This window comes from Camellia sinensis, chromosome 8, assembly GCF_055761805.1.
Source record: "Camellia sinensis isolate YWXY chromosome 8, ASM5576180v1, whole genome shotgun sequence".
Classification (NCBI taxonomy): Eukaryota; Viridiplantae; Streptophyta; class Magnoliopsida; order Ericales; family Theaceae; genus Camellia; species Camellia sinensis.
The window spans coordinates 55,322,089-55,394,177 of NC_138968.1; the positions used below are offsets into that span (position 1 = coordinate 55,322,089).

Below are 72,089 nucleotides of genomic sequence, written 5' to 3' on the forward strand. Positions count from 1 at the left end.
TCTAACTAGGGCAGGTGCAGATATATGAATCTATTCGGCACGAGATATACCTCACTTGATGCAAGTACATTTGATTGGCTATGGGATGGTACACATATTCTGCTGATTAAAGGTACACGAACAGATTTATGTTGATTAAGCGAGTATCGATTTAGAACAAATTGAAATATAATGCTACAGAAAGAAATTTTAATGTATAGTAGAATGTTTTTATTTATAAACTAACTTGATACATGAGTGTAGACACTCCATTTTTGACTGACCTTAAGACTCAGACGTCACCGATTGAGTTCTTGGTGATGTTGCATATCGTGCTCGTTCAGATGTTTCGGAGTCTCGGCTGCGAGCCTTGCCACTGGACTTCCGGACTCTTTCATGCTTTGCCTCGGTTTGCGGATCAGGCTCTGTTTTCTCTATTTTTTTCTTCCCGAAGGGAGGGAGAGGTCTCGTAGACCATCTCTTAGTGGCCGTAGGCTACGTTTTGTGGTCGTAGGCCATTTTTCCCGTTTGGAGCCCAGTTCTCGGTTTTTCGAAACTGTCGGCCGTGTGCCTCGGTTCGGGACCGCTTAACCACCTCCGTTTGCTCCGGTTTTTGGCACACACCTTATTTCCTCCCTTTTGAGGGACACTGTGGTCCGAGAGACCAACTTCGTGGTCGGACACCACTTCCGGTGCCTAACAGCCACTTTCGGGGCCCCGAACTGCGTGTTTTGGCTCCCGAACCTTCATTCTGCATTTTTGGGCTCTGACCCGAACTTGAGATAGTCATATTTTGAGGTCCTTTTCATGTTTAATTAAGGACCTTTTGCTGTTGAGATCTCCTCCTATCACTTGCTTCTTTAACGCTCTTTTAGGCCTATTTTTGCATGGAATTTTAGGCTTACTTGTGAGCTGTTTCAGACTTGGTCATAAACTACAAAGTGTCTTGTTTTGAGCCCCTCTTCAACTTTGTTGAAGGGCTCTCGGCCATTTGGGTTCAGAAGCTACCACTTGCCTTTATATCCCACTTTTTGGCCTTTTTGGGCGGAAACTTGAATTGTTTTCCCCCCCATTCCCCCCCCCTTTTCCCCCCCTTTTTGCCTATATAACAGAAGCTCCAGCTCTGGTTTAAGAGTTACAAAATTTCCCTCTAAGGCCCTTGCATTATATCTCTCTCCCTCTATATTTTCCAAGCTAAAACACCCTTAGCCCTACACCATTTCTTCACCAACCCATAGCCCTACCCTTCCATCCTCCATTCCAGAAGTTTGAGGGTGTTCTCCAGAGCTTAGGAGTGCTGCGTTTTGGTCCAAGAAGCTACCAAAGTTTGGTCTTCAAGGGTGAGTACCATTCCCACTCTTTTGAGCTTATTCTTGTATCATTTCTTAGCCATACATGCTTACTGTTTTGAGCTCTGTCCCTAACTGAAAGTGGAATGTTTTTGAGCTCCTTTTCACTTTTGTTTAAGGGCCTCTCACTGTTTGAGGCCTCTTTGTTGCACTTGCTTCATTATCCCTCTTGTATGCCATTATCTTGTGTAGTATTTTTGGCTTATGTATAATCTGTTTTGAGGCATGTCATAAACTGAAGAGTTGCTTATTTTGAGCCCTTATTCAACATTGTTGAAGGTCCCATTGCTGTTTGTGGCCTCCATTTACTACTTGCCATTATATCTCTCTTTTGGCCATATTTTTGCATGACTTGTTAGCCTCGGATGCTTCTATTTTTGGGCTCTTTTCAGAACTGAAAACAGTCTTATTTTGACCCCCTCTTCATGTTTCATTGAGGGTATTTTACTGTTTGAGACATTCTTTATATACTTTGTGTTATATCTCTCTTTTTGGCCCTATTTTGCATAGCATTTTGAGCATGCTTTTGCACTGTTTTGGGTCTGATCATAAATTGTAAAATGCCATATTTTGGGCCCCTATTCCACATTGTAGAAGGGCCCTTCTCTGTTTTGGGTCAGCAGCTGTCACTTGCGTCATTAGCTTGCTTTCGGGGCCATTTTTGCATGCTAGTTTAGCCCCATTTGTGTTCATTGTTTGGTCTTCATTAAAACTGTAAACATGCTTATTTTGGGATTTTCTTGAATCTGTCTTCATGCTTCATGATCAAATAGTGCATGTTTTGTATAGCTATAGGCCATTGCGCATGCCTAATTTTGCATTTCGGGTACCATTTCATGCATCGGGTGCCATGTTTCCATGATTCGGGGCTGTTTTGGGTCATATTTTAGCGCTGAAATTTGCATGTTCGCATATCATGTTCCATGCCTTGCCATGCTTTGGTAGAGTGGCATTTGTGCCTTAGGGTCGGTCCTCGGTTTGCGTGCATGTGTGCACGCATTCTGAGTTGTCTCATTTTCATCTCATGGCCTCTTATGTGAGTGTGGCTGAGGTCCACTCATATTAGTGTAAGTCCATTGTGCATTGTGTATGCCATTTTATTTCATAGCATTGTGTATGCTAGGTTGTATGTTAGTGCATTGTGTATGCCATGTTACCTCGTGCATCGTGTATGCCATTTCATAGCATTGTGCATGCTAGGTTGTATATTAGTTGCATTTATGCATCTCATGCATATTGCATTGTGCTTGGGGTAGGAGTTAGCCCGGGCACGGGAAACGAGGTACGTTTCGTACTCCGAGTGACGGAACGTGTCTCAATTCCCCAGTCACCGACACTCCGGATTATCCATGATGGAGTTAGGTTTTAGTTGAGTTTTCATGTGCATTCATTCTATATTGATTAGCATATCGATTCCTCGGCCATCATGTATCGATATACGTGATTGGTGGCACGAGGATCAAGGCATGCATACATCTGTGAAAATACATTGCTATGCCCCTCTCCTGTTCTCTGTTGCAGCAAATCAAGAATCAGCAGTCTTCCGGGGCTTGGCGCGCTTTCCAAGAATAATGGCAAAACAGAGGCTAATTGGGGCATCGCAGTGGATTTCCGCGCAAGACAGGCCAAACATACATCATTCATCAAAGTCAAGGCAGTCCCTGGCTTGCATGCCAATTTATAGCTTTCCTAGATTAATTTGTAAATTAATTAGGATTTTTGTATTTATTGGGACTGTATTATTTATTCATTTGGGACTGTATATTATTCTTTCGGACCCTCTGCACGAGGGCAATATTGTAATAAGTGTGTGTGTGTGTGATGTATGTCTTCAAACCCCACGTCTTTCTTCCCTTTTATTTACCCGCTTATGATGGTTAGATTAGGGCATATTGCAATTAGCATACAGTATGATAGCATGTTTGCATTCATTCATTTGTTTTGAATGCACCGGGCTCGGCGCATCATACTAACTGCATTGTATTTTCAATTCCAAGTTGAATACATGTTAGCTATTGCACCTCATATGCCATGTTTAGAATAGCCGAGCCTGCTATAGTTGCATTCTTGCATGTGTTGCATTAGGCATTTTAGCATATTTAGGATCATGCATGGATTTCTAATTAGCTTTTGTTTTGGCTTGGAGTACTCGGTGAGTTTTATGCTTTAGCATCCTTGCATATGTGTGAGTGACTGCCATGATAGCATGCTTACCATGAGGCTATATTCTTATGTGATATATCTGCCTGAATGCCTGTGGGTGAAGGTTGGGTTACTTGGATTGGAACAAATCATCAACTGTGAGTTTTAAGCCCACTAGATAGTGGTAAAACCATCTTTTCTAAGCCCACCCGAGGGTGGCAAAATCTGCATTTTAAGCCTGAACTGTGAGTTTTAAGCCCACTAGATAGTGGCAAAACCATCTTTTCTAAGCCCACCCGAGGGTGGCAAAATCTGCATTTTAAGCCTACTTGCGAGTAGCAAACCATCTTTCAAAAAGAAACACGAAATGTTTTGTTCCAATTTAGGCGACCCAGTCTATACTTGTATGCTGTGCGCATCACATAGTAAATCTAGGCTAATAACCAGAATAAAGACACACAATGTTTTCAAAAATAGATATCATGGTTAGTAGAGGCCGATCTTTGATCGGGCGAGCGGGAGTGCTCACGAAGTGACCTTCCCCAATCGTACCCAAGTTCCCGAGCCGAGGCAACTTTGGTGATGACGGACACATGGCCTTAGGCAAACGAGTCAGGGTTTCCTAAATTTCCCCAAAATAAAATATTTAGGTGGCGACTCTATATCTGGCAAAGCAGTCCATGTTTAGCATTTCTTTCAAAATCTGTTTTCTCAAAACGATTTGCCAGATTTGGACTCTTTGGTTCAGATTAAGAACCGTGACAATTTGAGAGTCCGAGCTGTAGTGAACCCCAAATGAACAGAACGGGACTCACCCTCCCGGGGCGTTCGGGGACGTCTACAGTTTCTGGCGACTCTGCTGGGGACTTAGAGAACTTGACTCGAACTCATGATATCTGGTTTTGATTACACTTATGTGTTTCTTTGCATTGCATTTGCATTGGTGCACCTAGGACACCGTGTTTGCCATCTGCTATTCCTGAACGGTTTACCGGAGGCTTGTCTTGTCAAGACATGACCATAAGGCTGACCGGTTGTGGGCTCTGCTAGTATGGGAACACAAACCCCGGTTTCACCGGGGCACCCTTTTTGACCATTCGACCTAGTGCATATTCGGATTCGTAGTGACCATTCCAAACTAGGACAGGTTGCTTACCCGATATAGGTTGTTTGAAACCGCTGCGTGCGTAGTGAAACCCTAGCTCCTGACAAAATAGGACAGGGAAACCCTACCCCAACATAGGGGTGTTTTGGCTCTCACTTATCTGTTATGTGCTTTGGGATGCGTCTCCATACGAATGCATGTATCAGTTTACAGGGTTTGGGCATCAGGCCTGCGGGCACCAGTGTAGTAGTTTGGGCATTAGGCCTGCGGGCACCAATTCAGTACTTTGGGATTCAGTTCACCTGAGGGTATCAGTTTTCCGGCAGAATTTTGGGCAGAATTCAATCGAGAGCACACTCATTCAACTATGCTCATATCTGTTCAGGTGAAATCAGGCTGAGATGCTGTCTGTTTTCTCTTTTGCTAGGCAGTCTTGGAACCATAGCTTCAGAAGGCCCCAATATTCCCCGGGTACATCGAACTTGTGTTGATAGACTTTGTTGGGTTAGAGATTCAGTTCAAGGGCAAATCAGTGTTCCTCCGCCAGAGGCAGGGTAAAAGGGGCCAGTTAGGCACAGATCACCAGTTCAACAGTTACCCGATCAGTGGCCCTTATCCACCCCACCAGGGAACAGTCAGGCTGAGGTCTCAGTTTCTACTGCAGGGATAGATATACCAGTCAGTCAGATGCATCAGCAGAACACGTCAGAGATGGAGGCAATGATGCGTCAAATGCAGGAAAGTATGAAACTCATGCAGCAAGACGCTGCCCGGCAAATGGAATTTGCCAAATAGCAGGCTGCGATCATGGCCCAGCAGGCTGAGCTAATCGCCAGGCTACAACAGCAAAATGGAGCATCTGCTTCGCACCAAGCCCCTCCCCCACCAGGAGTTCCAGCATCCGAGGAGGCACCAAATGTCCAGGGAGATACGAACATTCTGACAGGACCGGCTCCACCCCCAATCTTACCCCAGCTGTCTAAAGCACCAATCAACCTGCCGGATTCACCATTTGAGTTCGAGTTAGACCCTACAGCGTTGAAGGTGAGCAAACTAGAAAAGATGTTCAAGAAATCTCAGGGCGTCAAGTCCATCCCGGACATCGAGGACGGGTATACCGACGTAGCTGTGACGCTGCTAGACAGATTTAAGATGCCACACATCGACCGATTTGATGGATCTGGCGATCCTATAGTGCACCTCCGGTTGTTTTCGGACATACTAAGGCCGATGGGCCTCACCAGGCTGTAGAAAATTTCTTTATTCGGCCGGACCCTGTCGGTTGTGGCCGCTATCTGGTATGCAAAATTAGAAGATGATGTCAAACAGAATTGGGATGAGATGGCCGAGGCCTTCGTTGCGCAGTACTCCTATAACACGCAAATCGAGGTCACAACCCGTGATCTTGAGACAACAAGGCAAGAGCCTAAGGAGAGTTTTTCTGATTTCGTAGCCCGCTAGAGGGCCAAGGCTTCAATGATGACCCTGAGGCCTACTGACAAGGACCAGATCAGGATGATTGTGCGCAATCTCCAGCCAAAACTGATGCAAAAGATGATTGTACTCCCCTTCCCTACCTTTTCAGACCTACATGAGATGGGGGTACAGATCGAGGACGCTATGAAGCAGGGCCTTCTTGACCAGGAGAAAGAGCAACCCAGGAGGGCATTTTCCCGCAGTTCAAATGCGACCACCAGTGGTGATACTGCTGCAAGATCTTCTGAAGTGGGCATGGTTACCACCACCGTATCAAAAACAGCTACCCCATTCACCGGTGCGTCCGGAATTAGCTCACAAGGAACCAAATACCCGCCTCGAGTCAAGAGGGTTTTTACCCCACTTCATATGCCTTTGTCAAAGGCTCTAGAGGTCTTAATCCGGAAAGGGCATCTGAAACCGTTGAAACAACACCCCCTACCCAATCCTATCCCTGCAAAACATGATCAAACTAAGTACTGCGCCTACCATCAACAAACCGGTCATGACACCGACAGTTGCTTTCGTCTGCGCCATGATGTACAAGATCTGTTTGACAACGGGGTCATTGCCGTACCAGGTCCTGCAAAGTCTATCGGCACTTGATTAGTGAGCTTGTGGGGGGATAATATGATCTGATCAGAGGTTGAACCACCTACGGGCGGCACTCAGTTTACTCCAGATGTGGCGTGGGGCACGCACTGTTTTGAGCATTTGCGAATGGTGATTTTTGTAGCTTCTGACTTGGGTGTTGAGTCAGTTCTGTGGTGTTGTTTTGAGTCTGTCTCTTTATTTTGAGTCTGTCTTTTTTGATTAAGGGTCTGTCTTGTTGTATCGAGTCAATCCTGTTGTAATAGAAGTCGGGTGATTCCGGGGGGTGTTACCTTGGGTGTCACCATTTTGTTTTGCGTTTGTCTTTTCATTTTGTTTTGAGTCTGTTTCTGCCAGGGAGCCAGTTGTGCCAACAGATTTTTTTGAATAAAACAACGGTGATATTCACGCTCTCGCATTTGCTTCTGCCTTATGCCAGTTATGCCGAAAGTTTTGAATGAGACGACAGTATTTGACTAAAAAACTCTGTCTTTTTTGTGCCTTGAAATCATTGTATCGACCTAAGTTTTTCAAAACTTTTTTGAGCACTGCTGTAAAAACGAAGAGGAAGGAATTCCTTGGGATTTGCAAAACTTTGATCATTTGAGAGAAAGAGAGGCGTGCTAAGCCCTTAATGAATGAAATCATGCTTGTTAGCATGAGTACTGAGAAGGACCCTGGCTTGATCCAGACTGGTTTCACACTATCTTTAGCGCGAGCGATTTGTCGCTTTCTTAAAAACTTTCAAAAACAAAATGTTTTGCGCGGTCTTGCGAAGACCTGTGTGGAATCGCTCTTGAGATTGTGCAGCCTAGGATCGCTCTCAGCCTCGAGACTTAACCCTTTTGCTTCCAAACCTTGAACTTGAATTCAGAAGGTTCAACGGTCAACTACAATGTGAGGCCTGTGTGGCCGGATTTGAAGCAGCCCTCGAACAAGAGGCCAGGAAAGTCAGATCAAAAAGATTAGAAGATCAGAAGAAGCTTGCAAAGCTAGAACAGAAGTACCCCTCGAACTAGGGGCAAAGATATCAGACATGCTCGAAGAGCTGAAGATGAGTCCTCTTGCAAATCAACAGCCACTCTCCTGGATACGGATGGCTTCGAAACCCTATAACCATTTGGCATGGACCAAGCTACACTTTCACCCTTGAGAGGCTCGCTGGGCCGAAAACCCGGAAGGGCGACCCAGGCAAAAGTTAAAGCAAGAAAACAAAACAAAAAAAACAAAAAAAACAAAAAAACAAAAAAACAAAAAAAAATGCAAAGAATGAAAAAAAAAAGAAAGAAAAGAAAAAAAAAGAAAAAAAGAAGAAAAGAAATGAAAAGAATTGAAAAGAAAAGAAGAACACAGCTCGTAAGGTTGAAAACCTGCAACGGGCGCCTTGGCAAAAGATAGAGCATAAAAGGAGAGGTTAAATATCCGAGTGTACCTTAATCGCGAACTACGTAAGGCTTGATTCCCATGTTTGGGATACGTAGGCAACTTCATTCTGAAGTCCAGCCGTAAAACAATTCGATTGTGTCCATGCGATGGTTCTGGTCATCTTTGTCGTCCCTATATCTGAGGATTTGGCTGTGTTCGTCACTCTAAGGACTGCCTACAATGCGCTGCGGTGCCATCCAAACAAGGGGCAACTTTCCGTTGCCATTCAATGCGCCGCGGTGCCATTCAAACAAGGGGCAACTTTCCGTTGCCATGCAGTTCCCCTCAAGCAAGGGGCAATTTTCCTTCGAACCCGAGGTTGTGCATCTCGAGAGTAGGTTCCGTGCTCGTTGAGCAGTGGTCGTTTGCAAAAATAGTTTTTGAGAATTTTTACTGAGGTTGACTAATCTTCTCGAAAAGTACTCAATTTTTCAAAACTGGACCATTTCTTGGACCCAAAAAAGGAAAACTCTCAGTGCTCATAGCCTAACTTGCATGATTTTAAATCAGAAAATCGAACAAGCGCGTTAATTTAACTCTCATGTTGGTCAAAACTGTTTTAGTAGAAAACAAAAACAAAAAATGGTCAAAATGATGAACTAGGGGCACAGTTGAGTCAGGTGTTCTGTCTTTTCCCCTTTGTCAAAATACTTGCCAGAAAGGGCACTCTACTTGTCGGAAAGGGCACCGTATTCGCTAGAAAAGGGCACAACAAAGGGCAAAAAGCTCTCATATCCTCCAAGCAACGAGGTATCAAGCAAAGTGCGAAGCACGAACTAGAATGGGGCAAGATATTCCACTTCCTCATCTGGACAGGTCTAAACACGTCCAAACTCCCCGACAGAGCATCATCAACCGATGTTAGCTGCAGATTTGCTACACATCCTGTTATAGCACAACCCCTCTGAGAGAGGAACTCACTAGCTGCGCGCAGGAAAAGAAGAATCTAGCAGAATGCTAGGGGCACGAGCCCACAGTTTGTTGTTCATCCATCAACCACCCAGGAGAGGGATGAAAAATGAGAGATTGAAGAATAGAGAGATGTGCGATGAGAGAAAAAGTGAGAAAAGGGCTTTCTCAGAAAAACAGAGCTTGAGAGCCGAGTGATGTGAGAACCACAAATGAGAAAGGGTGGGAAACACTACCCGGTGAAACAGGCTCCCTGTGCACGTCTGAGTGTCGTGTCTTTTTGTTTTATCTCGATTCTTGTTTTGAGTCGTTTCGAATGTTACTCGATGTGTCTAGGTTGTGTGCCTTTTATTTCCTTGTTGAGTCATTTTGCTGTGTTTAGTCGTAGGCTCGATACCCGGTCGAGAGCTCATTTATCAATTCCAAAATAAAATCGTTTTGCGCTCTGAGTGCCGTGCCGTTCTCCACATCTGTGCAAAACAAGATTCGTTCTTTCATAAAACCGCAGGGTTCAACCCAGGTCATGTCAGAACAGCAAAACTAGGACCTATTTGAAGCTATATGGGTTCCAGACTACAAAGCAAAAGAAAAGAGGAAATGTCGGGTATCTGCGTTTGTTCCAACTTCAGTAAGTTCTGAGACTACATTCCGTGTGTACCTCTTCAAGTCTTGTTAAAGCTCCGAAGTAAGAGTGTGCCTCTACCTCAAGCTCAAGATCAAGTCTGCTTTAAGCCAAAATGGCGATCAAAAGTGCTCTACCTGAGTACCATTCCCTGCCAAAGGCATCTTGGCTGTGTTCGCAATGAGTTCCTAGGAGACCAACTGCGACGGTGGAAACTAGAGTTCGAATGGCTGATGCCTAGAACGTAAAGGTTCGGGATTTCCGGGACTAAAGTCTGGTTTAAATACCTAGAGGCGTGTCCTCAGCTTGAAATCTGTATAGAAGCCCCATAGGTTGAGATAGCGTGTATGCACCTCAATTCTGGATACCGAACCAACCTAGTCTGTCACCCTGTTGGAGAATAGGGAAAATTGTGAATATGATCAGGAAGAAAGGCAGCGTCCAAAGTGTTCTACATGAAAAATCCTTGTCAGTATTTCAGAGCCTTTGTACTGTGAGTTGAAGGTAAGTGTTCGAAGAGCACGAGGGGAGATCCCTGTCAGAGTAGAGCGGTTCATCGCCACTCACCCCATGAGGTGCTTTCTAAAAGCGCCGCTACGCTTGTTTATTGCGTTCCTTAAACATCATGCATTGTATTGCATTGTACCTATCAGGTTTCTTTTCCATTCATGCACAATATTGTATGTACAGTTCATTCAAAGAAGTTCCGTTTAAGATCATTTCTTTAGTGTATCTATCACACTTTCTTCATTCACTTTTGTGTATCTATCACACACATTCTCATTTTGTGTATCTACCATGCGCATATTCACTTTTGTGTATCTATCACATACATTCTCATTTTGTGTATCAATCACACTTCTTTCATTTTGTGTATCTATCACATACATTCTCGTTTTGTGTATCAATCACACTCTGTTCACATAGTGCATCTATCACACTTCGTGTTCACATTTAGTATATCTATCATACTCTATTCACTAAGTGCATCTATCACACTTTGTGTTCATTTTCAGTATATCAATCATACTCTGTTCACTAAGTGCATCCATCACACTTTGTGTTCACCTTTTGTATATCCATCATACCTGTTCACTAAGTGCATCTATCACACTTCGTGTTCACATTTAGTATATCTATCATACTCTATTCACTAAGTGCATCTATCACACTTTGTGTTGATTTTTAGTATATCAATCATACTCTGTTCACTAAATGCATCTATCACACTTTGTGTTCACCTTTTGTGTATCCATCACACTCGTTCACATAGTGCATCTATCACACTTTGTGTTCACTTTTAGTGTATCAATCACACTCTGTTCACATAGTGCATCTATCACACTTTGTGTTCACCTTTTGTGTATCTATCACATACATTCTCGTTTTGTGTATCAATCACACTCTGTTCACATAGTGCATCTATCACACTTCGTGTTCACATTTAGTATATCTATCATACTCTATTCACTAAGTGCATCTATCACACTTTGTGTTCATTTTCAGTATATCAATCATACTCTGTTCACTAAGTGCATCTATCACACTTTGTGTTCACCTTTTGTATATCCATCATACTTGTTCACTAAGTGCATCTATCACACTTTGTGTTCACATTTAGTATATCTATCATACTCTATTCACTAAGTGCATCTATCACACTTTGTGTTCATTTTCAGTATATCAATCATACTCTGTTCACTAAGTGCATCTATCACACTTTGTGTTCACCTTTTGTGTATCCATCACACTTGTTCATATAGTGCATCTATCGCACTTTGTGTTCACTTTTAGTGTATCAATCACACTCTGTTCACATAGTGCATCTATCACACTTTGTGTTCACCTTTTGTGTATCTATCACATACATTCTCGTTTTGTGTATCAATCACACTCTGTTCACATAGTGCATCTATCACACTTCGTTTTCACATTTAGTATATCTATCATACTCTATTCACTAAGTGCATCTATCACACTTTGTGTTCATTTTCAGTATATCAATCATACTCTGTTCACTAAGTGCATCTATCACACTTTGTGTTCACCTTTTGTATATCCATCATACCTGTTCCCTAAGTGCATCTATCACACTTCGTGTTCACATTTAGTATATCTATCATACTCTATTCACTAAGTGCATCTATCACACTTTGTGTTCATTTTTAGTATATCCATCATACCTGTTCACTAAGTGCATCTATCACACTTCGTGTTCACATTTAGTATATCAATCATACTTTGTTCACTAAGTGCATCTGTCACACTTTGTGTTCACCTTTAGTGTATCCATCACACTTTGTTCACTTCACCCTTTGTATATCAATTACACTTTGCTCAAATAGCGTATCTATCACACACTCGCTTTGCCCACTTTGTGTATCAATCACACACGCTCACACTATGCCTACTTTGTGTATCAATCACACGCGTTCGCTCTGTGTATCAATCACACACTCCCGCTTTGTGTATCTATCATACTTGTTCACTCAGTGCATCTATCACACTTTGTGCTCACCTTTTTGTGTATCAATCACATGTTCGCTCTGTGTATCTATCACACATGCACACTGTATTCGCAGTAAGAATTCCATAATTTTCTTACATCCTTTCTGCACGAGGTGTAGTTTGGCTCGAGTTTACTTGCTTGCCTAGCATTCGCTTAAAATGTTGCATTTATTTCGCATAATTGCTTCATTACAGCTCTCTTTGCATGATCATGAGTGATGTTCGGCTTCGCGTAGTATATAAGTCCAACTTTCAAAACCGGCTTCGCGTAGCGTATAAGTCCAATTATCAAACCGGCATCGCGTAGCGTATAAGTCCAATCTTCAAAATATTTCTGCATATCATTTTGCATTTTGCCCCTGCCTGTGGGCACATCTTTGTTATTTTGTATGTTTGTTTAAGTCTTCGGCCTTGTCAAAAATGGGTCGTCTCTGGGCTTTGACATTCACTCCCGTCACTTATGACTTTCGAGTTCTGTCAAAGAGGGGCAACTGTAGACACTCCATTTTTGACCGACCTTAAGACTCAAACGTCACCGATTGAGTGCTTGGTGATGTTGCATATCATGCTCGTTCAGAGGTTTCGGAGTCTCAGCTGCGAGCCTTGCCACCGGACTTCCGAACTCTTTCATGCTTTGCCTCGGTTTGTGAACCAGGCTCTGTTTTCTCTATTTTTTTCTTCTCGAAGGGAGGGAGAGGTCTCGTAGACCATCTCTCAGTGGCCGTAGGCTACGTTTTGTGGTCGTAGGCCATTTTTCCCGTTTGGAGCCCAGTTCCTGGTTTTTCGGAACTATCGGCCGTGTGCCTCGGTTCGGGACCGCTTAACCACCTCTGTTAGCTCCGGTTTTTGGCACACACCTTATTTCCTCCCTTTTGAGGGACACTGTGGTCTGATAGACCAACTTCGTGGTCGGACACCACTTCCGGTGCCTAACAGCCACTTTCGGGGCCCCGAACTGCGTGTTTTGGCTTCCGAACCTTCATTCTGTATTTTTTAGCTCCGACCCAAACTTGAGATAGTCATATTTTGAGTTCCTTTTCATGTTTGATTAAGGACCTTTTGCTGTTTGAGATCTCCTCCTATCACTTTCTTCTTTAACGCTCTTTTAGGCCTATTTTTGCACGGTATTTTAGGCTTACTTGTGAGCTGTTTCAGACTTGGTCATAAATTACAAAGTGTCTTTTTTTGAGCCCCTCTTCAACTTTGTTGAAGGGATCTCAGCCATTTGGGTCCAGAAGCTACCACTTGCCTTTATATCCCACTTTTTGGCCTTTTTGGACGGAAACTTGAATTGTTTTCCCCCCCATTTCCCCCCCCCCTTTTTCCCCCCTTTTTGCCTATATAACAGCAGCTCCAGCTCTAGTTTAAGGGTTACAAAATTTCCCTCTAAGGCCCTTGCATTATATCTCTCCCCCTCTATATTTTCCAAGCTAAAACACCCTTAGCCCTACACCATTTCTTCACCAACCCATAGCCCTACCCTTCCATCCTCCATTCCAGCAGTTTGAGGGTGTTCTCCAGAGCTTAGGAGTGCTGCATTTTGGTCCAAGAAGCTACCAAAGTTTGGTCTTCAAGGGTGAGTACCATTCCCACTCTTTTGAGCTTATTCTTGTATCATTTCTTAGCCATACATGCTTACTGTTTTAAGCTCTGGCCCTAACTGAAAGTGGAATTTTTTTGAGCTCATTTTCACTTTTGTTTAAGGGCCTCTCACTGTTTGAGGCCTCATTGTTGCACTTGCTTCATTATCCCTCTTGTATGCCATTATCTTGTGTAGTATTTTTGGCTTATGTATAATCTGTTTTGAGGCATGTCATAAATTTAAGAGTTGCTTATTTTGAGCCCTTATTCAACATTGTTGAAGCGCCCATTGCTGTTTGTGGCCTCCATTTACTACTTGCCATTATATCTCTCTTTTGGCCATATTTTTGCATGACTTGTTAGCCTCGGATGCTTCTGTTTTTGGGCTCTTTTTAGAACTGAAAATAGTCTTATTTTGACCCCCTCTTCATGTTTCATTGAGGGTCTTTTACTGTTTGAGGCATCCTTTATATACTTTGTGTTATATCTCTCTTTTTGGCCCTATTTTGCATAGCATTTTGAGTATGCTTTTGCACTGTTTTGGGTCTGATCATAAACTGTAAAATGCTATATTTTGGGCCCCTATTCCACATTGTAGAAGGGCCCTTCTCTGTTTTGGGTCAGCAGCTGTCACTTGCTTCATTAGCTTGCTTTCGGGGCCATTTTTGCATGCTAGTTTAGCCCCATTTGTGTTCATTGTTTGGTCTTGATTACAACTGTAAACATGCTTATTTTGGGATTTCCTTGAATCTGTCTTCATGCTTCATGATCAAATAGTGCATTTTTTGTATAGCTATAGGCCATTGCGCATGCCTAATTTTGCATTTCGGGTACCATTTCATGCATCGGGTGCCATGTTTCCATGATTTGGGGCTGTTTTAGGTCATATTTTAGCGCTGAAATTTGCATGTTCGCATATCATGTTCCATGCCTTGCCATGCTTTGGTAGAGTGGCATTTGTGCCTTAGGGTCGGTATTCGGTTTGCGTGCATGTGTGCACGCATTCTGAGTTGTCTCATTTTCATCTTATGGCCTCTTATGTGAGTGTGGCTGAGGTCCACTCATATTAGTGTAAGTCCATTGTGCATTGTGTATGCCATTTCATTTCATAGCATTGTGTATGTTAGGTTGTATGTTAGCGCATTGTGTATGCCATGTTACCTCGTGCATCGTGTATGCCATTTCATAGCATTGTGCATGCTAGGTTGTATATTAGTTGCATTCATGCATCTCATGCATATTGCATTGTGCTTGGGGTAGGAGTTAGCCCGGGCACGGGAAACGAGGTACGTTTCGTACTCCGAGTGACGGAACGTGTCTCAATTCCCCAGTCACCGACACTCCGGATTATCCATGATGGAGTTAGGTTTTAGTTGAGTTTTCATGTGCATTCATTCTATATTGAGTAATGCATATCGATTCCTCGACCATCATGTATCGATATGCGTGATTGGTGGCACGAGGATTAAGGCATGCATACATTTGTGAAAATACATTGCTATGCCCCTCTCCTGCTCTCTGTTGCAGCATATCAAGAATCAGCAGTCTTCCGGGGCTTGGCGCGCTTTCCAAGAATAATTGCAAAACAGAGGCTAATTGGGGCATCCTAGTGGATTTCCGCGCAAGACAGGCCAAACATACATCATTCATCAAAGTCAAGGCAGTCCCTGGCTTGCATGCCAGTTTATAGCTTTCCTAGATTAATTTGTAAATTAATTAGGATTTTTGTATTTATTGGGACTGTATTATTTATTCATTTGGGACTGTATATTATTCTTTCGGACCCTCTGCGCGAGGGCAATATTGTAATAAGTGTGTGTGTGTGTGATGTATGTCTTCAAACCCCACGTCTTTCTTCCCTTTTATTTACCCGCTTATGATGGTTAGATTAGGGCATATTGCAATTAGCATACAGTATGATAGCATGTTTGCATTCATTCATTTGTTTTGAATGCACCGGGCTCGGCGCATCATACTAACTGCATTGTATTTTCAATTCCAAGTTGAATACATGTTAGCTGTTGCACCTCATATGCCATGTTTAGAATAGCCGAGCCTGCTATAGTTGCATTCTTGCATGTGTTGCATTAGGCATTTTAGCATATTTAGGATCATGCATGGATTTCTAATTAGTTTTTGTTTTGGCTTGGAGTACTCGGTGAGTTTTATGCTTTAGCATCCTTGCATATGTGTGAGTGACTGCCATGATAGCATGCTTACCATGAGGCTATATGCTTATGTGATATATCTGCCTGAATGCCTGTGGGTGAAGGTTGGGTTACTTGGATTGGAACAAATCATCAACTGTGAGTTTTAAGCCCACTAGATAGTGGCAAAACCATCTTTTCTAAGCCCACCCGAGGGTGGCAAAATCTGCATTTTAATCCTCAACTATGAGTTTTAAGCCCACTAGATAGTGGCAAAACCATCTTTTCTAAGCTCACCCGAGGGTGGCAAAATCTGCATTTTAAGCCTACTTGCGAGTAGCAAACTATCTTTCAAAAAGAAACACGAAATGTTTTGTTCCAATTTAGGCGACCTAGTCTATACTTGTATGCTATGCGCATCACATAGTAAATCTAGGCTAATAACCGGAATAAGGACACACAATGTTTTCAAAAATAGATATCATGGTTAGTAGAGGCCGATCTTTGATTGGGCGAGCGGGGGTGCTCACGAAGTGACCTTCCCCAATCGTACCCAAGTTCCCGAGCCGAGGCAACTTTGGTGATGACGGACACGTGGCCTTAGGCAAACGAGTCGGGGTTTCCTAAATTTCCCCAAAATAAAATATTTAGGTGGCGACTCTGTATCTGGCAAAGCAGTCCATGTTTGGCACTTCTTTCAAAATCTGTTTTCTCAAAACGATTTGCCAGATTTGGACTCTTTGGTTCAGATTAAGAACCGTGACAATTTGAGAGTCCGAGCTGTAGTGAGCCCCAAATGAACAGAACGGGACTCACCCTCCCAGGGCGTTCAGGGACGTCTACAATGAGTTGATCATTTCACATATGAAAACGGCCCTAGTATATCAATTCTAAAAAAATAAAAATAAATAAAAAGACTATTACAATCGAAACCTAACTTGTCTAAATTGTTCGACATTGAATCTACTCCTCTGGGTCTGACTCTAGCGGCTCCACCTCTTCCTACTCAAAAGGAATCCGTATGTCCAGCGTCACTTGTTGCGGTGGCCAATGCCTTGAGCCAACCATGTTTGAAGCCCCGATGCTCAAACTTCAGGGCCTCGTCGGCATACTTCTCCATTACCGACAACTCCTCATCTCAAAATGCTTTGGTCGCTGCCGTTTACGCCTCCTCCAATGCCTCTTCGCTGCCAGAAGCTCGGCCTTGAACTTTTCCAAGTCTGTCTTTGCTTCTTTCAAAGTGGTATTCGAAAGATTTTTCTTTTCTTCGGCAACATTTCTTTGACAGCATGATGAAGTAGGTCGACATGTTACGTTTTTTCCTCTTTGGCATTTGCCCTCAAACACTCCTCATTAGCCATTTTCGCTTCAACTTCAGCTTTTTGCGTCACTATGGCCAATTCGGCAGCTGCTGATTTTGCCTTACCTTGCTCGGTCATCACTTCTCCTTTAAGCTGGTTGATCAACTTGATGGCATCATAGTGGTGACGGCCAATCTCCGCAATTCGCTCAGCTGCCTTCAAAATATATTAAGAAAACAATGAGGCTCTACCAACTTATACATTTGTTGAAATCAACTCACCCAAATAGCCAATTGTATGGCCATAACGATTGAGATGACATCCGGCTCTGCGTGGAAGGCTACCTTGCCTAAAGGCAACGTGATGGCTGTTGTGAGAAACCAAATATACAAATCAAATAAATAATTAAGTGATAATAATTTTACAATCTCAAACATTTTGATGGTGAATCCTAAAGTGCAAATTAAATATTTGGAGGGTCTTTTAATTAATTTTGAAACCTACAATAAATTTATGGTGAAAGTCTTTAAGTTAGAGGCAATATTTATTATGGAAAAAAAAATAGAGAAGAGGGTGTGACTTGAACTCTAGACCACAAAATTATTAAATAAGGCTCTTACCATTTGAGTTGCGTATAACTTATATATATATTTTGTATATTTATCTATTTATTTAACTTATGTGTGCCCACCACTAGTATAAAATAAAATAAACACAAACCCTACTCTATTATTTGTTCACCACATATAGCAGCAGCAGCAGCAGCCACACTAACGGGAGAGAGATTGAAAGAGAAGGGAAAAAAAGAAGAAGTTGCAATCAAAGAAGAACTTTTGGGTATGTGGTAGGGTTCTAGCTTTCTTCTTTATTTTATTTTTGTTCTTTATCCTTATTCTATTTTATGATTTAATTCATTCATGGAGAGGTTGTAGGTGTATGTATTTTGTGTATATATATACTATTAAGAAATCTAAGGAGTTAAATTCATGTATAAAGAATGGGTGTAATTCTTAGTCCAAAAATTCTGTACAGAATCACAAACTTTAAAAATCAAGAAACCATATCAAATGGATGAATTTTAGAATGAAATTTTTACAGTAGATTAATTACTTATTGAATTGCATATCAGAATTTTCTCATAATTTTTGGGAGTCAAAATCTATATTAACTGGTGTGTTCAATTCTGTCCAGAAACTAGGGTAAAACAACAACTTCAGAAGTGTCGTTCTCTTTGGGTATTAATTTGAAAATTATCAAATCAGCGTCATTAGAACCGGTTATGAGTCTAGTTTCTTAAATTTTTGTCCTTGCATTGATTGCTTATGTATACTAAGAAAACCATTAATTTCTTTAAAGTGCTACACAAAACAACCTGTTTGGGCATAATTAATTGTAAATAGTTATTTTGATAAGCGAATCAAGTAAAACCAATTGGGTTTGAAACTTAGGATATATTAGTTGAGATCTGGAAGGTTTTGGAATTTTTCGAATAGCGTGTAGTGGGTTTTGTAATTTTCAAAGTTAGCGAATAGATTGGGAAAACTTGTTTAAAACTCTGTTTTATCTTAAAGTTACTTTTAATTAAGTTTCGATCTGAACCCATGTCTTGGGTAAGTTTAGACCTTGAAGAACATGAGCTTTGGTAATATTTAAGAGTAACGGTGAGTTGGGTTGAGCCGTGTTAGTGCACTTTAGTTTGGGGTTACTTAGTTTTTATTCCTTAGTATTTTTAAATTAGTAGTGACGTGTAGTTTTCAGACTTGGTTCAGGGCACTAGTTGGACTTTTATTGTGATAACCCTGTTCCGTATTATGCTAATTGGTCCTTATTATGAATGTGATTATGTATTTGATATGATTTTGTGTGTAATTTATGTGAAAATATGTGGTTTTGAATTTCTATCTGTTCACCGTAGGAATATCTGTTTAATTATCTTCTTTGGAATTTAAATCGAAGGCCCTATCGACTACAGAAATTGAAATTGACTGCGCCATTGTGATTGGCGTAATTTTTAGAGCCTACGATAAAATTTAATTGAAAATTTATTCGGATCAAATTAGATAGATTAAATTAATGAAATGGTGCCCAATTATTTAATATTAAAGAATGAAGCCTAAAGAGAAATATGTGAATTAAGAACGGATTGAATTGTTTGTGACTCATTGTGTTCATGGAATGTGGAGGGTCGAGCTCTAGGGTGAATCATCTCACCGATCACTGTGAGCAATATCTTAATAGAGATATTTCGAAGTATGATATTTGTCCTATTGCTTATTTCTCTATAAGTCTTATGAGCTCGTTAATTTGAGTTGTGAACAAATGTTTGCTATGCTAAACGAATGGGCCATGGGCCAGTCTGACATAAATAAAAGAATGAATGGGCTAGAGGCCAGTCCGACATGAATGAGTATCAATGAATGGGCCAGAGGCTAGTCTGACATGAATGAATGGGCTAGAGGCCAGTTTGACATGAATGAAAGAATGAATGGGTCAGAGGCCAGTTTGACATGAATGAAAGTATGAATGGGCCAAAGGCCAGTTTGACATGAATGAAAGAATGAATGGGCCAAAAGCTAGTTTGATATGAATGAAAGAATGAATGGGCCAAAGGCCGTTTGACATGAATGATATGAACGAATGGGCCAGAGGTCGTATGTGACGAATGAATTGGGCCCGAGGCCGTGTGATGTGTTTGGAGCCGCAATCACTTGACCTATAGTTATATATATATGCTAGATAGAAATACGAATTAGGCCCAAGGTCGTTTGAAGCACGTTGTTCTAAATACCGTTTGTGTAACTTCTTTATTTGATATTATTCGCTGGGCTTTCGCTCACGCTCATTCATGTGTCTGTAGGTGAGCCAAGAGAGGTCCAAACCCAACCTCAGTGAAGTTTGTATGGAACAACCAAGGTTTTGAAGAGTCAGCCCTTACGTCTCACGCACGAGACTTGTCTTCGTCCTTTTGCTATCTTGTTTTATTTTGTCATGTTGGCGGGGACTTTTGGTTACCTTTGTATAGAGTTTTGATTAGCTGACTTAGACTTGAATGATCCTGTATGTACAGAACTCTGTGTTAGTACATATTTTGATGTGAGTTATTAACATGTATATGTATAGTTTGATATGACGTGCCATTTAAGCACAGCTCTAAGGACAAAATTTTAAATTTGCTTCCGTTTGGCCCATTTACTCTGATGAGTTATGTCTTACTTGGTTTGAGGCCGTAGGTAATCTCGTGATTACTGGCCGGTTATGTCCTTAACCCACGGGGGTGGGTTTGGGTCATGACATTTATACTCTATTCGAGGATTACATTGTTCTGTTTTCAGGTGAGTAGTTGCATGCTACATATTTTTATAAATGTTTCCCTACCCTTAATTGTTGGAAAATTGAATTGTTATTTCAGGACTAAACTATTTTGATAAATTATTATAGTGTCAATGGAATTAAATTATTTCTGGAACATGTATAAACCTGGCATACTATAAACTATTTGTTATGGTCTCATGTTTATAATGGTGAACTACCATGTTTTGTGAAACTGAATTGTATTGATTATTGGGACCATCTGTATATTTAGTCCAGGAAAATTATTCCACTATGTGTGGTGACTCTAGCCACTAGGGAAAAGATCCGGGTTGGGCCGTGATGGCTCTAGTACTCAACGATTGTAAGAAAAAGACCTGGGTTGGGCTAGGTGACCTTCAATTGGATCGTCTTAGAGAAAAGGCTCGAGTTGCCACCGCGAGGATGACTTTTGGTTTGATATTGGATCCAACGGGCTTATTGCCTTGAGAACTGTGTGGCATGTTACTTGTTATTCTTGGTACCCAGAAAATTTTTGGTGTTCATGTTGTAATTTGTTTTAAGTGAAAAATGTCATTTATCATGTTCTTGAGAGACATGAGTATTTTAACTGTTGAACTGTGGAATCTTCTTTTTGAAACAGATTATCTTTATCAAAAGTGTATGCTAATCTAATTTTTATGATATATATCTTATTTTGGAATTGATCCATGTTTTTAAAACTGTATATACTATCCATGTTGCTACTCACTGAGCTATCTGTTGACTTAATTGTTTATCACTTCCAAGTGTTAAAAGGACTTAGAGTCGACTCATGGTGTAGTGGGAACTCAATTGCATGGACCTCTAGGACTTTCATTTATTTTGTTTTAGATTGTTATGTCAAGTTTGTGCATATTTCTTTATTATTTTTATTGAGATTTTTTAAGGACTATTTTGATATGTGGGCTGTTATATCCCATAAGTTTGGATGGTATTGATTATGGTTAGTTTTGCCGTTTATACTTGTGGCATGTCACTAGATTAAGTTTGGTTATTTATTACTGGACGAATGTATAGTTGTTCGATGTGATTATGGATTCGTGTTTAGGCTTACGTTTGCCTTGGGCTAAGGCCCTGTAGGCCACCCTGTAGGCCACAATTGGTCATACCCGAGTTTGGGATGTGACAGCTGTAGCCACACTTGGTGTAACAGTAAGCTCTTTCACCGCTGATGCACCCGTGGGGATAAGTGACCCCTTAATCTTTGGTCGGATTGTAAACGACGCCGCCAAATTCAAAGCGGGTAAAGCCCTTGGTCTTTTCTCAATCGGCCACTTGACCAACTGAGTGGACTCAGTGGGGGAACTTCTCACCCTTTTGTTTGGCCTCTATTTCTTTGATCAGCGGCTCAAGAGTTGGCTGTGCTGACTTCGTAGGCATGGGAGAGCAGTGATCTTTTCGGACTGGGTTAGGGGGATCTTTTGATTGCTTCTAGCAGCTCTCACTTTCCTTCTTACTGCCATCCTTTCGGCATTTCTTTTCTTAGCAAATTGAGCGAGCGAAAGGGACTCACCTGCCATATCTTTGGCTCTGGACCCAGGTAGGTCGTCCAAATCAAAAAATATATCAAACTCTTCCTGAGCACGTTCCAAATCAGCTCAAGGAGGAGACAACACTTATTCTAAATGTCGTTGGTTGGATTCTTCGCTTTCGATGATCTCGACGGTCGAATAAATGCCCTGCTGTGCTTGCTCGACGCCTCTGTTATCTGTGCCTTCACTTCATTCGACACCTTGATTGGCTTCTTCAGTACTTACTTTGCTGCTTTCACTGTTTGCTACTTCAGTGGTTCCCATATCCCTCAAATTGATGAAACTTTCTAAAACCAAAGATGTCAACTGTTGTTCTCCTTCAGGAATGAGAATATGATTGGCAACAGCAAAAGTAGAATAAGTTAGATCGTATCTAAGAAGAATATGCGTAGCACGACCTTGTCCTTCAAAATTCTCTAAGCTAATATACTTAAGAGCAGTCTTGACTTGGGCCAAGACGGCTTCGTCCTTCGAAGTGATTGGCTTTTTCAGATCGTTACCTGCAAGAAAGAAGAGTTGTTAATACATTGATAACCGAATAGAATTGAAAGCGACTGTTGAATTACTCGGCTTTCCTTTTTGCCTAGGAATCAAGTCGGAACGATTTTCCTCTACGCCGAATTCCTAATTTCCTCTCACTATGACCATGACATTATCCACCTTGTTGCCTGAGCTGGCAAGCATGGTCACCAGCTGAAGATCCGTGTCCTTGGCCCTAAGGAAGAACTGTCTTAGTTGTCTAGATAATTTGGCAAGGGCGTAGCAGTGCCAAATAGCAGGGATGCCCAGATTAATTCTCAATTGGCGGTTGAGTGCTACGATACCCATGATTATTGGTGAAAATTTACATTTGGTTGTGAGGGAATCAACGCCTAATAATGGAGAACAGTTCGAAGAAAAGGGTACAAGGGAAATCGCACTCCGCCTTTGGCAATGGCTAGTAACGGAAACACTATGGTATGAGTGTCCATTCTCTCTATATCCTCCTGCAATGAGCTCTATTTGAACATCGTCGAGAATAGAATAATGGTGGCAAAAAGTGGCGACCTTACTCTTAGAGAGCAAGGATTTTAGATAGTTTACCATGGAAATGTTGAAGGATGGACAGACCGAAGACAAAAAGGTGGACCAGTGATAGAGTAAAGTCAGAAATTTAACTAGAACAAAAACACAAGAAAGATGAAAATGGGGGTTCAGAAGACTTACAAGAGAAAAATGAGAAGCGTCTGAACAAATGAGGGATGCCACAGTTGTAATCAAGTGATAGAAACTAAAGAGGTGAACGAATAAAGTCTTTTCGGAAGTGAATGGGAAGAAGCGACATATTTTTTGAATCGCAATAAACGAAGAGACATGAGACGAAGAATGACGAGAAGCCTTACATATCCCCAATGAGTTCCATCCATTGTCAAATGTGACAGCGTGTCTACTACTTTAGGTTCATGGATCTTATTCATTGAACTTTTGTATAACCTTCTCTATATAAAAGGATGTAAGCCTATGGGCAAAATATATGAATAATAAGTGAGAAAAATGCAATACAAATATAGTTCATTCTAAAGAGAGTTTTATCAAAAGCTAACATAAGTAGTATCAGAGCTTTGGTTGGGTCAAGAGCAAGTTGGGCGTAGAGATCGGATGCGGGAAAACAAGCCCCGAACAAGAACAAACCGACGTCCATGGCGAATCCCAACAATCAAAATGTATCTACTCCTATCTTTAATGGTGAAAATTTTGATTTTTGATATGTGAAAATGAGAACTATTTTTGTCTATATGGATCTTTGGGATCTTGTTGAAAATGGGTTCGCGGAACCTGAAGATGAAGGAGCTTTGACAAATCCCCAAAAGAACCAATTAAAAGAGCACAGGAATAATGATTCAAGGGCTCTCTCTTTTATTCAACAAGGAGTTTCAGAAGCAATCTTTCAAAGAATTATCAATGCAACAAAAGCGAAGGAGGCATGGGATATTCTTCAGAAAGAGTATAGAGGCAACTTGAAGGTAAGAACCATCAAACTTTAATCATTGAAAAAAGATTTTGAAAATTTAAAGATGAAGGGTATAGAATTGTTGAAGGATTATTTTTCTAGGGTTATGGAACTTGTAAACCAAATGAAAATTTATGGGGATACTATTACTAATCAAAGAGTTGTTGAGAAAATTTTGATAAGTTTGCCAGAGAAATACAATCCCATTGTTGCTGTCATTGAAGAAACTAAAGATTTTGCTGATTTGAGTATTGAAGAATTGATGGGTTCAATTAAAGCATTTAAGCAAAGGTTGCATAGGCAATCTGAAAAGTCAATTGAAAGTGCCTTTCAATCCAAGCTCAATGTTAGTACCTCTAATTCCCAAGGAAGAGGAAGAGGAGGAGGAAGAAATGCAACCAAAAGAAAAAGAAATAATTGGTGTGAAGTGGATTTTCAAAACAAAGTTCAATCCGGATGGCTCTATTCAAAAGAACAAAGCAAACTTGTGGCAAAAGGGTATTCACAACAACCAAGAATTGATTTCCAAGAAACTTTTTCTGCTGTGGCTCGACTTGATACAATTAGAGCTATCATTGCTTTGGTGGCTCAAAAGGGCTGGTTCTTGCACCAACTTGATGTAAAATCAGCATTTTTGAATGAAAAATTAGAAGAAGAGGTGTATGTTGATCAACCTCAAGGCTTTGCTGTCAAAGGCAAAGAAGATAAAGTGTACAAGTTGAAGAAGGCTTTATATGGCCTAAAGCAAGCACCCCGGGCATGGTATAGTGAAATTGATGCTTACTTCAATGAAAAGGGTTTTCAAAGAAGCAAAAGTGAGCTTACTTTGTACATCAAGAGGCAAGGTACAACCGGTATTGTCATTGTTTCACTTTATGTTGATGATTTGGTTTTTACCGGTAGTAATGAAAAATTGATTGAAGATTTTAAAAGGGAGATGATGAAGAAATATGAAATGAGTGATTTGGGGCTATTGCATCATTTTTGAGGCATTGAAATCTACTAAAACAATGGTGGTGTTTTTATTTTCCAAAAGAAGTATGCTCAAACACTTCTTAAGAAATTTAAAATGAAGAATTGCGAAGCAGTTGCTACTCCCTTGATTGTGAATGAAAAGTTGTCAAAGGAAGATGGAAGCAAAGAAGCTGAAGCATCTTGTTATAGAAGTTTGGTTGGAAGTTTGTTGTACTTAACTGCTACAAGACCGGACATCATGTATGCTACAAGTTTATTGTCTCGCTTCATGCACAGTCCAAGCCAAATTCATTTTGGGGTTGCAAAAATAGTGTTGAGATACATTCAAGGTACACTTGATTATGAAATTTTTTATGAGAAATTTCCTAATGCAAAGTTAATTGGATTTTGTGATAGTGATTGGGCTGGATGTGTTGATGATATGAGAAGCACTTATGGGTATTCATTTTCTCTTGGATCTGGCATAATTTCATGGTCATCCAAGAAACAACAAACTGTGGCACAATCATTTGCTGGAGCCGAATACATTTCAGCATCATTGGCAACTGCACAAGCAATTTGGCTAAGAAGAATTTTGGATGATTTTGGTGAGAAGCAAGGTGAAGCTACTCCAATTATGTGTGATAATAAGTCTGCTATTGCTATGGCAAAGAATCCCGTCTACCATTCTCATACCAAACACATTGCTATCAAACATCATTTCATTAGAGAAGCTGTGGAAGATGATGAGATTCAAATCAAGTATTGCAAGACTGAAGATCAAGTTGCGGACATTTTCACCAAAGCTCTACCAAGGGACAAGTTTGAATTTTTTTAGAGAAATGTTGGGTGTCACACAATATGGCATTAAGGGGGAGTGTTAAAATTAATGCCATATTTACATTAGATACATTGGATACATTGCATGCATTGGATACATTGAGTTCATACATTCTTTGTATTCATGTATTTTTATATTCATGTATTTTATATTTATTAAGTACATTATCTAGATTATATTGATGTACCTAGGTAATTGTAAGGTTGTTTAGGTTCATGGATCTTATTCATTGAATTTTTGTATAACCTTCTCTATATAAAAGGATGTAAGCCAATGGGCAAAATATATGAATAATAAGTGAGAAAAATTCAATACAAAATGTAGTTCATTCTAAAGAGAGTTTTATCAAAAGCTAAAACTATCATATATATATATATATATAATTTTATTTTTGTGAGAAAGCAATGTTAAATAAGTTCAGAAAACTTTCCTCAAAACAAGTTTTATGTATCAATTTCGGTCTTTTCTGTTTTCAAACCCTTTTTTGGCTGAAGCTTTCATAGCACCCCTCAAACCTTTTAATAGAGAAGATTTATGGAGAAATCAAAGATGTAGTCAATTATTATTCTGTCCTCACTCACATGCACCTTCTTTATGAGGTTTGATAAACGTCCGGTCAATCTGCAGGGTTGAATTGTCCCCATAATCCACAACCTTCAATGAATTTGCATACCTATCTAAACCTACATTGCTTGTTCCCCTTCTATAAACGCAAGTACATATATGTGTGATGATGGGTCCATAGAAACCAAACAAGCCTTTCCTTAGATACTCGACCTATCTGTGTCTTGTTGGAGTGCATATATAGACTGCATTGCTGCTATAGCAATCCATTGCCAAGTGCTCCTACCCATGTCTCTCAAGGATATATTGGATAGCATATATAGATTACCGGGAACTTCTAATTAAGCCCTCATTTATATCACTTTTCACTGAATTCGTATGTGCAAGACTTTCTTCATAAAAGTACAAGTGTTATAACCCATAAATTGGGGGGAATGAGAAATTTAAGAAAATAGCTGCTGATTGATAGATTGTCTTTTTTGGAGATAATAGCTGCTGGTTGATATGGAGGCATTAGTAGTGTCGAAAACTTGGGGAGCTAAGTTCTTTCTGTCCAATTGAATATCTGAAAATCAGAAGATATGTAGGCCTTCAAAACAGCAAAGAGAAACATTATATATATATGTAGCTGTGAGTTTGTGACATTCAATACAAGGTTGCATTTGAAATATTAATTGTATTATGGTTGTTTAAATCAAAAGTAAGTTCATGTAAAAGAAGAACAGACACTGAAACTGCTTGATCTCTCCCTCCAGTCTCCATCTTAAGACAATTCAACCTTGTGAATCGTTTAACTTGAGTCTAGCTCTAGCTATAAACCAAATATATACATCTTGATAAACTATAATACAAACCTGTATAGATGTAATTTTAACGTTTTGTTCTATGAAGAAAAAGATAATAGAAAAAAAATTTAAAAAATTAAAAGGCAAGAAAACAAAGCAAATTAGCTTAAGCAGCAACGGCGCTAACTGGCACACCGGTCTTGAGCCTGGAGGAACCGTATAGTGTTTCCTCAAATCGGATAATCTCGTTCTTGGATCCATAAGCAACTTGAGTCCTGTCATCAAGATTAACAATCACCTTGTCAAGCACAGACTGTTTGCCATCACTACTGTATCCCCCTGCTTTCTCAATTAAGAACCCTAAAGGAGCCACCTCAAACAGCAGCCTCAGCTTTGCTTTCGCTGATGGGGATGTCACATTTGTGAATATACCTTTCTCTTTCACTATTATCTGCACAATTTTTAAAATAAATTAATTAACAAAGAATGAATGAATTTTTTTAACAATGTTTATGATATTCACAGAACCTGGTTGATCTATTAAAAAATTGAAATTAATGCTCTATTTGCTTCGACAAAATCTATAAAAAACGTTTTCTTATGATCTTAAAACTAATGTGCTATAGTGAGTGGTTTTATTAGGGGTGGTGTTGGTAATGTGGTGATGTTGATAAAACTTTGTCCGGAAAATGTTTTCAACCTATAAAAGGAGAAAATGTTTTTGTCCAAAAAAATTTGTTTTATGTTGACTATTAGAATGTTTTTCGTTGGCTTTCATTTTGTATCGTACCAAATATTATAAAGTAGAAAAATATTTTTTAAAAAACAATTTTCACTGAAACAAATGAAGCATAATAAAGTTAAAATATGGCAGAGGTTTATGTAGTAGACATGCAAAGACCTGATTAACATCCGGCACCATTCCTCCAGTGTATCGCAATGTATATTTCTCTCTTACATAGTAGTTGATCAGCTGTGTTGATCATATTTAACAAGTTGATTAGATATTCAAAGTTTGTATAAAAATAGAAAAAGAAAAAAAGAAAATGGAAACAGCAAATGTAGATGGTTGTAGAAATTTAGGAAAGAAGTGTAACCTTGTCATAGTCAGGGTTGTCAGATGTGGCTCTCAAATTTCCAGGAGAGAACATCTTTCCTTCACCAATTTCTGTTGTGTCTTTGACTTGTAGCCATTTTCCTGTCCCCAAAGGGAAAATTTGTTGAGACAGAAAGTAAGAGAAATATTTGGGAATCATATGCAAATAACTCTTTAGGCCACTTTTGATTGATGGACAGATTGGCGTATTTTTGAAATTTTGCGATAAGGTTTTATGCAAGACAAATAGCCCTCTCGGGATTAGTTATCCCTCAAATGCGGGATTATTTTATCTAGAAGTCATTTAATTTGATCTACCTATTTATCAACATAGATGGGTTTATTGCAAAAATAAAATAAATTGAACATGTTTTAAAAAGGAACAGTCATTTTCATATTAACAATTTGCAAAATCAGTGCCAGAAGCAAAATTCTTGGGTTTGAATTGAAGCACCACAACACATTCCCATATAAATAAAATATGGAAAAATTGTTCAAAACCAAACCTTCATCAAGAAGAAGGAACTCATGAGTGCCTGGCATGTCTTTAAGAGCAAGAACATATGTAGTTCGGGGTCCGTAAATCCCCATGGCTGCAGCAACTTGATCTCTCCCTGTCACACCTGTTAACTTGTCTCCAGGCCACACCCCAAATATGGTGCCAACTGTGAAATTTGTGTCCACTATACTAGACCCATCAAGAGGATCAAAAGCAACACTGAATCCACCTGTTCATATTTCAAAAACCAAAAACCAAAATGGTCACTAAAATTTATATGATTTTATTTATTTATTTATTTTTTCTGGTATTGTGATTTTCAAATTATGATTACTAAATAACTACAGCTTCCCATCAAGAGGATCAAAAGCAAAACTGAATACACCTGTTCATATTTCAAAAACCAAAGACCAAAATGGTCACAAATATTTATATGATTTTTTTCTTCTGGTTTTGTGACTTTCAAATTATGATTACTAACTACAGCTTCTAACCTTGAGCTGGGCCTCCCATGTCTTGGAGTTCAGGGACTTCCTCAGAGCAAGCATATTTGCAGTAGTGGGAATAACTCAGGGCCTAAGCATCAATTTCAAGTGTAAGAGAATTCAATATAAAAGCAAATTCTACATGAAGTTGAAAATCCAAAGAATGAGCCTGAACATAAATATTGAACTCAGTTATATATATATATATATATAAAAGAAAAGAAATCCACAAATTTCAACAGTATTGGGAATCAAGTGATGTGATCAGTGAGTTCTTTATCATCATAAGTAAAGCCTTAACCTTAATCATATGAATGTTTTGACTCTTTTAAGCTTTAAGAGTAACATTTTAGTCAATATTGGGATAATGATTCGTAACATTTTAAAATATTTATCATTCAAAAATCAAGTTTTTTCACTGATGCATTTAACGTTGACTGAATGGAGTGGCTAATGAAGGTGTGGATTTTAAATATTTTACCGTGTGGCACCCTCCTAAGCTACCAACTGCATGTGCAACAGTAATTCCCGTAGTATGCAAAAAAACCTTTTTCCATTTTGGAAGATTATATTTCCCAACTTTTTTCATTGTTTTTATTTCTGAATTAAACATGAGAAAGGACAGTGGTTTTTTTTAATAATAATAATTACAAAAAAAAAAAAGAAAAAAAAAAAAGAGTACCAAATTTGAAGATGTTTCTTCTGTAAACGCAAAATGGAACATAGCAGTTTTGAATTTGAATGATAGGGAAGAAAGAGAATATATACATGTATACATAAAGAAAAGTAGTTTTAAATTAAAAGTGTATGTGTAACCTCAAAAAGGAGCTTATCGGCGAGCATGTCAACTGCGAGCTGCTCATCTCCAAAAGAGTTGAGACAGGCTGTTCCTCCACAAGAAGCTGTTCTCACTTTGAAAGCAATGGTTCTGAGTGCTTCACCCATGCACACCATTAATCTTATCAGTCCCTTATCTGAAGATGCCTTTGTAAGGAACTCTTCCTACATTATTGATCACTTAATTTGATCATATTTTTCTCAAAAACTCTGTTTCATATTTTCATTTATCTATCTATACCAAGTTCACTCACATCCTTTATTTCTTAGCAAGAATTTTACAGTTATGATTGTATCTTCATTTTCGCTTTCCATGTTTTTGGAAAACAGACAACACTCATAATATTTGTTTTTATTTTTTATCCAAAAAATAAAAATAAAAATGCTGTTCTTTTATAATTTTTAAAGTGATCGATTTTTTATTTTAAAATGATTTGTCAGTTGCAGTTGTGATATTAAGAAACATCTAGGTCCTTCAGAGAAAAAAAAAATTCTCAAAATTTTTCTTTTCCAAATAATTAGCCAAACAAGTTTAGTTTTTCAAAAAACAAAAATACAACCAAATGGGTATTAAAATGAAAGTGGCAGTTGGTGTTAAACTTACCAGACTGTCACCAATCTCGCACCTGGTTACAAGGGAAGAGTTGTTGGTCTTTGACACGTTAACTGATGATGCCTTTAACATGATCCTCAAGGACTCCCCAAATAGTGAGCTCGATTTCAGACTCTGCAATGCATTTCACTACCCTTTTTCAAGTTCTGCTCATTTACATTTTTCTTGTTTTTACTTTTCCAGTTCAAGTGTAATTTGCATGGTTGTTTTGTGAGGTCACCAAATACTCATTATCATATAGCTCCTTTTCTTACATAATTCTTATATAAACTTTATAACTAGAATGATGTGGCAATAATATTTTTTAAAAGAGAAATGTTACTTATCACTACATTTATTTCATCTCTTATTTTTCACTTTTATGTATATTAAAAGTAATATAACCGTGTAGGATCCACTGTATTAAAAAATATATTCAAAATGTTATACAAACAAATTTATTTTATTTTATTATAAAATATTCTTATAAATTGATATGACAAGCAATAATAAACTATTAGAATGTGAAATGGGATATGATAGTGTTACATCAATTTATAAGTTTGCAAATTTTGTTTCTTTTTATAACCATTACTCTCTAAAAATAAAAAATAAAAAAACAGCATTAAGGGAACGGAAAATGTCTCGTAGCTCAAATTTTGTGGCTCAAATGGCCAAAACGACGTCGTTTTGGCCATTTTTATGTTGTTCTGTACTCAAAACGACGTCGTTTTAGCCTTTTGAGCCACTTTTGAGCCACAAAATTTGAGCTACGTAGCATTGTCGTAATGGAACTTATTAGGCGACGTGAAAAATACATAGAAAGTGAAGTGTTCAGCTGAGATATTTCAATGGTATATAGCAGTCATATTTTGAAATTTATAACAACTTCGATAACTCTTTTGCTTTAAAAGATAAAATCATATCATTCTATATTGACTTTTTCTGTTCAATTATATATGTATATATAGCATAACTCTTTGGAGTTATTAAATGTTTGAGGGTACGAACAATCACAAGAGGGTATTGTTATAAAATTTAAAATTAGGACCTCAACACAAGCATAGAAGTCTAAAATTATGTACCTTGGAGCAGAAGGATGGAGAAATGGAAGATTGAGAAACAAAAGCAGCTGAATGTTGAGAAGAGACACCTGCAGGGAGGAACCCACGTGCGCAGCACGTGATGCTAGTCTCCATGCTTCTGAAATATTGTTATGCACTATAAAAGGTTGGTTGAATCAGAACAGAAAGTCTGAAGAAGAAGAAGAAGAAGAAGAAGAAGAAGAAGAGGAACGTGCTGTTTCTTTCTTGCTTGCTTGCTTGCTAAGTTGCTAGTAGGAAAGGAATTGAAGTTGTTTCAGCCTCTGTATGTGTGTAACTGTTTTGGTTTTGGTTGGGGTATGGACAGTGGATAGCAGATAAGCAGTTAATGGGTTCCTGCCACGTGGCTATTGTTGAACAGATAGACTGCTCAAAGTGCTATTGGGGGGTGGCTTGAGGTTAATTAATTACCATCGCTCAAATATGTGGCTCATCTGTCTGTATACTGAAAGGTATGGTACTGCCTTGAGGGTTGTGATCCTGTCCCTTGCATATTTGTGACAACAATGTTACGTATCATGAAAAACTTTTTATGAAAATAATCATGAAAGTTTTATGATCCTTAGATTACACTTAGAATAAAGCATCACACACTAATCAAGATAATTCAATGATCATAAATATTTCATAATCATTTTCATGAATTTTTTTTTATGATTTCTAACTTTTCTCTATTTGTAATAGAAAGATTTCATTCAATCATTTAACGTGAGTGTGATAATATTTTTTAATTAAAATTAATTATAAATTTACATTCATATTTGATGACTATTAAATATACAGTGAAAATCCTCCGTTATATATACATATATAGAGAATTAAAATCTATGACATGGACCCCAAAGTAATCTGTATGTTTTTCGCATAAGGGCCCATTGTTTTGCGCATGTACTTAGACTAATGCGACATTCTAATATATAAATTAAGGTAAATTGTACTGACCCCTAGTTTTGAAAAAAAAATATAAGAAATTCTAGAGTTTAATATAATTATATTAACTTTTCTTTTAGTAAAACTAAATAAAATAAAACTAATGCAAATGGAATGGTGTGAAAGCACAAGAATAAACAAAAATATATATATACAATTTAGTGTAAAAGTTATGACCAAAATTTTTTTTATTCATTTAACTAATGAATTATTGATTAAAATATAACTAAATATTCTATATATTACAATCTTAAAGAAATTCAATATAGTTATATCAAAATTATGAGACTTGCTATAAATAAAGTGCATATCTCGTATGCATTTTTATTTTTTAGGTAAATTATAAATATATCCCTGAGATTTGCTTAAAGTATCACCCTCTGTGATTTTAAAAATTACAAATATCCCATCGTCAGAATTTTTTATTTAACAAAATTAATCAAAAAAATGAAATTCATAAATGCTTTCCTATACAATAATAAAATTACTTAAATTATTAATTGAAACATATTTCTAATATCATTAAAAACTGTTAATTGACTTGATAATTAATTAATAAAATGGATGATTCGTTATGAAATTAGAAACTTCAGGGGGTGGAATATAATTTCCAGAATCACAGGGGACAATTCGTATTTTAATCAAATTTTAGGGGGTGTATTTGCAATAAATTTTTTTTTTTGGTCGGCAAACAAAAGAAATTTATATATATATGAAAACACCATTACATAAGAAACATCCAGCATAGCTAGCTGAAACCAAACAGAAGGTGGCATCAAAAAGCTAACCCAACACCCACTAATATACCAGTTGGTGAGAGACCAACTAGAGGAGCCACAGCATACTAGCCAAAATCAGTATAACATAGAGTACCTCACACCACCACCCAAGACCGGGGAACACAACCAAACAGGGGACAAAAAGAAATACACAGAAATACACGGAAAATCAGTAGATCAGAAGCAGAAGTACTCAGAAAACACACAGGCAGCAATACCAGAAAACCAGCAGGAATACACAGGTTTCAAAAGGCTAATAGCATTCCAGCAGCTGCACACAGCTTCAACCTATCCCTCTTCTACAAAACTTAATTTGTTGTAAGTTAAACAAGAAATCATTAACAGAGAAAGGCAGCTTCGGGTCAGCAGCTCTGACCCACATAGCAGTCCTGGATTTAATTAGATCACATAGACCATGCAGATCTGGTTGTCTATCAGAGAACAGCACCTCATTCCTGTGTTTCCAAATAGACCACAAGGAAGCTATAGGCAACACATTCCAGACTTTTCTCTCAAAACTATTACCTGAAAACCCGGCCCAAAATTGTAAAACTCCATCCACTGTTGCCGGCATAACCCACTGAGATCCCCACCAGAGAAGTATATCAGCCCACACCCTCCAAACAAAAGGACACCACAACAGAACGTGATTGACAGCCTCTACTTCAGCTTTACAAAACACACATTGGATATTAGCAGTAACTGGAATGACACCAATCCGTTGAAGGAAAGATGACGTTTTTAACCTTTGTCTCCAAGCTAGCCACACAAAAGCTTTTGCTCTAGGAGTCGAGACATTCTGCCATATCATCTTGGAGATAGTACCATAGTCATTAGATTCTAGACTATTCTCACACCACCTATATGCAGATGAGACGGTAAAGTAGCCCGAGTTTTCAGCCCCCCAACAAAAACCATCAACCCTATCAGCTCTCAATTCACGGTTGTTATTTACCAAATTAAACAAACAAAACACCTCTTCCTTTTCCCAATCTCGGAGTACTCTAGTAAAGCATTCCTCCCAATCGTATAAGCTCCTTCTTAAATCAATCACTTGCTTAACTGTTTTCATCTTATCAGGGGAGATACGATATAGTCGAGGAAAATCATCTTTTAAACACCTAGCACCAGCCCACTTATCCTCCCAAAAGAGAGTTCTATCGCCATTACCAACCAATATGAAAGTATTGCTGATAAAGAAGCTATGCAGGCCAGGGCTAGAAGCTGCCACAGAGAGTATATCCTTCCATAACCGGGAATGCATCTGGGAGGCTTCCGTATTTGGGTACCACTTGCTGCCTTGGATGTTATATTCCCCACATAAAACTTTCTTCCACAACAAATTCTCATCACCTCCAAACCTCCACCACCATTTAAGTAGCAAGCAAGCATTAACATCCCTAAGTCTCTTGATGCCTAACCCTCCTTTAATAACACTTCGAGTGACTTCGAACCATTTAACCATATGTATCTTGCTCTTAATCACCGATCCACCCCACAAAAAAGCAGCTTGAATCTTGTCTAGCTCTTTAGCAACTCCTTCAGGCATCTTGAACAGAGAGAGATAATATACTAGGAGGCTAGACAATACTGCTTTGATAAGAGTTAGTCTTCCTGCGAGGGATAAGAACCTTCTTTTCCAACTTGCCAACTTAACTTTAACTCTATCCACAATAGGTTTCCAAGTCTTCAACCTCCCGGGATTAGCCCCAAGAGGCATCTCAAGGTACTTAAAAGGCAGTTTTTGACACTTACAATTCAGCCTACCAGCAAATTCATCCAACAGGTCATCTTGTACCCCGACGCCAGAAATTACACTCTTGTGGTAGTTGATCCGAAGCCCGGAGATTAGTTCAAAACAACGCAGAATCCTCTTAATATTCACCACTTCCCCCCATTCTGACTCACAAAAAATAACAGAATCATCGGCGAATTGAAGATGGGACACAGAAATTTCGTTAGCCCCAAGAATAGCACCCTTGAATAAATTTAACTCCCTAGCCCATGTCAACAAGATGTTAAGGCCCTCAGCTACCATATTGAAAAGAAAAGGGGAAAGGGGATCCCCTTGCCTAAGACCTCGAGATGGGCTAAACTCCGATGTGGGGGAACCATTCACAAGAACGGAGACTCGAATGTTGGATATACACTCCTTCACCCAAGCCAGCCACTTTGCTTCAAAACCAAAATTCTTCATCATGGATAGCAAAAGGGACCAATTTACAGAGTCATAAGCTTTTTCGAAATCAAGTTTCAGAATAATACCACTTTGTTTGGTTTTCTTCCACCAGTCAACAATTTCATTTGCAATTAAAATTCTATCAAGAATACTTCTACCTCCCACAAACGCTGACTGCTCTTCACTAATTATTCTAGGCATTACCATCTTTATTCGGTTAGCCAAAACCTTAGAAAGAATCTTATACACAGACCCAATTAAACTTATTGGTCGGTAGTCCCCAAGACTAATAGGATTCTCCTTCTTAGGCACTAAAGTAATGAAAGAGCTGTTTAACCCACCCACCAATAAAGTCTTGCATAAACTGGAGAACCTCTTTCTTTACAACCTTCCAACAGTTCTGAAAGAACAGCATATTGAATCCATCTGGCCCCGGAGCTTTATTCCCATCACAACTTCTTACTGCCGCCCAAATTTCTGCCTCAGAAAATTCTGCCTCAATGCAGTCCTCAACTCCTGGACTGCCTATAGATTTAAAACTACCCCCTAATTTTGGCCTAGAATTCCACACTTCAGTGAAATGAGCTTTGAAAAAATTAAACACTTCAAGTTTAACTCGGACTGGCTCATCATATACAATTCCATCAAAATTCAAAGAGCCAATGGCATTTCTATTATGCCTACAACTTGTCATGATATGGAAAAATCTGGTATTTTTATCCCCTTTGAGCGCCCAGTTTAACCTTGATTTTTGAAGCCAAATCCATTCTTGCATCTTACTTAGTTTCCACATCTCATCTCTGATTTCCTTTCTACTCAATTTCTCCACATTAGATAGCTCTCTAGTTTCAGTTATCAAATCAAATTCATGTAGTTTCTCTTCAGCACTCTGTAACTTCACAGATATGGTTCTAAACACTTCACTATTGCATCTCTTCAAGACTTGTTTAACTTGTTGAAGTTTTTTAAGCATTACAAAACCACCCCAGCCTGTGATGTGTGACTCTTCCCATGCCTCCCTGATCACTTTAGAGAATGTAGGATGTATGATCCAGGCATTCAAAAATCTAAATGGTTTAGGACCCCAATCCCTATCGTCCTCCATTAACAAAATTGGACAATGATCAGATACAATTTTTGGCAACCCCCACAATTTAATATTAAAGCTTTCAATCCATTCAGGGTCCAGCAGAAACCTGTCAATTCTACTCCATATCGCACCCTCCTGAGCATTACACCATGTAAATTTTCTCCCAATCATTGGAATATCTGTGAGCTCACAAGAATCAATAAAAGCATTGAACTCCCTCATTCCTCTATCCCTCCTTGACACACCTATACATTCACTAATCAGTCTAATTTCATTGAAATCCCCCCCCAGACACCAAGGGCTAGGAAAAATACTTCTAAGCTGTTTAATAACTTCCCACAACCTCCCCCTCTTACTAACATCAGTAGGAGCATACACATTCATCAAAACACAATTAAATGAATTATAGATAGTACCTTTTAGAAGAAGGAAATTCTGGTTGCAACAACATTCCTGCAGTTGAAAAAATTTAGGATCCCAGACACAGATTGTGCCACCCGCACTACCTTGAGATCCAACCTCCATATATTCAAACCGAGCACTTCCCCAAATGGATCTAATATCCCATTTTGATAGCAGCGATCTCTTTGATTCCTGTAAGAAAAGCATCCCAATCTTTCTTTCCTTTACTACTTTCTTGATTTTGCCCCTCTTTTTTGGCCGACCCAACCCTCGAATATTCCATGAAAGAATCTTCATTGAAACAGCTGACCACACTTGAGACAGCTGACCACACTTGAGAGCGCCTACATACTGGTTTACCCAGATGCACCAATTCGAGTCCCCACTTTTTCTTTGTCTTGCTGTTCAAGCTGTACAATACGATTAATAATACTTGCTTCATCTTGCCCAAACTCCACCCCAAGTAGTTTTCCCATACACACGGTTGCCTGAGCTTCATTTAAAATTAGAGCATCATTTGAAGACCTGCTATTCCTTCTGTTAGCTAGAGATCTGGACAGAGCTGCTGAAGCCGATCTGAACAAAGCCTCCTTTTGGGAGTGTCTTCTTACTAATGACTCACTTTGCCCTCTTCTTCTTGAAAAACTTGGCTGCTTCAAATTTTTCTGCCTTTGCCGAGCCCTCTTACGGACTGAAGAAGCAGCTTTCAACAATTGCTGTGTAGAGCCCCTCTCTATCGGCCTACAGCTGCTTTCATGGGCCAGATCCTTTGTCTCACTAAAGTTCTGCCCCACTAAACCCAACCCATTGCCCTGACTGGAATAAGGCACTATCGGCCCACCATATACAAGCTCTTTCAAATGGGCCTGAGAAAAACACACTTCTAACTGGACTTCAGGCCAGCTCTTACCTGTTACACTCAAGCTCTTCATAAAGCCAGATGTAATCACGTGCCCATCCAACTGCCCATCGAGCCTTACACCTATATCATCATTGCACCTTTTCGCAGCTGTCGATTTTGAACCAACCATCTTATCGGAGCCTTCATTTGAATTTCCAATACTTTCCACAGTCTCAGCCACCATCAAAGCATTTTGCCAGCTCACACTTCCACCACTTCCCACTTCACTTAAGCTAACCCCTTGGGCCTTATCCATATCAGCTTTTTTGTCCACCGCATCCTCCATTTGTGGTGCCACCTCAGCTTCACCCTCATCCCTGCAATGGCTGAATACTGAAGCACCATCACTTTTCCCACCATGGCTATGCATCCCTACTGAAGTATGGCTATCCAGATTCATGCATCTAGAAAACACCAGTTGCTCTTCACAAATTCTCACTGGGTACACTCCACTGCTGGATTCCAGACTAATCACCACATTGATAGCCTCCATGCATTTCGTGATAATCCTAACTTTGCTGCAGACGAAAGACATCGGGACTCCAATATCTTCGTCCAACTCAACCACTTCCCCCCATAACCTTCCAATGGAAGTAAAAGTTTCTGCACTCCACAGATTCAAAGGAACTCCATAACATGAGATCCAAGTGCATATCTCTTGCTCAATATGCATACCACCTTTCCAGTCCAACACAAACTCACCCCACTCATGTAGCCAACCTTGCATTAGGCTCACTCCCTCTGCTTTCTCCTCGATTGAGCTGAAAGTGATAACAATATCCCTGCCTCCCCCATCTCTAATTCTTCCCTTCCTCAATCCCCTACTCCGAGATTCATGCTTGAACTCAGCCTTCGTGACATGGTTATGTAATCTAATGATCACACTCTCGTATAACCAGGCGTTTCCCACCTCCCGCGTTTTCACCATTAACCTTGATTGACCCACCGCCCTTCTGCCAGTGAGTACTTCTGCAAATGTTTTCCTTGCTCCTCTGTTATTTTGGACCGTTCCATCCTCAAAAGCAACCTTTTGTTTGGATGTGTTCGTGACTCCAATCGTAGGCTGATTCACCAATCTGCGTTGGTCACTATTAAAATCAGCTTCCTTAACCTTTATGGCTCTATCATCCACCCACAATCCATTCGCTTTTTGAATTGCCACATTTGCAGCCACTAAGCAGTCATAATGCACAAATCCAAACCTTGTACTGTATATCCTTCTTCTTTTATTTGGAATAAAAACATCCCTTATAACTCCAAACTTATTAAATAACATGAAAAGGCCTCTTGGATCAATGGATTCAGGTAAGTTATCTGCAAACACTGTGATCAATCTACCTCTACCTCCATGCTTCCTTCCAATCACTCTGTTTCTTTGTTTCACCACCGGCCTCCATCCTCCACTCTCCATTTTGTGATTAAGATCTTATGTAATATATATATATGGGTGTATTTGCAATTTACCCTTTAATTTTCAATTGTTGAATCTAAAAAATTAAATTTGACTAATCGATTATAGGGAAAATTACACTTTGCCCCTGGTAGGTCTTTTAGCACACCAAAAATAAAAAACTAAACTAGGTTCCAATTCCGTAGAATAGGGTTAAGTCTAGGTCTTGATCCATAGGGACTAATGTGAAATTAAACAATTTTATTTGCGAGATTCTTAAATTAATTTGATAAAAGTGGGGGATAAATATTAAAATAAGAATTAAAATGAAAATTAGAAATTCAAGTGACAATAAATATTAGGGTTGAGAAATTGATTGGGAAAAATTCTAGAATAATGAATTTACCACTAGCTACATAAATAGGGTTTAAAATTGAGAATTAATGATTGCGATATGGTTTGAACTACTCAATGTTTCACACTACAAGCTTGAAACATTGATCAAGAGAATTCATGTTCAACTTATAGGCACGAATCATCTTGAGTAGTACGGGTCATTCGCTTTAAACTAAGATAGTAACACGACTCATCTCTGATAGTATGATTCATTTCATACTTTGAACATGAATGACAAAAAAACCATTATATGGAAAGCATTTAGCAATTAAAAAAAATGAAAAAAATAATAGAAATGTATTAAAAAGGTTCTAAAATATCCATACAACCTATTCAAACCATTACATAAATCAAAACCTAAGAAGAAGAAAAAAAATCCTATTTACTTGGCTAAAGTTTCATCAAAATCCTAAAAAAAAAAAGAACTAGCCGCTTATGGATGATTGAGAAGATGAAGTTGAGGGTGAAACCGTCATGGAAGCACTCTAAACCTTCAAGTACAAACCGCATAAAACCCTAGCCTCTTTTGTTTCTTTATAAGAATGTTCCAACCTTAGAAAAGTTTTTCTTTCTTTCTTTTATATTCCTTCAACAAAATAGGTTACTTTTGGGCATCTTCAACGGTTCATTAAATATTTCATCAAATATGAGTAAAAATGTGATGAATTCCTCTATCTGATATCAAGCTTTCCAACGATGATTTTTAGTTTTTAGCAAAACACAGGTCGTCCGGCCGGTCGACCAACGAGTGCATAGATGTGAAGATTGGCAAAGAATTCAATCTTTCTTTACCAATGTGGATGTGGGTGCCCTAATGGGTTTAGAGATTTTGTGAGATCAAAAGTGGGTGGTGAACCTGATGGTGATGATCAAATATGGATGTGAGTCTCCTAATGGGTTTATAGATTTTGTGAGACATTTTGTTGAGGTGATTCAGATATTGATCTCTATTGTTGTTATTGTTGTTGGTGGTGGTCGTGGTGTTGTTGGTGATGCTAGTGCTACTTGAAGTAGCAGTAGTGGTAGAAGAATACCCAGAAGAGTGACAACTTTTATCCATCTCTCTCTCTTCCTCCCTCTCATCCTCTTCTTTCGCTCTCTGTAATTGATTACTTGTTTTTCTCTCTCTAAATATCTCTCTATATGTATATGTATGCATGTGGATATAAGTTTTGTCTGTGGTGGGGAGGTCTTGTTCCATTGAAACTTCTACAGTATATGAACACATATGTGAAGATTGTTGGTGAGCACAGGTCATCTCTATTGCAAGTAGTGAGCATTGTCCCAGTACTATCTGGTGGTGAATAGGTAAAAACAAAAAAGTAGAGGTGGTCATTCGGGGGGTTGACCGGTCAATGTAAATTTTTCACAAATTTTTGCTTTGAGGTGGTCATCTAGGGAGATATCTGACCAGAGGTCCGATGGGTCACCACTCAATGGCTATGCACAATAATTGCTGAAAGGTGCAAGACATCCTCAGTTTGGTAAAAATTTTGAGATATTCTCAATTTGATATGGTTTTGATAAAACTGTTGGAGACCAAAAAAAAAAAGGTATACTTTTTTACCAAATTCAAATTTGATAATGATTCTGATGAATCATTGGAGATGGCCTTAGGAAGTCATGCACGCAACCTGTAGAGGGCCGCACGTGCGGGAAAATCCCTCCGCACATGCAAATTATGGCAGTTTGGTTTTGGCCTTCAAAGAGGGAGCCGCATGTGTGGGAAATGCTTATCCGCACATGCAGCGATTGTTTCTTGACACTATCTTCACTTTTCACCTTAGGCATGTCCAACTTAATTAAGATCAAATACTTGTAACATGTACCAAGTTATATTAAGAAGAGAGTTAAGAAATCTCAATTGCTAGCCTCAATGTAATACATTTTGGCCTCAATCAACCCCTTTTATATTTGGTCATTTTCCAACTTAAGGGCTTTTTTTTTTTACACTTTGGTCATGCATGTTTCAATTTTTTCTCAATTTATTCATAAGGCTAACTTATGTCGTCACATGTCATGAGAATATTTTATCATATATAACTCGCACATCTTATACAAACTCAAATATTAATATAATAATATATTTTTTATGTCTTGTGGCAACTAACGTTTCTTTTTCTTCTTTTTTTTTTATTATCAAATTTTGAATATAAATTAGCCTTAAAAATAAATTGGAAAAAACTTGAAACATGAAGAGCGAAAGTAAAGAAAAGAAATTTCAAAAACAAAAGTGAGAAAATAACCAAATATAAAAATGACAAAGTATAATTTACCCTTGATTATAATTATGGGCTTGATTGGCATAAGTTCTAACAAAATGTTAATAATAAAAAAGTAAGGAAAAACCGCATCTCTCTCTATGAAATTTTCTATGGAAATTACATTTTACCATTTTTGGTCCTTCAATTTTTTTTCTTCACTTTGACCTTTCATGTTTTAAGTTATTCTCAATTTATTTTTAAAGCTAATTTTTGTTCAAAATTAGATAAAAATTATCACATTAAAAACCACCTGATATGATTTAACTTAAGCCTCTAATCCAAATATAATAGTATATTTTTTTATGCCAAGTGGCAGCCAACATGATGTTTTCTCTCTAATTTTGGACATAAATTATATTCATAAATAAATTGAGAAAAACTTAAAATATAAAAGGTCAAAGTGAAAATTAAATTATATATATATGTATAAACTTCAAGAATCAAAATGGAAAAATGGTAAAACATAAATTGGGAGGGCATTCTGCCCTAGTTTGGAAAGGCTTTACAACTATAGGGTAAGTTAAGTCCAAAAGACACCACGGTTGTGACCATCGACATACGTCTCGCAGACTCCCTGAACGGAGCAGAGGACAATCAAACGGTACGTAAAAGTCAAAATCCAATGATTGCTTGTTGACTTCAACATTGACAAACCGTCCAGGATATTGAACAATGAAGCAGGGTAAAAAATCGTGCTCATGATGTTGTAAGTATAATAATCAAATATGAAAATAAATCTCATTAAAAAAAAAAAAAAGAATGATGGAGTTACACTCTAATTTTTCTAAAAGCATCTCCAAGGTTAATCAAATAATTCATCAAATTTGAATAAAAAAAAAAAGTAGGAAATCCTTTATCTGATATCAATTGCTCCAGTGCTATCATCAACCACCAGTTGTCCGGGAGGACGACCGGCTTGTCAACCGGCAAGAGTAAATGCACCACTTTTGCAGCTTTCCCTCCGAAGAACACTCACATTTGAGAGCTGCTCCAACTTTCTTCAACACAAAATCGATTCGAAGAATGGGTAACCAAGCAACTACAAATCTAAAGCACTCCTCCAAAAACCAACAGCACATTGAGAAGCTCTTAAATTTCTATAGAGTCAGAAATCTAGTCTGAATTCATATAGAGTCAGAAATCTCAATGAATTCAAATCTCAGCTCTGAAGCACTGAAGCACTCTTTCAACCACAAATCTCAGCTTTGAAGCACTCTACCAACCACAAATCTCAATGAATTCATATAGAGTCAGAAATCTAGTCTCATCGGACGAGACTTATCTTCTTGAGCTAGCCCTAGCCGAGAAGTTCGACGAACTGAACTGGGTCGCTGGAGCTGTGTCGAGATTGGAGAAGAAGTGTTTGGTTCCGGCTTCAAGGGTTGGAGCATGTTTATGGGGATATAGTTTGTGGAGCTATAGATGTGAAGGAATTGGGGTTTTCGGTGAAGGACATGGATAGGATGGTGAGGAAGATGAAGAGGAAGTTTCAGACTGCCAATCTCTATTGTTGAAGTAACTGGATGACTGGGGAGACAATCGGCGGACGTCTGACCGGTAAATTGATGAATGCTTACCAGATCCTCAGTTTGGTGAAACATTTGATATTTTCTCAATTTGATATCATTTTGATGAAACTATTGTTGGAAATAGTTATAAAATTCTGGATAAAATCAGAATTTTTTTCCTAAGTTTGGTCTATTTTTTAGGTGGGCCCTGTGCGTCGATTTTCACGGGTCAAAGTGGTAACGCGTTCTATGCCGCGTTGTGATTCACGTGGTATATTTGGTTGCTCAAAACCATTACCGAGTGAATGGAAAATTAAAGCCAAAGTATGCTCTATGAAAATAGAGTTTTGGTGGAAATTCCTTAAGGTTGTAAAATGGCTTATCCCACATTGATTTGGTAGGAAGTTTTGAATGGGTTTAAAAGGCTTGGGTTTGGTACTTGGGGTGTCTCCCAAGGGGTACTCAAGTGTTTTAGAGGGAGGGGTTATGGGTAAAATGGGCTAGACCCATTGGACCAAAAAATACCACACACGTGCGCCGCCGTCCGTCCGGTCGAGCGGGCTGGGCCGGGCCTGGGCTTGAGCGCGTGTGCGTGGTGTGAGATTGGGTTGGGCTTGTTCGGCCCAATACTAATCTTTTTGGGCCAAAAATATTTGAATTTAATTTTATTTTGTATAAAATAAAATCCAGAATTCAAATTAAACCGGAAATAAACTAGTTTGGTTTTACTGTACATCCAAACAGGACCCTTCCTGAAATAAACTAGTCTGGTCTGGTTTTTAACGTACATCCAAACAGGGCCCTTCCCGTTTTTGTATCTATTTAAATTATGAACCCAACAGATTCAAATCTATTTGAATTCAAAACCAACAGGTTTCATACCTGTTTAATTCAAAACCAGCAGCCACCTTTACATCTATAAATAGACTAGCCTCTAATTTAGATTTTACTCCAATTTTTCGTACTCCATCCTCTACTATAAATCTCTGCATTTTGCTGCATTTAATTTCTGAAAGAAAGAGTATAAACACTTAGTGTGTTCGTAAGGCAAACAATTTGTAGTGCTACTATTGTTTGTAGTAGATCATTTCATCCTGTGAGATAGACGTCCAAGTTCTGAAAGCACCGTGGAGAGGACGAATCTGTCTTAAGGACACAGTGTCAAACACTGGACTTGATCAGATTATAATTTGAACAAATTAAATCAAGTAAGTTATTTAATTTATTTTCAGTGTTATTGTTATTTATTTAAATCAGATTTTAATTTTATTTTTGTAACAAAATAAAATCTGTTATTATTATTATTTTTTATTTCGAGTTTGATTTTTGTAATCAAACAAATTCTCTCATTTCCTTTATTTTTTTATATTCTGGTTGTTATTTAGTACACAACAGAATTTAATTTATTTAAATACAGTGAAAATTGTCCAATAACTATTAGAATAGAAAAAGGATCACTTTTTTATCAAGTTTAAATTTAATAATGTATCTGATGAACCATTAAAAATGGTCTACTGGAGTCACCAACTATGAATACCACGACTTTTCAACGTACCAATACATCACGTTAGACCCTCATTTTACATATAAAGTATTTCGAAATCGTGAATCGTCGAGATCTAAAATGACAATATATTTTATTTTATCCCCGAATTCTATTTAACCCATAAACTGTTGAAATAGACAAATTCAACAAAAGGATTACCACCTTATTTTATAGAGAAATTAAGAAATCTTTAACTTCATTAAATATAGATCACTAATCTGTCACAATCAAAAATTTTAGTTCAAGAATTTTAAGTACCAAAGGGTAAAATCATTAATGTGAGCATCAATTTCGCAAAATCACTTGATTGGTATATACTAATTCCATTTTATGAGATATATTTCCTTGCTTAACTTCACTTTACTCGTTTAATTTCACATATTCCTTTTAAACTAACCTACCATCTATGTAATTAAGAGTAATATCACCTATTTTAGAAACTTTCAATACTTTTTTATATTTTCTTTCCAAAAATAATTGAGGACGCTTTAAAAAAAAAAAAGAAAAAAATGATGAATTACAATAATAGCCCCTAAAATTTAACACCTTTTTTTATTTAAATCCCTAAAGTTTTAATTTTGTCAATTAAATCCCTAAAGTATTAAATTCGAATCGATTCAGTCTTGACGATAATATAAAAATAGTATATAAGCCTAAATGTTATATAAAATTATGATCAGGCCCAAATTTTAAGTTGTTGTTAACTTAATTATCTTCTGCTTGGTATATTTTGCTCCAATTGATTAATTCTAATTGCTTATATAGGTCTTCTTCTATTTGTATTCTACTATTATTTATTTCTTCTAATTCGCAATTATCCATTTTATCTATTTTTCAGTTCTAATATTATTTTATATTTCATTTCATTATCGTTTTTTTGTTCTGCCATTTTTTTATAATTCATTCAGACTATAATTACTTAGATCCATTTTTTTTTTCTTTTTTCTAGTGGTATCCCTTGGAGAATCCGTCTGCCAGGATAAGAATAATTATCTGTATTATTTTCTATAAGAGTCAACTACTTACCTTCATCTAATAATAGATGTCGAACTTCATTTACAATTTCTAATTGATTTTCCTTAAGATTTTCGTTAAATGCTTTTAATAACCTGATTATAGTATTATTTTATTTGATAATTATTTGTAGTGCAATACTATTATTTAAATTATCTTATTCGACTTCTTCAATGTATCTAATGGTCAATATTAATATTAGAAAAATTGAAAAACCAGACTCTTAAGTAAACAATAAATTAAAATTCGGGTCTTCTGACAATTTTATATAACCTTTGGGCTTATTTTTATCTTTATATGGTCTTTAGGACTAAATTGATTCGAATTTAATACTTTAAGGACTTAATTGACAAAATTAAAACTTTAGGAATTTAAACGAAAAAAGTATAACTTTAAGGACTATAATTGTAATTTATCCAAAAAAAAAAAAAAAAACTTTCAAAAATGAGTATTTTCCCAAGAAGTATGGAAATATTCCAACTTAGCCAATATTAATTCTTAAACACATAAATAAAATAGATATTGCAAATAAGGCACATAAACATGCTTTGAAATTAAAAACAATGCATACACAATCAAAGAGTGCAAAAGGAGATTCCCCAGAATTCCTCCACACCAAGCCATGAAAATATTACAATATACATGACCCTAAATGCAAAAGTAATGCCAAAACACATAGCATATAGACATGGGAAAGATAGGCATCTAAGGGGTGGTTTGGAATGATCTAAATAAGTGTACTTTTTGACTTTTTATGAAATATGAGTTGGGTGTTAGTTGGGTTTGAAGTGATGTGTTAGAGAGGTGATGTGACTTAAATAAGATGATGTGACTTAAATAGGATAGTGACTTTTTAACTTTTTTAGATTATGCCAAACAAGGCCTAAATATGACATATGTGCATGCAAAGAATCACAACTTTAAACACGTAAAAACAACTTAGAAGAGATGTAGTTTCAGACTCATCGTGTGGTAGAGATGTAGTTTTGGATAAAAGAGAATCGGGGACAGAGGATTCCCCATGCAACAACATTAAACCTCTAATGGAAGTTTAAGTTACCCCTACTCCCTCTCTCTCTCTCTCTCTCTCTCTCTCTCACACTCACTCACACACACACACACACACACATACACGCACACAGGGAAGTGCAAGAGAACACTCTTCAACAGAGGGAAAATTTAGTCGGTCAAACTCTAGCCACGCTCTGTCCCTAGCAATATGTGCATGTGTATGTGAATGCTGTATGCCCAGTGTCCTGCATTTTTCCATGTGCCAATGCAATCTGAAAGGAAAATTTTCCTAGCGCTCAACATATCTTACATCAAAGATGGAAAGCCCCTTAAGTGTGATAGAAGCTACATTCTTGTTCTACATGTTGCATGCAAAAATTTAACATAAAAACTATATGCAGGTTTATGAGAACAAGCCTCAAGCATCTGTAGCCTTTAGAGTGAAAATTTACTCTGCAGTCTAGAATTGCACATGGAATGGAACAGTAGCATCAACAACATATGAAGCAAATTACAGATCAAGTTGCAACTCACTCAGCTTCACAATTTCTTCCTGCAGTTCATCATTCAACACCTACCTAGATAATGATTAATGCAGATATGTGAGCCCCCGGTCTTTACAAAATCAACCTAATCTCCTGTATCATATTCACCGGTGGTATGCCTACAAAGCAATCCAACTGTCAGCGATGCCAAAAGATATAACAGTCCATCCATTTCCTCCCCCTTTGTACAAAAGCGACAGACTTTTCTATGTTTATCAACCAAAAAAGCAATAAATAAATAAATAAATAAATATTTTAAATGTAGAAGAAAAAAAATCCGTTATCTAGTTGCACATTCATTTATGGCTTATATATATACCTTGGAATTACGAAATAGTGAGAATGCACATTCCACCTGTCCTGTGCCAACAGGCCTACAAACGTGCTGACATAAAATTAAAAATAATAAGAATAATAAAAAAGAAGCGGCCTACAAATGTGCGTGCCAACACATCACATGAATGAAAATAACTTGAAACATGCATTAAAAGAAATGATGCAAAGCATTTAGTAAAACAGCATCAAAAACAGAATTCCACACCACCAAAAATGAAGAGTTGGACAATCATTTCGAAGTTCAATGTATATATAATCACACCTATCATAGCTGCCTTCAGCTGTAGAAAGAAGTTTATCCTGAAAATTGTACTAATGCAAAGGTAAAGGTGGACCAACTGATTGCATCCGTCGCAACCATGCCATCCTCACACTAGACTTCTTTAATTGAAGGAAAACTTCCCTGTATTCTTTCCTCAAGAATATATCTAAAGCAAACAAGTACAGGTCACTTCCTTGTTCTATTTCATCCATCCCATCTAGGCATTCAATGCATTCCCCAATGCTGTAGTTGAGTTTCCCTAATGAGGATTGAACCGTCACAATGCTCCTAGATTCAGCTGCACAATTAACGCGATCAGTTCTGCTATCAGGGTTTGCATCTCCCGACTCTTTGATGTGCATAAGGGAGGTGGTTGAACCATCACTGAGCCTTCTCCGCTGAGCAGGAGGTTCTGTTTGTCCACTATCTACTGTTCCATCAAAGATGATATCCAATTTGTCTCTGAGGGGGAATTCTTTAAACCTAAATTGTGCAGCTTCAGGATTACCCTGTAAGAAACCCGTTTTATGCTCTAGCAGGAAATGAAGGACAACCTCCATATATTTTTCTAATTCAATAGCTAAGTTGCTTAGTTACCTGTATATAATAGGCCCAATCTTGTTCACTCGCACCAAATGTTTGAGTGCTTGAATCCCATCTCATACTGCTTGTACCAATCAGCTTACACCAGATCTTCCATTGTTCCTTAGTTGCGTCCCAATGATTCTTCAATTGTTTTTTCTCATACCTGATACCCGACTTTTTGTGAAACAATCCTTCAATATTATTCCAACCATCCTTAGTAAAATGTGTCCCTGGTTTATTCCCTTTTAAAGTCTGTTCGAGACATAACTCCACAAATATTTTGTGGAAAGCCGCTGTCCAAGTAGCTTTAGGTTTCTTCATCTTCAGAGCTGATGCGGCTGCACTCTTCTGTTCACTTGCCATTTCTCCTCTTTCAGACTCTCACAGGGACCTATTGAAAGGACCATTATGGCATATTTAGAAAACAAAATTCCACAGATACTGAAATTTTATCAAACTGATCCACCGGTTTATAGCATGAGCCAACTTCTTCTCTTTTTTTCCTTTATTTTTATTTTTTATTATTTTTTTTTTTTTTTTGGGTGTGTGTGTGAGTGTGTGTTTTAGGGAATGATTTAAATTCCACAGATACACCCACTCATCCTGTGTATGGTCTAAACCCCAAATAAACAAATCACTGGCACATCATGAGGGTTTCAAGGTTGTATTGCATTTAATTCCAAAAAATGAAAAATTCACCTCCACCATACAAAATGGTTGCGCTAAAAGCCTGGTTGCGGCGAGGCTCGTAGTAGCTAGCAATGTCATTTCTAACATCAAAGACATGAAATTATGATGTTATGAGGGAGAAGCGGGTGAAGAAAAACAAAAACAAAAACAAAAACAAAAACAAAATCAAAATAAAAAACAAAAACAAAAACAAAAACAAAAACAAAAAAGTTAAAAGACCATGATTTCTTCCCCTTTCTCCCCTCCCCCCCCAAAATTTTCTCTCCAATAGGAGAGCTTTAAGAATATTTTTCCTAATTCTAATTTAAATACCAAAATGGGTAGTTTCTAGAATATCAGGGGAGAAGAAATAGAAATAATACACTGTTTTTTTTTTTTTTTTTTGATAACTGAGTGTCCGGGCCAGCTTTCGCGCACCTCGACTAATCTCAGGGCCCTGAAGTTAAATAATACACTGTTATTTAAAAAATAAAAATAAAAAATTCAAAAGAACAGGAACTATCAAGTTCCAGAAACAACAATCTAAGAATGATTGTAAACTAATTAATCCAATAGGTATCTTAGGAAACAACATTTTAGCAAATTGAACCCAAAACCTAACTTAATCAACAAAAACGAATCAAATTATAATTAAACCTAACTTGAAGGTGAAAATTTAGTGAAAAAACAACTATGGGTTGTGACTTCTTACATGGAAATTCTCAGGAACACGATACAAAGCGAGTGCGTGTATATATAATGCACAAAACCAATGGCAATTATAATATATATATACATATATATAATCTGATTAAAAAGTATAATAAAGTTACCGCAATATACGCAGGGAGGGAAAAGGGTAAACGCAGCAGAGAGTATCCAAACAAATTTCTCAAACAGAGATGAATTGAGCCCACTCAAGGGGTTGCCTACTGGATGGATCAGCAAGTTCTTTTGGGCTTTGATTGGTTAAATTATAGCATGCAATTTAGATTATAAATTGATGAGATTTATATTTTGTTGTTTGATTGTAATTTTTATTATTCGTATTAAATTTTAATTGGTATTTTATTTAATTAAATTGACTGATTTTTTAAATTTTATAACTAATAAATCAAAACCAACATATAATATAAGCATTGCAAAATAAAATGAATAAGAGAAATTTTTTTATTTCACTTATTCTTGTTGAATAACTAATCCTATAAATTATTAATCCTCCAAACAATGTGTTTATGGTGTTAGACATATTTATTTTAATGATTTATTTAATTATGTCTTAATTTATTTAAAAAAGAAAAATAGAATCCAAAATTTATTTTGATGATTTATTTGAATGAGAAAAATAGAATCAAAATTTATTTTGTCCTATTATTTCTCACCTAAACCTTTATCCTAAATGTTGTTAGAATGCATTTAATATTTGATTAAATCAGGAGTTTAAACAGCCCAAAATAAAGGTTCAAACAGCCTAGCACAACAACAGGCCAAAAGGTTCAAAAGGTTTAAGTGGAAGATATTCAAATTAGTAATGATGGAAGTACAACGGTTATAAAAGTTCAAAAGGCCAAAAGGTTCAAAAGGTTCAAGTGAAAGATATTCAAATTTGTAATGATGGAGTGGAAGATATTTAAATTGGTAATGATGGAAGTACAACGGCTATAAACGGTTATAAATTCAAATGACTACAACGGCTATAAATTCAAATGAATACAACAGGTATAAACGGTTATAAATTTCATTATATATACCAAAGCCTCTAATGTAAACAAATTACAAAAAATCTGAAAGTATTCTTTAATCTATAATCATTCATATCTATTCTCAGAAATTATACACTGAGCCTTATAGCTTTAAATCCATCTTTCCTGTGTGAGATTTAGAGAAAAATCAAAACTTCATTTTATATATCTATTTTTGAGAGATATTTATTGTAAGCTTTTTTTGAAAGCAAAAATACCACTTTATCTTGTAAAAGTATTGCAAACACTGTGTTCTTAAAATATTGAGAGTGATTGTGAATCACCTAAGATTTGCACAGGTTTGGACTTGTGAAGTCTGTGTAAAATCTGTGGAGGATTGCTCCATTTGTAAAGAGGTTGCTAGCACCCATGTGGAGCTAAAAGATAGTGGAAAATCTCAAGTGAAGCTTGAGGAGTGGATGTAGGCTTGGTTGAAGTCGAACCACTATAAATTTGTTTGTCTCCTCTTCCCTAATCTCTTTACTTTCCTACTACTGCTATAGCTATCTAATATTCATGTGTTAATCATTTGATTTACCATGTATGTTAGTTATACTTCATTGTTATTTTACTTCATCATTTACTGCTACGTTCAACATTGTGCTTGTTAATAATTTGTTGTACTAGTAGTTAATTTTATTGGGGTATTATTAATTTTAATTTGTAGAAACCTAATTCACCCCCTCTTAGGTTGTTTTTTGGGTAACAATTGGTATCAGAGCCTGGGACTCTTGTTTAGATTTAACAATCTTGAGCTTTTTATCCATAGCAACCATGTATTCTACTTATCCTGCTGTAGGACAAGCTAGCAATAGGTCACCTCTCTTTGATGGTAGTAATTACATTCATTGAAAAGAAAAAATGATTTTGTATCTTCAAGCTACCAATTATGCTTTGTAGCTCATTATCACTAAAGGTCCTAAAATCCCTACCACGATAGTAGACCATATCAGTGTACCTAAACTTGAGAATGAATTTGATGAGCGTGATTATAAACTCCTTCAAGATAATGCTAAAGCCAACCTTATTCTTGTGTGTAGAGTAGATGCAAATGAGTACAATAGAATTTCTGAGTGTATTACTGCTAAAGATATTTGGGATAAACTTGAAATCACTTATAAAGGAACTAGCCAAATAAAAGAGTCTCGGATTGACATGCTTATTCATGATTATGAACTCTTTACTATGGAATCATTTGAATCTATTTTTGAGATGTTTTATAAATTTACCAATATTATTAATGCTTTAAAATCTCTTGATAAATCTTATACTAATGATGAGCTTGTAAGAAAAATACTTAGGTCTTTGCCAAATGAATGGGAAGCGAAGGTTATAGCTAACCAAGAAGCAAAAGATCTAACAAAATTAGGCATTGAAGAACTCCTAAGTTCACTCATGGCTTATAAACTTTCAATGATGGATGGCAGCAAAAAGGAAGCCATTTGGGGAGAAAATGATGGAGTAGCCAACCTGTGTCTCATGGTTCTTGGAGAAGAAGAATTCACTCAAGATGAGGTAATTTCTAATTATGTAGAACTTGAAAGTGCTTTCAATGAATTACATGACATATTTAGAAATGTTTATGTTGAGAATTCTAAATTAAAGAAATTAGTTACTTCTCTTTCAAATGATGTGGATATTTTAAAAATGAAAAATGCTACTTTAAAAAATGACTTTACGTCTATTGCCAATGAGAAAAATATTTTGAAAAACAATGTTGAGGATTTAAACAAAACTCTTGAAAATTTTGTAAAAAGAAAAGAAAACCTCAACAAGCTTCTTGGAAATAAAAAATGTGTTTTTGACAAAGTAGACATTGGTTTTAATCCTCTTAAACCTTTTATGAGATTAAATGTTTTTTAAACTAATCCTTATGGACCCAAGAAAGTATGGGTACCAAGAAAGAAATTCAGATATTTTGTAGGTGGAATCTCAAAGAACACCAAGGACGTCGAGAGGAAATGCACAACAAGAGTGTTCAATGTAAAGAGCAAAATCAGCTCTTACAAGAAGAAAAATGATGAAATGAAAATCACCAAGATAAACAATAAAGGAAATGTATGGGTGAAGATTCCAAAGAGATAAATGAAGGTATAACTCCTAACACACCTTTAAGCTTAAAGTTCTATATTCTTTAAGGTGTGATTTGTGTACAATAAGTTGTGTCTAATCATTGCTTCCATGTAACCTAATTGTACTAAGTTTACTAAGTCATGTTCTGCTAGTTTCTTTCAAACATTCATTAAACTCAAAAATGATAATTATATTATTTTGATGAATGCCTATTAGAATATGAAAGATTCATGTATTTATTATTATTTTATATCATGTAATCCATTGCTATGAAAAAAAGATAAGAAGTGATAAAAAAAAAATTGTGAGCATACTTTTCACATCTTATATATGACTTCATACTAATTTGTTAATTCATTTTTTAGTCATATCTTTGTAGAATCAATTTTGATGTAATAGCATGTTTTTGAGATGTATACTATTTCCATTTTGAATTCTACATTTGTGATCTCAAGAATATGCTCAATATGAAAATTTTAGGCTTATATGCTTTACATTGGAATATTTGAATGAGTTATGAAATTCGTTGATTATGATCCATCAACAATGTCTAAATGAAAAGAAGTATCATACGTTTGTAGAGACATTGCATCTATCCTATTGAATATCGTTTGAATATGGATTATATTGGCATACATCTCATGAAATGCTTTTGATTGATAAATTGTTGAATTAATTGTTTATAACATTCATGTTGTGTTCCACATTAAGTAAAATGTTTTTTCACACTTGAGTATGTGATTGAATTGATGAAAATGCGTCTTGATAATGTTATGTGATTAAATGAGATTGTTGCATCATTTTTTAATAAAACAAAGAGCATAACACTATTTTCTTATGCATATTATGCTATGTGCTACAACTTGAAAATTCTGAAAAATAACATTCCAAACTCTTGTTTGATCATTGAATTATTTTTCACTTTTTGAGTTTGTGATAAGAAGTGATTTGTATTGTATTTTTATTGAGTAATAGTGTTTGTTCTATGAATGCTATATTTACACAAATCACATTAGAAAAGGATAGCACCAACTTAGGGGAAAAAATCATTTTACTAACATACATGTTAAACCCTTTTGAGATGAACTCCTCATGAAAGAAAATTGAAGATTGAAAAGCTTCCATTTCTTGAACTTAACGTATGCTTCATATACTCTCTTAAGATTTTGAGGTAAAAATTTTATCTTATATCCTTTGAGCTAATACTGTTATTACTTTGATATGAAAAAGATTGATTATATTTCATATGATTTGCAATGTATACACTTTGATGATGCTATTGCCTAAGAATCATGCCTATGCTTAAAATGTGTGTTATATATTGAAATTCATGATTTTTCTTGGCATATGGATTACTATACCTTGAACATGCTTCATTTTTTAGATTTATATTAGCTCCATGAGGTTATATTGAGTTTAACCTATTATGAGTAATATTTGGTATTCTACATAATGCTTGAACTATGATAATTGTTAAATCTTCTAGATTGCATATTGGTATCCTTGGTAAATTGGATGCTGGTATCATTTTGGCATCCTTATTGGTAACATTTGGCATCCTATTTGATATTATTGAGGAGAACATTTTAGTTATGAGCTTTCATTGTTCATATCTCTTATTGATTTTGCCAAATGAAACAAGGAGAAGAATTTAAACTTGATTAGTTTAAAAAATAAATAAATAAATAAAAATTCTCTCAGATTCTATTCTATTTTTGATATCACACTTATGAGGTTGCACCTCACATATATTTTTTGATTATCTTGTATAAAATCTGTATACTCTTGCCAGAAATTGATTGTTAGATCATGTTTAAATCGATTGTTAGATCATGCTCAACTGCTTCACATATACTTTAAGTTTAATTTATGCTGGTATTATTTTATTTTAATTTAATTAATTTTTTTATTTTGCTATTAGGTTTAATTTCTTTTATTTTTATTTTTTCTCATTATTATTATTTTTGTTTGGGTTTAATTTTCTTATTTTTTTTTTGCTTTTTAATTTTATTTTTCAGTACTTAAACATAAAAACAAAAACAAATCCAAATACAAATATTTACATAAAAAAAAAGACCCTTCATTTTTTTTATGGCCATACGCCAATTCAAATAAACATTAAAAAAAAAAAAAAAAACAAACAATACCCTTCATTTTTTTCCGGCCATATGCCGATCTTACTTACTCGCCTCTTCCACCGCTCTCTTCTTCTTTGATCACCTTGGGCGACCCTTGACGCCCCTGTCCCCGTGCTTTCATCGCGAGCAATGACTCTCCGCTGACTATCAAAGGCCAAGAACGAGGTTGCTCCAAATCGGGCCATAGAGGTGGTCTTCCGTTTAAGCTCTTTATTTTCGGCCTTCAGTGTGCCTATTTCTGCTCGCGCATCATTGTACATGTGCTGAAGCAGAGCGAGTTGGGCGTTGACCTGATGGAGCTCACTCGTTTTGTTCTGCAGTCGGTGAGCCAATTTTGTGACTGCAGTCACCGTCTCCATACAGGACGTTAGTGTGAAATGATTGGCTTCTATGTCTGATTGAGCTGCCATGATTTGGTCAATCAACATCGTAGGAAGGTTAGGCAGAGGAATGACAGGAAGAGTAGAAGTAGGGGCACTCGGTCCAGCAGAGCTTATGGGATCATTCAGGTCCGGAAACAGAGTGATGAGACGGGATGAGGAAGCCATGGATTAGAGGTGAGAGGTGTCAAAGAAATAAGTTGCAGAGAAATAAAAGTGAACAGATTGAGGTTTGGCCTCCTCCGTTCAGTTTCTTTGTCTCTCGATGAGGAAGAAGAAACAGAAGAGAGTGATGCAGAAGAGAGTAAGGTGAAGAAGAAGACGTAGACGAGTGTGATTAAGAAGAAGGCTGAAGAGAAGAAGACAAGGAGGGAGAGATAGCCAAGGCGAGCGGCAATCGAGAAGCCTGCTTTTGTCGGCCAATGACGCAAAAATGAGGCCGCGTGTCAAACGCGTTTTACAAAAAACAAGAGAGATACGAGAGAGTTGTATGTGTATGCATATTTGTCTATATACTGTATAGCTATGTAATATATATATATATATATATTTGTTGATTGACTGTTGATTGATATATATACATATATATTTGCTATATATATATTTTTTATACCATTTATCACTATCATTTTCCTCCTCCTCCTCCTCCTCCTCATACTCCTCCAGATTATGACCCATGATTTCTTTTTGATAATGTCACAGGGGGAGAAATTATATGATGTTATGTATTATGATATTATTTTCAAATTATGGTATTATTTGAGACTTAATCTGATGATTATGTATTTATAGTTTGATATCTTAGTCTCATATCATATCTCTAATTAAAGCTTATTTATTACACATGTGCTAACCTATTTATTTAGAAATGAATTCAGGGAGCATGACTTGAGGGGGAGCTTTTCTTACTCCCAAATCAAATCAAAACATCATTGTGTGCCATCATAAAAAATGGGGAGATTGTTAGACCTATTTATTTTGATGATTTATTTAATTATGTTTTAATTTATTTGAAAGAGAAAAATAGAATCCAAAATTTATTTTGATGATTTATTTAATTATATTTAATCAAAATTTATTTTGATGATTTATTTGAAAAAGAAAAATAGAATCAAAATTTATTTTGTTCCATTATTTCTCACATAAACCTTTGTCTTAAATGTTGTTAGAATGTATTTCTGATTAAATCAGGAGTTCAAACAGCCTAAAACAACGATTCAAACAACCTAGCACAGCAAAAGGTTCAAGTGGAAGATATTCAAATTAGTAATGATGGAAGTACAATGGTTATAAAGGTTCAAAAGGCCAAAAGGTTCAAGTGAAAGATACTCAAATTTGTAATGATGGAATGGAAGATATTCAAATTGGTAATGATGGAAGTACAACGGTTATAAATTCAAATGACTATAACGGCTATAAATTCAAATAAATACAACGGCTATAAATGGTTATAATTTTCATTATATATACCAAAGCCTCTAATTTAAACAAGTTACAAAAAATCTGAAAATATTCTTTGATCTATAATCACTCACATCTATTCTCAGAAATTATATACTGAGCCTTATAGCTTTAAGCCCATATTTCCTGTGTGAGATTTACAGAAAAATCAAAATTTCATTTTATATATCTAACTTTGAGAGATATTTATTGTAAGCTTTATTTGAAAGCAAAAATACCATTTCATCTTGTAAAAGTATTGCAAACACTGTATTCTTGAAATCTTGAAAGTGATTGTGAATCACCTAAGATTTACAAGGGTTTGGGCTTGTGAAGTCTGTGTAAAATCCGTGGAGGATTGCTCCATTTGTAAAGAAGTTGCTAGCACCCATGTGGAGCTAAAAGATAGTGAAAAATCTCAAGTGAAACTTGAGAAGTGGATGTAGGCTTGGTTGAAGCCGAACCGCTATAAATTTGTTTGTTTCCTCTTCCCTAATCTTTTTACTTTCCTACTACTGCTATAGTTATCTAATATTCATGTGTTAATCATTTGATTTACCATGTATGTTAGTTATACTTCATTGTTATTTTGCTTGATCATTTACTGCTAAGTTCATCATTGTGCTTGTTAATAATTTGTTCTACTAGTAGTTAATTTTATTGGGGTATTATTAATTTTAATTTGTAGAAACTTAATTCACCCCCTTCTTAGGTTGCCTTTTGGGTAACATATGGTTTATATGATGATCATTTTTCATTTTTGAAGAATTTGGTCAAAATTCTGTCATAACAAACTTTCATTTATTAAGGACAAGGAAAAAAGGTTGGACTCCCTTTTTGAAGAATCTCCACCGCCCCCCAATGCATTATGATTGGCTAATTTTTTATTTTTTTTCCTTCTATTTCTGGCTGACATGTGTCTGTGGTGTTGTGGAGGTCCAAAAAAAAGGAAGCTACATCATTTCTATAAGGACAAACACATAAAGTTTGCCTTCACAAGCTAACACCACTATTATTAAAATATTCTTAGGCCTTGTTTGTTTTCCGACATGGAGGTTGGGATTACACTAACAATGAGAAGGGTACTTACAATATCATATTTGTTTTGAAAATCTGTCATGGGATTAATAGTCTCATGAGATTATGAAGCTCCTCCAAAGAGAGAGACTAGCAATCCCATGGGGGAGGTGGTATTCAAATATAATGTCATGGGATTAGAGTGAAATTACTACTTTGTCTCTCATTTTACAAAAATAATTTAAGATAAAAATAATATATAATATTAAAATATAATAGTATAATAATATATTTACACCAAAATATATATAAAAATAATATATTACTCATAAATACATATATCTATATTTATAAAATATAATTTATAAATCATAGTTTAGTGCTCGAATTTTTCTACAACAAATTCCCAACCGAGAAATGCATTACATTTTTCTTATTTAATTTTATTCATGCCTAAGACCACTAGGCTTATTAATACATGAAAAACAATGAATAGGAAACAATAAAATTGGGGTTTTGCAATAGGGTCCAGCTTGTCTCAAGTTGAGATCAAGACTGGACCCGTTCAATTCGGTCTATGGAGTCTATTTTTTTGGCTCGTTTTGATAATCCGAACCGTTAATGTGTAGAACTCGTCGAGTGCTACATGCTTGTAAAAAATCAAGTTGATCGGATATCAATAGCTATGTGATCAAATCAGTTTTGTATAAGAAAAAATGGACGGTGAAACAATTAACGGTTGATAAAAAACTGTTTTGTTCACATAGTTATCGATATCCGATCAATGTGATTTTTTACAGGTATATAGTACTCGATGAGTTCTACACATTGAACGGTTCGAATTATCAAAACGGGACCCGTGATGGGCCCCCACGGGCCCAACAACACGGTCCAGTCTGATCTTGGACTGGACCAAAGCCACTACCTTTGCAATAAATTAAAACTAGTGAAAACCGTGCTACGGGATGAGAAAAAATTAATAAAATATATTTATATAAAATAATATAAATAATTAGATTTTTGTATGTAACTTATAAAAACAAAAAAAAAATATTAAAATTTACAATCTAAGTTTTACAATTTTATCACAATTTATGTATCAAGTTTTAATTTGTCACAACTTCAATAATGCAACTTTCAACCCCCTTGTTAAAGTTGTAAATTTAGACAAGTTGAACCCAAGCAATTCAAGTCAAGTTTCTAAATTTTTTAAGATTGTGCAACATAATTTTTAATTTTGTGAGAATCTATGTAAAATTTAAAAATTCGAATAAATTTGAATGAACTTGAATAGAAACATCAAATAATTTGAGCAATCGAAACAGAATTGTATATATAAATATATAAAATTATTTGGTAATTTATTTTTTTAATAATAAATAAGATTAATTAAAATTTTAATATTAATGAACAAAAACAAATACACATTTTAGAAATGGATCATCGAATAAGTTGATATTAAAAAAAATATATTTCATAATGGCATAAAATATTTAAATGTAATAAAATTAAATTTCTAGAAAATAAAAGTATAAGAAAAAGTAAGAAGAAAATTTAGAATGATATTCTCATTTGATTTGAAAATAATTATAGATGACTAATAAATTATCACCTATAACCCTCATTTTTTTTTTTAAATAAAAAAAGATATTTCACAAACCATCACTTTTATCAGAAAAATAGCATTTATTTCAATTTGTTTTAGCAAAACTCACTTTTTAGCAATTTGAGCCAAAAAATTTTCATTTTTTTATTTTAGTTTGTTTAATTGACAACTGAGATTAAAAAAAAAGATTAATACGACCCACTGTATTTTGTAAGTGCTAAAAAAGTCTATATGAACAATAAGAAAAATGTTTGAGACTTACAAAAAAAAATACTCACAATTGTATCTCCAATGATGTGGTATTATATGTGTCAACTCTTGATTTGTTATTTATTCAATGATATGGGGTTCAACTCCCATGTCACATCATTGTGGGTGAAAGTGTGGGTCTGTATCATTGCTGGAACAATAAATTATCACATGTAACTTCCATTTTCTCTTTTTATTATATAAAAAAAATAAGTTTCATCAACTATGACTTTTAATAGGAAAAAAAAAAAGTTTATTTCTATTTGATTTTAGAAAAAAGTCAGTTCTTAACTATTTAAGCCAAAAAAATTATTTATTTAATTTAAATTTATTTAATTCACAATTGAAATAAAATAAAATTAACAGAATCTATTTTGTTTGGAAATTGTTAAAAAAGTCATTCATTTTCTTAATATTTTTGTATTTTGTTAAAAAAAATATTTGTATTTAAAAAAATTATTGTTCAAGTCCTTGTAGTTTAGAAGGGCATAATTTTTTTTTATAAAATTTAAAACTAAAAATGACAAAAAAATATAAATATAAATTTTTAATAGTGATTAATAATTTGAACATGTGTTAATAACATATTATGTTTAGACCAATAATATTGTGATATACCATTATGACACATGTGAATATGGATCTCATTCTAATTGTAGTAACATAATTTAAAAAAAAAATAAATTTAGAATTTTATTTAATAATTTAATAAAAGATGCATAAATTAAGGAATGAATACTGATCTCATTCTGGTAACATAATTTAAAGAAGAATCTAAATTGAAAATTTTATTTTAAGAATATAAAATTAATTTATAAACCAATCATATTGTGACACAATATTAACAAAAAAATTTAAAAAAAAAAGAAAAAGAATTTCAACTTTAAGTTTTAATAGGATGACAACATTTTTCAATTATAATAGTATATAGATTTTGTATGAGATTTTGAAAATCTCATAATATCTCTTCTTAAAAGGATTATTTTGTAAAATATATAAATAATGTCAACATTACTCTTATTGCTCCTAAATACAAAAATTATGAGTTAATTATGATAATTTTAATTTTTTATTTAAAACTTTTAAATCATGGGATAGATCATTATAATTTTAAATTTATATTGTGTCAATTTTAAATTTAAATTAGTAGATTACTTTCCTTATTTAGTGACCCTCAAATTTGAATTTTGAAATGGATTAGTATACTTTTTATTTTTTTTAGATTTGATATACTTTCTCTTTGAAAATTATAAATCAAGGGATATTAATATTTATTTATTTATTTTTGCTTGAATATGAGCTAGCCCATAAAAGATTTTTTTTTTAATTTTTAAAAATCAAAAAAATTGTGAAACTTAAATTAGGAACTTGGAGCTTCCACAAGTCTTGTAAGTTAGAAATCTCATTTTCCTTATATAATATATAAACTTGTAATCAAACGCAAGAATGTATGTCTATTGACTAATAATCATAATTTTATACTATAATTCTAATAATCAAACAAGCCCTTAGAGCATTGTTTTAGAAAAATATAGTATAAAATTTGTATGCATAATGACATGGTTGTAAATGACTTATTATTTTAAATAAAATATCCATTTATTTAATTACAAAAATACCATTGTCAAATCATTTTAATAAAAAAAAATTATACAAATGATGTAAGAATAATATTTCTCATTTTAAAATGTGATAGGTCTTATATACACACATGAAATTTATAACAGGAATACACGAACGAGTTAATATAAAATGGTGAAATTAATATGGCGATAAATAACATTTCTCAAATCTTTATACCTCCTCTTTTCTTTTATTTTCAATAAAATTCTTGCAAATTGTCAATTTAAATGTTTACATTTTATAAAATTTTCTCTTCTCTATCATCTTTCTCTCTTTTGCTTGTGTATATTTTGGTGTAATTTTATCCTTTTTTTTTATAGAGGCACATAATCACATTTTAAATTATGATGGTAATAATCAAACACTAAAATAAAATTCTAAGTAATAAAAAAAAAATTAACAAAACAATCATATATAACTTTGGCACATCAATCATTCTATAAACAAATAAAAATTAGATTCAATTAAATTTGCCATAGATTTTGAAAAGCTTTTAACTCAACAAAAATTTTGTCTTGGCCAAAGTATCCCATTATGCATTTTATAAAGAGAAATGATATTTATACATAAATTTTATACAAAATTTAAGATAAGAATGATATGACAGTGATATTTCTACAATTATGAATCAAGGTGATGGGTATTTTAATTTCTAAGAAATGGTCAAATGAGACATATCATTCTGTATGAAAAATTCTGCTTGTATAACACTACTCTTTTATAAATTAAAAAGTGTTACACACATAGTGAATCTGTTGGATAAGACAAAAATTTATGATCCAATTTTGTTTACACCAATTTAAGGCATAGCTTTATATATAACGAATGTGCAATTCGGTTAAGTTAAAATAAAACCAAAAAAATGGCAACCGTATTAATATCAATACCAAAGAAAAAACAAAACAACAATGAACATATATGTAAATTCAATATAAGAAACAATGTAAATAATTAAAGAATTGAATATTTTCTTAGGATCAATGATTGAGTTTTTATTTTAGTTTAAAATTTTATTTTCATTCAATTACTCATAATTGCAAACAGTTGAGTCAAAATTGCTTTATCAATACCTTTGAGGAAAGAATTCTAGGAGATTAGATTAAATTTCTCAACCTCGTCATTTTTTTTTAAATATATAAAAACTATATATTATATTTTTATTTTATTTTATTTTATTGATTTAATATGATTCAATTGAAATTCCGCGAAAGTGATGGTATCTTCTGGTATTTCTAATAGGGGCAGCACGCAGACAATAGCCCGCTAGTCGACTCGCAGGATAGTGGAAGGACAGGTTTGTTTTGTTGTATAATTCACTATTGGCTGCTGTTGGCTAACAATTCACAACTCAACAAAAATAAAAAAATAAAAAAATAAAAAATTCAAACAAACAAACAAAACAAAAGTACTAACAACATAACAAAAACACAAATCCTAAAACAAAATCCTTGTTAAATTTTTGTAATTGCCAATCTCGTTTGACAAAATTCCTTTTCAATTGTAATTTTATTCGATTTTTTATTTCAGTGAGGCTATGAGTGTTTAGATGCGAATCCAACCCAAATTGTGTCTATATAGAGGAGTTTGTGATCTCAATCCTTTATGTTTGCCAAAACTGCAATCGAAGTTATTTGACTGCTCTAGCGGTCATTTGTGCGCTCGAATGAAGAAATAGATCATTCAGTATTTTTGCAGAGCGTCTGAACTTTAAGAAGAAAGTTTTACCGCTTGAGCGGTGAAAGTTGCGCTCGAGCGGTGAAATGTGTGCCCGAGCGGTCTGCGCGATCCTATTTTCTATAAAGTGTGATGTTTGCTGTTTCTAGGTTTTGCGCTGTCTAGATTTTCAAAGAGGAACAAGATACAAAGTGTTTTGGAGGGTGCTTTATGAGTGTTTCCTTAATGACTTAAGAGTGATCAATGGATCCGTAAACTTCATATCAACATCATCAAGGGTTTGTTTGTTTTCCTTTATTCATAAAAGAGAGAGTTGTTCTTCGGTGGATTCCAGAGTGGCTCATCGTCGTGGATTCGACATCAGTGTTGTGGATTCAACGTTGGACAAGACAATTTCGAGGTAAAGACGGTGTTGGAAGAGGCACATTGGGGTCGGTTCAATTCGGGTGTGGATTTGCTAGGTAATTGAGAGTATATTTGTATAATTCTTTTTTGTCTTTTTAGTGGATTATTTTGTGGTTTTGTCCCGTATTTTTTTTTATCAAAGTTGGAGACACTCCAATTGTGATTTTTTTACGTTAAATCGTTGTGTCGATTTGTCTTTGTTTGTTTGATTTGGATTGTCATTCGTTATTTAAAATTGAAACATAATCAAAAATCAATATGTTGGGTTTTTAGATTTTTCAATTGGTATCAAAGCGTTTAATTGAAGAAGTGCCATCATGAATAGTGTGTAAGATATCCTAAGCCTTTTTTGCGACTTCACAATTGCAAATACGACTAAACTCTTCTGGTGTGACAGTACAAAAGAGAGAAGTTATAGCTTTACTATTCCAGCTACTATTTTGATAATCAGTTGTGTCCCACTTATCCATTAGTTTGGGGAAAGTTACTTCATCAATGGTAATCGTCGGTTCAGTCCACCCACACATGATGGATTGCCAAACTTTTTCATTAATAGATTTTAAAAACGCTCTCATTTGAGCTTTCCAAAAAGAATAATTAGATCCGTTAAGTAGGGGTGGTCGAACCATAGAATTTCCTTACGGATTGAATCTATTATCACAAATCAAACAAGATCTCTCTCCAATAGTTTTGAAAAAATAAAAATAGAACAACCTACTCTGATACCAATTGAAAGAAAATTAAAAAAAAAAAAAATCATTGATTGAGAGGGAGTCTCTGCCTTTACTCAACAAATACCCCTTGATTCCTAGTGGTTTGACTTTCCTAAGTTGTGGTTAGATTCTCTTGCAGGAGGTCCAAATATCAGATCACTACTAGGATTTAAATCTAGTGTTTGTCAAACTCTAAGAGTCACACAAACACTTTTATCATGTGATCTATGATTTTCACATGTTACATCACATTCTTTCATGAGGAATCTTCTAGAGGTTGTGCACCTTGTGTTTTCAAGTAATTGTGTTTCTTGGATAATCTTGTGTATTTTAAGGTAGAAATTTGAATTTCCTTGCTTGCTTTACCATATTGTTTTGTTTTTTTTTTCTTGTTCATTGTTTTCAGTGCATGTGTTTGTTTTTAGTAAAGGGGAGTTTGGTTTATCATTGCAAGGGTTTTTTAGCATGAACTTACATTGATTGGTGTTAGGTTTTTATTCTTGCCAATCTCGTTTGACAAAACTTCTTTCAGTTGTACTTATTTTTGCACTTTTTTTTTTTTCAGCGAGGCTATGAGTTTTTAGATGCGAATCCAACCCGAATTGTGCCTCGCAGAGAAGTTTGTGATGTTAATGCTTTCAAGATTGCCACTTCGCTGACTATGACGGGGATCGAGCTGCCCGGTCAGCTTGTGGGAGTCCAGGGGACAGCGTCCCTTGGCAGGTCCGGGGCAGTGCCCAGGCGGGGTCGAAGGGCAGCGCCCCCGAAGCAAAATGTAAAATTACTTTCAAAGTTTCCTGTCCACCCTTACTCGCTCGAGCGAAGGCTGCGTTTGGCAAAAAACCTGATAGAGGTGAATGTGCGCTCGAGCGCATGTTACGTGGCTTGAGCGAAGCCACTTATGGAAAACACGCATTTTTGGTTCCTCGCTCGAGCGAGAGAGTCTTCGCTCGAGCGAGCTTCGCAGTCCCAGATTTCTATAAGTATTTGTTTTAGTCCAAAACTAGGATTACTTCTTGAGATCTTCTTCTTGGATATTAAGGTTTATATCTGGGGATATTTTGCTAGTTTTCTTTGATGTTTTGATTGAGTATTCAACTCATGGTTTAAAGAGTATACATCAAAGGATTATTTGTTTGTTTTACACAAAAGAGAGAGTTGTTCTTCAATGGATTCTGAAGAATTCGAGTCTGAAGCTGTGGTGGATTCTGGAGTGGCTCATCGTCAAGACAATTCTGAGGTGAAGACGGGGCTGGAAGAGGCACATAGGGGTTGGTTCAATTTGGGCGTGGATTCGCTAAGTAATTGAGAGTATACCTGTGTAATTTCTTTATATCTTCTTAGTGGATTGTTTTCTGGCTGTTGCCCGTGATTTTTTTTTATCACAATTGGAGGTGCTCTAATTGTGGTTTTTCCACGTTAAAATCGTTGTGTCGATCTGTCTTGATTGTTTGATTGGGATTGTTTTATTGCTTTAAATTGTTACATAATCACAAATCAATATCTAGCGGATTTCTAGACTTTTCAATTGGTTTGGTAAGGGAGATTAGCATTAATTGGTTTGCATGTTGCTATCCAATGCTTATTTATTGCTTACTTATCGCATGCTATTAATTTTTAAATCATCATGTTCTTGCTTGTGTGGTTTATGCTCTTGCTTTAGTTGATTGAGCTTTCTTTGACAATTCATGACAAAAAAAAGAAGAATTTTAAGAGGGAAATTTTGAGTGTTTTTGCATGTTTCTTAACATTTTCATCTATTCATGCTACATATTCTTAAAATCTCCAATTTTCATCTATTCATATTTCCATCTTGTGCTTTAAGACAATCTGGTCATATGTCTATTGCTTTTTCATATACTCTTGTGACATTAATAGTTGTTTTGCAGATCATGATCTTGAGAAACAAGTTTGTTTTTGTTGGCTGTAATGGGTTAGGGTGATTAGGATTTTATTTGTTAGGTGTGTTTTGTCATAGAATTGTCAAAGGGGGAGATTATTAGGTTTTGTAATTAGCAATCCCATTTGACAAAACTCTTTTCAGTTGTAATTTTATTTGATCTTTTATTTCAGTGAGGCTATGAGTATTTAAATGCAAATCCAACCCGAATTATGTCTATGCAGAGGAGTTTGTGATCTTAATCCTTCATGTGTTTTCCATTTTATGTTTGCCAAAAATGCAGTCAAAGTTGTTTGACCACTCGAGTGAAGAAACATATCATCCAGTGTTTTTGCAGAGCGTCTGAACTTCTGGGAAGAAAGTTTTACCGCTCAAGCGGTGAAAGTTGCACTTGAGCAGTCAACCTATATGTTTCGCACCACCTTTAGTCATATCGCTCGAGTGGTGAAATGTGTGCACGAGCGATGAAATGTGCACTCGAGCGATCTATGCAATCCTATTTTCTATAAATTGTGATATTCGTTGTTTCTAGGTTTTGTGCCATCCAGATTTTCAGAAAGGAACAAGATACAAAGTGTTTTATATTGGAGTGTGCTTTATGAATGTTTCCTTGATGATTTAAGAATGATCAATGGATCCGTGAACTTTATATCAACATTATCAAGGGTTTGTTTGTTTTCTTTTATTCACAAAAGAGAGATTTGTTCTTCGGTGAATTCTAGGGAACTTAAGCCTGAAGCTTTGGTGGATTTCGGAGTGGCTCATCGTCGTGGATTCGACATCAGCGTTGTAGATTCAACGTTGGACATGACAATTCCGAGGTGAAAACGGTGTTGGAAGAGGCACATTAGGGTTGGTTTAATTCGAGCGTGGATTCGCTAGGTAATTGAGAGTACACTTGTGTAATTCTTTTTTGTCTTCTTAGTGGATTGTTTTGTAGCTTGGGCCTGTGGTTTTTTTTTATCACAATTGGAGGCACTCCAATTGTGATTGTTCTACGTTAAATCGTTGTGTCGATTTGTCTTTGATTATTTGATTTAAATTGTCATTCATTATTTAAAATTGAAACATAATCACAAATTAATATCTTGGGTTTTTAGATTTTTCAAAATTTTATATCAACTAGTTTCTCTTGTCTTTCTCAATTGGTATTTGGTTTGTAGCATACCTTATTGTCTCTATAATCTTAGCTTCTCTTGTCATGTAATGTCCATAATCAAATGCTATCATCCCATATTTATGGGTGGAACATGACAAATTAAAGAAGCATAAGATGTATATGAGAAACAAAATTATATATCAACTGGTTTCTTTTGTCTTGCTCAATTGGTACCTAATATGTAGCATTCATTTGTTGAACTCTTAACTTCTTGTCTTGTAATGTCTGTAATCAAATGCATTAAGAATGATCCCACTTTCTTCAGTAGAACAGGAACAAAATTAAATTAAATTAAAGAAGCACAAGATGTACATGAGAAGCAAATTAACAAACAATATTAATAGCTACTTGCAAGGTATCAAAGTGTATGAATTGCTCTCATCTAAGGTGTTGTTTTTAACTTACATTTGACATGCTAGTGTCCAAATGAATATGACAAATCATATTATTTTTTATCTTCTTAGTACTTTGTCTTTGTAACACTGTGTTATATCATATTGATTTTATCTTCTATGTGACAATGAGTGATAGCACTATTTATAGCACCACTCTTCATGCATGGTCCACAAAATGAGGCACGAAGGTGATTATATAAGTCTCAAGTCAATTGGGGCTGGAGGGTACCAAGAGCTTACCAAAGGGAAAAGTAGATATAACGGTTCTGGTTTAGACCTGACCCATTTGATGTTTGGATTTGGATTTGGATTTTATTGTTGTATATGGTTGTGTATGTCCTATTTCATCTTACACATCATTGAGTTTGGTTATCGTTATGTTTTGGTTGCATTTGGAATAGGACAAGGAGTTAGTTTTTCAAAATGGTTGTTGCCCAAAATTTGGCTTCGCTCGAGCGACACTTCATGCGCTCGAGCGGTCTTTGTGAACTTCTACTACTTTTACAGGTTTGCATATCGAGCAATGCTTATTGTGCTCAAGCATGGGTCTTCTGTCTACAAAACTTTTGGGAGTTTGTGTCCTTCGCTCGAGTGGTCACATCTTTTGTGTCTGGACGCTCGAGTGACACATCTTGTGCTCGAGCGACTTGTGCGTATATCAGTTTGTAAAGTCACTTTTTTGAGTCACTTTTTCACTTCTCTCTCTCTCTCTCTCTCTCTCTCTCTCTAAATATTTCAAAACCCTATTTTCTCTTTCTCTCTCTCTGAAACTCATTTATTTCACTCAAATATAGCTAGATCCGTCGACCTTTTCACCTATGTCCATTTGTTAAAAAGGTAGAGCTCGACGAGAGTTTCATTCTAATCAAAGCAAAGTTGATTTTCGATGTCCTTGAGTTTCCTTCACTCTCCTTTTCGTCTTCTAAGCTTGAGGTAGGGATTCTTCGTACTTTTTATGAGTTTTAACTTAGTTATTTGCTATTTCTAAACAATATTGTGATTTGAAAATTTTTGTAACAAATCTAGGGTTTTGGGTAAAAATCAAAAGAGGAGTTTTCAAATAGATTATTGGAAATGGTTTTGGAATTGTAAATGAGAATGAGTGGTGATAAAATAGTGTGTTTTTATCCTTGGAATTGATTCATAAAGATAAAAAGGGATTTTGCCGTAAATGTCTCAAATGTTGATTTTGTATAAATAATGGAATTGATATTGAAATTGTGAAATTTGATTGATATTAATGAGGATGGTAGAGTTAGATATGTATTATCATTCACATTTTGAAATTCAAAAATTTTATCTTTATTGATAATTATTTATCTGTTTAGAAATATCTATTTCGGGTTATCGGTGGAGAATAACTATGATTATTGTAGAAATTGCATGAGAATTAGGAGAATTGAAATTATTTTCTTATTCATTTGCATTGAACATTGTCTCACATTTATACATTGAAAATGTTTATCGTTTTGAGAAAAATGGGTGAATTTGGGAAATAAGTGTTGTCTCGTTGAAACAAGTTGGCCTGAGTATCCATGGTGAAAGTCTAAAAACCCGCGCGTATACATGGGTGTCGATCCCGCGGACGGAATTTCTGTGAAATGGTAATAGTAGTGCTTGTATAGCCTACGTTTACATTGGTGCTGGTTTACGGTTTCCTACGGATGAAATTTCTGTGAAAGGTTATATTTGGTTTGAAATCCTCAGAGAGTGATTCACTGCCCTGTTTTCTATTGTAAAGGAAAAGATATACGAGTTGTGTTGTAACCTAGCATTGCATGGTGTTAAAAGAGATATACACTACAAGAAAAAGCACCTTTGGCGACTAAAAATTTAGTCGCCAAAAGTCCATTTTTAGTCCCCAAAAGTCGACTTTTCACTTTCCCCGGCTAAATATTTTAGTCGCCGGTTTTGTCGCGAATACATGGTTGCCGGAGGTATTGGCGACTAAAAAAGTTTTAGTCGGCAAAAAACAGGTCTTTAGCGACCAAAGCTTTTGTCGCCAATAGTCAATTACATTTGAAAATTATAAATTTAGCGACTAATCTTTTAGTCGCCAATAGTGAATTATTATTTTTATTATTTATACATTTGTCGACTATTTTTTTCGTCGCCAATAGTCAAGCTTTTGGCGACCACACATTTTAGTCGCCAAAAGCATATTTCAGGAAAAAAAAAATTACCCTCTGCTGTTCCCAAGTTTCGAACCACCTGCCTCCCACATTCTAAATCTTTAGCAACACACTCTCCCCACTATGCCACTACAACATCACATGAATACAAATGCAACATATATTATTTATATAGTATATTGACCGGTATTAATACAAAACTATATATATATAAATAATTTATGTAAAAAATAAATTATTTACTAAAAAAAATAGGAGACCACTTTTGGTGACTAAAGTTGTTTTTTTTTCGTCAATTCTATACTTTTTGGCTACTAATTACTTTTTGTCGCTAAAAGAATTAATTCCCGCCTAAAACCTCCACTTTTGGCGACTAAAATTCAGTTTAGTCTTTTAGTCGCCAAAACCCTCCACTTTGGGCGACTAAACTGAATTTTAGTCGCCAATTGTTGACTTTTAGCTACTAAATATTTTTTAGTAGCCAAAAAGCTTCACTTTTGGCTACGAAATTTTTTTTTGTCGGTAAAACACGTATAATCGGTGACCAAACTATTTTTTAGTCGCCAAAACCTATACTTTTGGCTACTAAATGTTTTTAGTCGCCAAAAACCTTGACTTTTGGCTACTAAAATTTTTTTAGTCGCTAAAACGCATATAATCGGTGACTAAACTGATTTTTAGTCACCAATAACTATACATTTGGCTACTAATTCCATTTTAGTTGCCGAAAGTGCTACTTTCAGCGACGAAATTTTTTTTTTAGTCGCCATTTGTGCTTTTTGTTATAGTGATAAAACGTTTTCGGCACGTGTATTGCATTTGTATTTACCTTATAGCTTTGTTAAGATTCATATATTGTGTCAAATTATTTCTACTGAGTTTTGGCTCACCCTATATGGAAAAACCATTTTCAAGTGCTAATAATATGCCTCATCCAAGGCACTAGCTTAGAAGGACTTAGAGCGAGAGCTTCTTTTGTTTATCTGTTATATTTGTTTTGTACACGCCTAGGGCTATATTTGTATTAAGCTCAGACTCACTTTTGTTGTGACCAAGCCGAGTCTTGGAAAATTATAGCCTTTAGGGCATTTCTTATTTGCTTTAACTTTTATTTCATATTTTTCATTTGTATCACATGCTATAGGTTCAGGGTTAGGACTTGTAATCGTGTAACTGCATGTGCTACTTTGTGTAAAACGGAACCATATGAAATGAAAGAGTATTTATCTTCAGAGAATCATGTATATCCATTGTTGTTATTTATTAATATTGTGGGTGGTTTATTGTATTTATTTCGGGGCATTACAACTTGGTATCAGAGCGTACCGTGTTTGAATATTTTGAGTACGTGAGAAGTGGTTCTTACCACAATAGGTTTATTTCACTTGATAGAGATGTTTGTATGTTTGGTATGCTATGTGATAACATGCTTATGTGTTTATATGGATATGAGATTTAATTTCTAAGATATTGGTTAGGTCTACGAGTTTTTAGAAGTCCTATTAGAAGAGCACTTGATCACTGTTATTTCTAATTGAAACTCTGGCAATGTCACGAGACGATCATTATCTAGGAAACAAATTCGTATGTGTTAATATGACTATGTGCTTATATGAAGTGAATTATCTGTTGTTCATCGTCTTAGGACTCGAGTGAGTTTGCTTCGGCACATTGTGAATGTACTAATCTCTTTTGTTACCTTCATTAGGATGTCAGGACATAGACACGGTGATGGTAGGTGTAATGCCCCACTCCCGGGTCGTTAAATACTCTAAAATAGCCACAAAAAAAAAAAAAAAAGTTTTGCTCCAAAAAATAATAACTACAAAATCATCTCCAAATGGTACAATATCCTCCAAATATTCTATAGCA

General features: G+C 35.9%; 3 protein-coding genes and 1 pseudogene across 6 annotated transcripts; 1 reads left to right on the forward strand and 3 right to left on the reverse strand.

The window, feature by feature from the left end:
- The first annotated feature begins 25,077 nt into the window (after positions 1-25,077).
- On the forward strand, positions 25,078-25,800 carry LOC145797771 (secreted RxLR effector protein 161 pseudogene; annotated as a pseudogene).
- Positions 25,801-27,027: 1,227 nt separating this feature from the next.
- On the reverse strand, positions 27,028-32,070 carry LOC114283726 (sedoheptulose-1,7-bisphosphatase, chloroplastic). The gene is made up of 8 exons (XM_028226604.2): positions 31,747-32,070; positions 30,674-30,796; positions 30,049-30,234; positions 29,242-29,323; positions 28,755-28,976; positions 28,250-28,350; positions 28,054-28,125; positions 27,028-27,603 (listed from the first exon to the last, which is right to left on the reverse strand). Exons 1-8 carry the CDS (start codon positions 31,858-31,860, stop codon positions 27,319-27,321), a joined length of 1,185 nt encoding a protein of 394 aa, XP_028082405.2. The 5' UTR covers positions 31,861-32,070; the 3' UTR covers positions 27,028-27,318.
- A 1,686-nt stretch (positions 32,071-33,756) lies between these two features.
- On the reverse strand, positions 33,757-35,859 carry LOC145797772 (uncharacterized). Its single transcript, XM_082885189.1, has one exon. The coding sequence runs from the start codon at positions 35,857-35,859 to the stop codon at positions 33,757-33,759; it is 2,103 nt and encodes a 700-aa protein (XP_082741315.1).
- A 12,366-nt stretch (positions 35,860-48,225) lies between these two features.
- Positions 48,226-50,597, reverse strand: LOC114290302 (Myb/SANT-like DNA-binding domain protein). 4 transcript variants are annotated; one of them, XM_028234181.2, is made up of 4 exons: positions 50,405-50,542; positions 49,602-49,672; positions 48,915-49,293; positions 48,226-48,826 (listed from the first exon to the last, which is right to left on the reverse strand). In XM_028234181.2, the coding sequence occupies exons 3-4, from the start codon at positions 49,263-49,265 to the stop codon at positions 48,368-48,370; spliced, it is 810 nt and encodes a 269-aa protein (XP_028089982.2). In that variant the 5' UTR covers positions 49,266-49,293; positions 49,602-49,672; positions 50,405-50,542; the 3' UTR covers positions 48,226-48,367. The 4 variants fall into 4 exon arrangements, with proteins under 4 accessions (XP_028089982.2, XP_082738792.1, XP_028089981.2 ...); XM_082882666.1 differs by lacking the exon at positions 50,405-50,542 and adding an exon at positions 50,284-50,344; XM_028234180.2 differs by lacking the exon at positions 49,602-49,672 and having other exon boundaries at positions 50,405-50,597.
- Between the last annotated feature and the right edge of the window lie 21,492 nt (positions 50,598-72,089).

Excerpts from the sequence above, each read along its gene's own strand:
- LOC114283726 (XM_028226604.2), bottom strand. The coding sequence starts at position 31,860 with ATGGAGACTAGCATCACGTGCTGCGCACGTGGGTTCCTCCCTGCAGGT. Across the intron at positions 29,324-30,048 it reads CCGATAAGCTCCTTTTTGAG|GCCCTGAGTTATTCCCACTA; the intron begins GTTACACATACA and ends ATTGATGCTTAG. Across the intron at positions 28,351-28,754 it reads GTTCCTTCTTCTTGATGAAG|GAAAATGGCTACAAGTCAAA; the intron begins GTTTGGTTTTGA and ends CTTTGGGGACAG.
- LOC145797772 (XM_082885189.1), bottom strand. The coding sequence starts at position 35,859 with ATGGTAATGCCTAGAATAATTAGTGAAGAGCAGTCAGCGTTTGTGGGA.
- LOC114290302 (XM_028234180.2), bottom strand. The coding sequence starts at position 49,265 with ATGGCAAGTGAACAGAAGAGTGCAGCCGCATCAGCTCTGAAGATGAAG. Across the intron at positions 48,827-48,914 it reads ATTGGGCCTATTATATACAG|GGTAATCCTGAAGCTGCACA; the intron begins GTAACTAAGCAA and ends GGTTTCTTACAG.